Genomic DNA, 72,089 nt, shown 5'->3' with positions numbered 1-72,089 from the left:
TGGGTTTTGAGCCAACTGTATTCTATTGAGGTTGTCATGGTGTATGACAACCACACTTTGTATGTGTACGCTAAAGGCGTAAAGTAGCAATCCTAACCATGCTATGTCACATGCATAGAATCTCTGTATTGTACTATCATATGTGCTCTATTCAGAACTACTATTGTCACCATCATCATTACCAATACTCAGATTTTGTAGCTTAGGGTCATCGTCTTTTTTATTTCCTTTTTCGTAATACATTTGACAAGCTAGTAGTACTCATTCTTTCATGTAGCTTGTCACTCCATGGCTTCTCACCAAAGCTTACACTAGGTGACCCGCAACTTCTCACCATAACTTGCACTACGTGACACTTGTAGTCCACTCAAAACCTATGATTGTGCACTTGAACTTTCAATTTAGAAGATGCACAAAAGCTTATGAGTGTCTTGGAATGCTTTTGCCTACATAGTGGGCTGATCGTGAATGGATCCAAAACCAAGGTTATGCTTGTAAAGACCCTCAATGATGAAAATCCATACATTGTATACAACAATGAGCAACTTGAAGGAGTAGATAGCTTCAAGTACCTTGGCCTTGAGGTTCCATCCGATCAAAATGGAAGGATTGTGCAAGGTGTTGCTTGGAAGGTGGAAAGAGGGCTTATTATGCATTTGAGAACATGTGCAATGCTGGAGAGATCAAGTGTTGGGCTCTCAAAAATGACCTCTTTGACACATTGGTGACACCGATGCTTCTTTATGGAGTGGAGGTGTGGGGTGGTAGCATTGGGAAGTCTACTTGGAAAGAGTTTGAGAATGTTCAAAAGCGTTTTCTCACCAACTTTCTCCAAGTCAAGACACAAACACCCTACATGTCTTAATTCTTGAGTCCGGATTGCTTCCCATTCAGGTCTTGGCATGCAAAGGGTTGTGGAGTACATGCTTAAGACACAATGTAGCCCTTTGTATCAATTTCCTAGAATCACATATGAAGCAAGTCAAAAGGTCCAAAAGGTCCAAAAGACATGCAAGAGCAAAGTACTAAGTTTGGGGTGGATGCTTGATATCAAGAAATGGTTTGGAAGATGGGATGCATGTCATTTGGTCAAGAAGGCGTCGATCGACTCCCAAGTTAATGAGGCCTTCTTACAATGCAATGTATCACGGCTTGGGAGAAATCCGGAGGTTCTCGCTTCATCCATTACACCACACACGTTGCCCCAAACTAAAAGTCTCTCTTCTTCTTCGAGCGAGGTAACGGAACCCATCCCATTGAGTGCGATCCGCACCATTGCCTCCATTCGTCTTAGCTCCCAGTCTCTACGCTGCGAGACATGACATTGGGGCACTGGCGAGGAGTCTCATTGCTTTTGCATCTTATGCCCTCGTCAAGTACGAGAGAGTGAGTACCACACACTACTTGAGTGCTCAGCTTTTGACCACATTAGGTCCTCTTTTTCCCATATATTCATCCATTAGCTCTCCCTACATACCTTCCTCTCCCAACCACGATGTGGACTCTCTATTACAACGAGAGTCACTTATGACCTCCACTCACACCACGTGACATGTTCATTTGATCCCATAGGTCATATTTGACCTCCGAGGATGATAATAGAACTCTCTCTCTCTCTCTCTCTCTCTCACACACACACACACACACACACACACACACACACACACACACACACACATGCATGTGTGCACACATGTACACACATACATACACAAAGTTCTGATTTATAGACTTGTCGAGTAGATGTTTGAGATCTCTTTGAGTAGGTCTCTCTCTCTCTCTCTCTCTCTCTCTCTCTCTCTCTCTCTCTCCCCCCCATTATGTGATGCATAGAAGCATTGAGAGCTCAGATTTCTTGAATCTCTTTAAGATAAGGTATCAAAGTAGAGTCAACCATCAAATTTAAGGGTAGAAGTCTCTTTATGGCCTTCAAAAAGAAGAATAGACCCCCTTTAAATGACGCATGGATTCCCTTAAGGCTCACCTCTCTCTCTCTCTCTCTCTCTCTCTCTCTCTCTCTCTCTCTCTCTCTCTCTCTCTCTCTCTCTCTCTCTCACATGCACACACACGTGCACGCGTGCGCGTGCACACACAGACACACACACACACACACACCGGTGTTCCACGTGACAATGTGTAATAGATTTTCAATGAGTGTGCCCATCCTCTCTTGGCATAGTATGTCATTGGGGTGGTGAGAATGATCATGGATGTATTGGGCATTTACCTTTTTTACATACATCATACCCTTCTCAAGCTATTTGAGATACCCAATGTTTGCAATAGAGTCGTATATATATGCAAAGGGTGCAACTTCTCTCTCTCTCTCTCTCTCAAGGTCACTTACCAGGTCAGTTATGTATGTACATAATTTGTGGGATCGACCATCTCATCGATACGCTAGATTAGCCCTCAAATCATCCCGTCGACTCTAGATGGTGGTATGCACAGATGTCAGCTTGGTTTGAATTATGTGGTTTATAGATGGACAGTGTACCAACTTTTCAGTACACCCTGGACACACCATTCTTGCATTGACTCGCTCGGAGATCAGCAGGATAGTCAGACAAGATCTTACACATCTTGATAGAGAGAAGACCTAGTTGATCAAAGATGTGTTGGGCTTTTCTTACTGAAATTACGACAACACAAAGAGGACCTACTACAGAGGATGAAGTGCTCTAGGCGAGGACCGACCCAAAGACCAATCATAGACTACTTCCAAAATGACCCCCTTCAAGAAACAAACTACACAACAGCCTGCCCCGCACTATGTGGGACTCTGCTAGAGAGAGCTACTGAAATCAGTAGATCTCGATGCCCACGGACTCCTTGCAAATTACATCATCATTTTGCCTACCACCAACGTATCCAGGCTATCATTGGCAGATACAAAGTGACTCCTATGAGAAACTTCACAGTGCAAGAGATTGATATCACGCTAGAGAGACCCATGAGAGAACTCATGTGATGATAGAGGGTAGGAGCCACCTTGAATCAACAAGTTTTTCCTTATATCAGACACTTCCCTCGCACCTCCCTCTCCCCTTTCCTTTTCTAGTGGTTCACTCTTTACTTCAATACTTTATTTTGTATTGGACACTTTGACACACCGGATGAGAATTTGTTGTATTGGTCTCATAGGTATTTTAGGAGTTTGTAGATGTTAATAAACATTTCATTTCATTTCTCTCTCTCTCTCTCTCTCTCTCTCTTACACACACACACACACACACATTCTCGATCACACATTACACCCTATTCAATATCTATACTAAGATCGCACATTACACCCTATTCAAGATCTATACTAAAGACCCTCCACATTTTAAATGATTTATAAACTCCATTGGTCGCAAATGAAACAGTGACGATGGCACTAGTGTTAGAAAAAAACTGGGGTCGAGTGTATATTAACCGGTTGAAATCCCAAATCCCATTTAGATTTTGAGCTTGCCTTGAAAAAAACTGGCAATTTTCACAAGTTTTAGTGTAATTACCGGCAAAAGTTTCAAATTTCGACCTAAAAACTGGGAGAATTTCAAGTTTGCCTTTATTTGCTTTGATGTCCCTATAAAGCTAGTTGCTTAAGGAATCTTAATTCTCACCTACGCAAAGGCTGGATTCACATTAGACGGCAAAAAGAAAGTTGAAATGCTGCATACGAGTGAGCTCACGCCAAATGGACAAGGTTCTTCACATTAGGCGAAGGCAAGCTCACTTTTCATTGCCACGTAGTGGAAGAAATTGGCTTCCTTTTCATTGTTGCCACGTTGCCGTGTAGCTCCACTACCATGATAAGAAATATACCAAGAAAATGCACGTCGAGCTTATTTGAAGCTTATTTGATTAATAATCAGTGTTCAGTGCTTGCTAACGAGCTAGTTTATGATTAATGTATGCCAGATGCGGTTTTAAAGGACCAATAGATGCTTTAATGATGCTAAAAAAAGGAGTGTACTAAAATTGATTACAGATGGGAGTTTATGATCTAGAATTGCAGTTCTTGAAGTTCTCTATCGGCCTGCCTTTACGGCTCATCGATTGGAGCTACAGTGAAAGAGTTATGGCAGTTTGAAGTTTGAGTCAATTGCAGATCTGTACCGGATTGGGCAACTGTAGCTAAGGGGACAAGAATGAAGTGAATGCATGGGCCTAGAGTGCTCACTTTGTGGATTAGGTCGGTCTTTTCAGACCAGTGATCAAAGTTACGGTTACCAAGATATTCTCCATTAAAGATTCACCAGGGGTCGGTTCTGTTCCAGTCCCATGACACCACCATCTGGCTCTGCTACCCACATAAAAAACGACCACAACTCACCTGCCACTCCCAAGATGCACACACCCTTTTTTCAGAAAACGTCAAATAGCTAGCCTTTTTCAACCCAGCCAATTTTGCCTTCACGTCAGGATCACGCTACTGCTCCAAACCGCGCAATCATCCACTTCTGTCATTTTTGGCAATGCCCGGGACCACTCCACACACAAACACTTTGCTTGATGTGCTTGGTCGCTTTTGCTACCTGACTAGCCAATGTCAACCCAGGGGTCCCACGCCCTTGCCCCTGGCTGCATCATGATGCCCTGGATTTTTTTGAGCAGAGAAACATAACGAAAATTCTAAAAATTCTTTGTTTGAAGAGTTTTCCCACCCTCAGTCTTGATACACACTCTTCATCACACCACTCTCGAGACTCTAAGCCAAAGATAATGGGATCTAGCCTCACAATTAAAACAATTGGATTACAAATGAGAATTTCAAATGACGACATTATAAAAAAATGTTCATGGATTTTTGTTGTGCATTGTTTTGTGAGCTAATTGAGTGCACTTACGATGTCCAAAAGTTGAACCGTTTTCATTGTCATCATGGCTAGAGGCAATTAACATTTTGATTGCTTCTTGGTAGATTTGACAAAGGAAGTCTATCAAAGATCCATGATTTGAATAGCATTGCAATAGTGGATCTCAAAAAATGGGGCTAAAACCCCCCATGCACTAGATGATTAGCCAAATAATCATCATTTGATGGAGTTTAAATTCAAAATCTCTCTTCCTTCTACCATGCTACTATGAATAAGCAAGCATGTGAGCATCAATTATATGCACATCCATTATGATGATTCATGAGTGCATTAAAAAGATTGAGGGTATAATTGATCATGCATTGCCGAATTGAAAACTTTGGTTGCAAAATAAGAAAATTTCATTTTTGGAATGCATATGGGTTTTGTTTGGGAGTTACATTGATGATACGTTCATGCTTGATTGAGACATGTTGTTCTTGGACTTGTTATGCTTGTACATTTTAGTGCTTAAATTGAATGAAAAATCATTAGAAAGCACTAAAATTGAGCTTCTTGATAGCAAAAAGAGCACTAAAGTTTGGGCTTGGCATTGATTGTGCATTTTTAGTGCTTGATTTGATAAAAATCTTTACATAGTGCTAAAAATTGAGCTTCTTTGAATGACCATGAGAGGGCAGTAAAATTTTTGGCTTATGATTGAGCATGCTTTTAGTGCTTGTATTGGATGTTCAAATGCTTAAGAGCACTAATGATCTTAATTGTTTTGAAGGGATGTGGCAAGGTTGAACTTTCATTGATCCAAGAAGGGGTCATCATTGCAAAAAAATTAAAATTTGGCTACTTAGAGCCATTCCATTTCTTTGGATTAAAATTTGTATACATGCTAGCTCATACCTTGGTCTAAAGTAAGAATGTTTTCATTTGAGCTAGTGTTTACCCAAACTTTTTGAGAGCTTTCAAGTACAAAATTTGGCTATTGAGAGCTGTTCACTTTCTTTCCATTAAAAGTTGAAGTCATCTCTAGCTCATAGCTTGCTCTAAAATTGTAAAAGTTCATGTGAGCTAGTTGTTAGCCAGCTTGTTTGAAGCTTCAAATTGTAAAAGTTGGCTTTCAAGAGCCATTCATTTCATCAAAGTGCATTATTTCTAGCTCTTTGCTTGTTTTAAATTCCATATCTCAATTGAGCTAGAAACTAATCAACTTTGAATCATGCATGAGAGGTTGTAAAAATTATAAAATCTACTTATGTAGAAGCTCATTCTCTCTCATTGATGATGTGTATGCATAAATTTGCTACAAAGAGCATCATGTGCTTAACCAAAGACAAATTCCCTTGGATTTTCTTCCTTTGGCATATTTGGGTATTGATGACCCTAACTTTAGGTTTTCATTAATGTTTTTTTTTTGTGTGCTTTTGGATTTCAAATAAATGGCTTTTGTAGCTTGTGTTTACACTTAGCTTCAAAAAGCTTGGATTGTAAATAAAAGATTCAAGAAACTTCTCTACAAAAAAGTGGATGATTGCTCAAGGATGCTCAAAAGAGCATGAATATGTGAAATCCTTCCATGATTTTTCTCTTTTGTTCATCTCTCCATTCTCTATGCTTAGATTTGGTGAATTTGCTTCTAAATTATGGTTCTTTCATTTTCAAAAGCTAGGCATCCTATAGTTTCAACACTTTGCTTTGTGAATATTAACTCATCAAAAAAATTGGTTTTATGTGTGCTATTTATAGGTAATTGGCCTTGACCTTAGGTCAATGTAGGTTCATTGCTCATTAGTCCTAGAATCCTAGTGATAGTCATAATAGTCCATTCATTTTTAACATGACTTAGGGCTATGATTAGGCTTTAGTCCTTTAGTCCATTTTCCATTAGCATCTCATGTTGGAAGCAATAAAAAAGTGCTAAAAATGAAACAATGAAGCAAAAAAGTGTCTAGAAAAAGTAGCAAAAATGCTACTAGACACATGAAAAAAAAATTTATATGTTATGTTGTATCTTGTGAGGCATAACACCTTATTGGCACTTGGTAGGTGAGGGGAATCACCTTGGCTCACTTGATCAAGGCCCTAAACCGATGCCTTGGATTGATAGGGGTTGGCCGTTGCCTTGGTAGGCTAGTAGGCTTTTGGAACACCTTCTTGAGGGTTCAAGGAGTCGAGAGTCACACCTAGAATTTCCTTGGGGTGGTAGCCTTGTATTGTGCTTTAATTTTTTCAATGAATGACAAATACAAATTTCCATGAGCTTCAAAAATATGTGACAATGTACTAATAGATTAGGAGCTTCTTTATAGCCCATAGACATGATAGACTTGAATGATTTATTGAGATTGGTCACATAGTTTTTTGGGTAGTAGGTTCATGACCTTTGCCTTAGCGTAGGGTCTTAATTGATTGCTTGTGTTTCATGCATATGAAAGTTGAAGGGTTCATGATAGTTGAATGTTTTTTTCTTTATGTTTTCTAGATTTTTACTATGATTCCTCCATATTTTAGAGGCAAAAAATACACTTTGCATGATTGTTTATTGTACTTCCTATTTTTATCCTTGGTGGCCTTTGATGCTTATTACTTGTTCTTATGTTTTGCAGCTCAACCTTTCTTCCATGGACTTGCTTTCTACCATGTCACCGTGTTGCTTCACGGGTACATGAGGATGTGTGCCAAATTAGAAAGGGGGGAATGTTAGTAGCGGCTAACACAGGCTACATCGATTATGCATCAAGCGAGAGATATGCTATGGATGTACACAATGTTTCCTACTCACTTTGTATAAGGTTTTGGGCTCATTTGGAGTTCCAAAGTTGTATATGCTATCTAGAGGGCTTAAAATTAAACCCATAGTAGAAGGGATTGTGGTGAAAGCCTTTATAAGGAAGCCTTTATGCAAGGAGGCTTCATTATTGAGTATCCACTCTCGAGGATGCACTTTTGAGAGCTCTCTCTCTCTCTCTCTTGTGTTCACTCTATGGATGGACTAGTCGTGAGCTTAATGCTCATGCTTAAGAGGCTAGTGTTAATCCATTGTAATTAGATAAGATTTCTTAATCTAGTCTCTACTTTCTCATTAATCTACTTCTTCTCTATTCCATTATGTCATGAAGTAGTTTCACATTTCTCATTATTCTAGATTTGAGTATGTGTGATGACTTCTTGCTATTAACCACTCCTATCCTTCTATCAGCACTTGATTTGCAATATTTAACATCACTAATTAGGTTGATAAAGTTGGTTCTTGATCTTGTAATTAGTGTGTGTGTCCTATTGTTTGCTTGTGTGTGGATAGGTTTTATGAAACTCTAGCACCATTCACCTTGTGTGTGTAGCTTTTGACGAAGTGCCTTGATTGGCATGTGGTGATTGGAGAGGCCAACACCAATGCAATTAATGTGTGCTTATCATTAGTGTGCTTTGGGTTTCTAGTCTATGGTAAGTCGGACTTCGGTGGGCTTAATGTGTGTAGGAGATGCTTGGTTGATGATGTGATTGGAGTTAGTGACTAATGACTAACCTCTATTGTATCGGATAAGCATACTCTTGAATCCTCTCATTCTACATCCGATGCTCGTGCTTCCATGCCCTAGCCGTGTTGTCGATCCTAGGATTGATAATTTTGTTGGCCTTGGGTTGATTAGGCTATGCTATGATTGCCCCCAGCAAGGTGCTTCGGTTTGGAGATTGTGTGTCTTAAGTTTCTATATAGTCCTTTAGACTACATGACTATGTAGCCAATTTTCCATTTTTTTGCACGTTTTTCTCCTCGTTCTAAAGCTATAATATGCTCCTCTGCAAAATGCTAATGTTCAGGATTTTGTAGATTTATATGTTGGTGGTGTAGAAGGCTTCAATTTGGATACGTAAGATATTTTTGGTATTGTGAAACATGTGTATGTATGCATATTGTGGTCATAGGTGGTAACTGACTATTTTTAACAAGTTTCTCAGATACTTGGTAAAATATTGCAAACATGTTGACCGAAAATGATGGAATTAAGAAGATTGTTAGTGAGAAACTAGCCAAAAAAATTTCCATGCTTGGAAGTTTAGCATGACCATTTTTCTTATAAATAAAGTCTATTGGAAGTACATTGATAGAGAGCATGATATAGGACCAACATTACCAAAGGAAAGTGCAAGAGATACATAGATAAAGATGTTTAAAGATTGAAACTAGGGATCTCAAAAGGTCATGTACGAGCTTTCTTTGAGTGTACAGGACACTATGATTGGGCACATACAAGATTCTTACACCCCTATGGGGGCTTGGGACACCTTATTGTCGATGGATGTGACCAACACAAAAGTAAGAAAGCTACAATTGAAGACTAAGTTGAGTACAATGTAGAAGAAAAAACCGAACTATCAATGACTATTTATTGTAGATAAAGAACATATTTGCATTACTTAAATCAATTGGTGTTATAGTTGATGATGATGATAAAGTGGAAGTATGTCTGCAAGGTTTGGGTTTAGAATACAAACAATTTAAGACTGGTATCAATCTTCTAGAAAACATTCCCTCATTTATAGATTTGGTGTCCTTACTGATTGTGAAAGACAAGGAGTCTGAGAAAGAATCCACTAGGCAAGGTAGAGATAATTTTGACTAGGTCCTTTTCAACAACAGAGGAACAGGAAGAGGACATGGTACAAATCATGGAGGAGGTCAAGGAAGAGGAAACAACCAATCACACAACAATAAAATAGCAATCAAAGATAATATGCATGTGGTCAAGGAAACTTTAGAGGTAGAGGAGTCCAAGAGGTCATGGAAATGTGCAACATAACAATATGAGCAACACGAAAATGTGGTATGCTAGGGTTGAGGAAGACATGGACACTTTGAATGTGACTATCCAAACACAAGGTAGAAAAATAAGTATGCAACCACCAACACTAGAAGAGTGTAGATGAGCCTAAGAGGCTATTTAGTGTAGCACATGCAATACTATGTGTGCAAATATGACAAAAGCTAGTGATAATATATGGTATATGGATTCTCGTGTATCATATCACATGATCAGTCATAGTCAATAGGTTAAGGAAATGCAGACTTTGCAAAGTCTTGGTTATGTAGAAACTGGGGAGATACTACACATCCCATTATGCATACAAAAAATGTATCATTGTCTATGAAAAATGGTAAAGTAAATTACATGGCTCATGTAGTGCATGTACCCAATGTCACAAAGATTTTGGTTTTTACTGGAAGATGGTGTTTTAGTAGGGCTTGCTAGTCAAGTTTAACTCTGATGGTCTCTTTGTTGAAGAGCATAAGAATAATGGAAGGTTGGTTGTGCAAGAAAAGAAATTAGGCAAAATGTTTTTTGGATTTAAATGTGCCCAAGGTGAATGCTACTATGTTTGCACAAGGTGTAGGGGTTTTTTTTTTAGATATTGAGATTTGGCACAAACATATTGCTCATGTAAATTTTTAGAGGCTGAAGACATATCCACATCTAGAAGTCGAGACAAAACGATTGCAAATGTGCAGACAACCGATAGAGGTAGCCCAAGCTCTAATGTAATGGAAACCTTGAATATTCCCAAACAAGTAGTGTCGATACCTAAAAAAAGAGAAAGAAAGCGTGCACAACAAAAACAAAATGAATCAATGAAACCTAAAAACAAAACACCATTGGATGCAAGGTAGTAGCCAACACAATGGATGATGCCAAGTCTCAAACGATATAGCCTATTCTAGAAGTGTAAGAGTCGTGGTCATAGTCCTTGTGGGAAACAATTAGAAACCGCAAGGATGGTAGTGCTACTTTAAAAGTCATTACCTATCACTAAAAATCAATATGGATCACGAGTTCTACCCAAGAGACATACAATATCTATACAGAGATGTCGAGTTTATAGCATCTGAAGAGAGAAAACCACACTCTCTATAGACTTTGTCATCTTTCATAGGAGAAAACATAGCAAAATATGAGGCTATAATGGTACCATCTCAGTGTAAATCCACACGAAAGATGATGGACACTAAAAGCCTGCATGAATTAATGTCCTCTTCTATTACTCTCTCAAAGTTGCTAAAAATTGGATTGCATATATGAGGCCAGATGGAAAAAAACTAGGAAATAATGGGAGTGAAAATTCCTCTTCAAGATATTCCTATAGATGAAAACACTACTAAAAATCCACTAGGGAAACCAAAAATTAAACTTGTGCCTATAAACAAGGTGGGCAATTACTATGAAGGTGAAGGAGGAAACACCAACTTACCAGTGGAGCACAAAGGGTAAAAACAATTCTATACTTGATAGTAGGGTTGGAATGGCCATTTCTACAGAAGAAATTCGGGAAAAATGGGGTAGACCAGCTCTCAGAAAAAAATGAATGAAACTACAACTTATAGATGGATTCGTAGAAAGACCTTTTATTGGGTATGCTGGAACACGTATCCTCATGTGGAATTGAATGTGAGCATACCTTTGGAGTAGTGGATTTCCATAAGAGCAACAAATTTGATTTCCCTTGGGGACATGTATTCATGAAACAACTTGAAATAGAGCAAGATTCAGGCTATGACCATATCTACTTGTTGCAACATAAGGGTGTTACCATGAGGGTTATCACCAAGGAACATAGTTGTAGAGATGTTAATCAAAATCCTGTGGAACACTTTGACTTAACTACAGTTCGTTAAAAAAAAAAAAAACCTTCAAGATTGCATGACAAAGTGAAAATTTGGATGTGTAGAGCACCCGAATGTGGGAGTCTGAGGAAAGAAGATTGCATTCTAGAGAGATCAGCAGAGGATAAGGACAACATTCAAGAACCATTCCCATAAACTTTGTTTGAACCTATTGGTTGAGATCAAATAATGGCTACTCTAGATGTGTGTGTAAACAAAATAACACGTAAATTTTTTTGTGATGAAGATGTCTTTGATATAGCTCCCTGAAGAATTAAGAAAATTTAGTTGTTCAAAGAAGCTGACTTTAGAAAACTCACAACTGAAAGTAGATGAAGGAGAGAAGTTTACAAGTTCCACATCACATGCTCAACAACTCAAGATTAGGAGAAGAACATGGAGAAGACGGAAGATTGATTGTCTCCTACAATGTTTAAATTTTGCATAAGTGGAGAAATAAGACTCAAAATCAGATGTTCAACCTTGATAGATCCTTATGAGACAAGGAATCTAATGACTTAGGGCACTTTGATAATGATGGGAAATCCACCAATCATAGAGCTAGAAGAAACAATGTACACAAGTTCCAAAATGCCGATTCTTAGCTTTGGCATAGTAGAAGCCATACTCAAGTTGAGTACTAGGGAGTTCAAGGACACATTCTATACAATTGAATCCCATCAAATCAAAGAGAGTTCGGTCTTGACCAAGAGCTAGATGAACATATTCTTTCAACAACAACACAAATCTTTGGCAACAACAACAAAGTTTTTGGAAGCACCTCAAGTTCATGCAGAGAAGAAACAACCAACCATAGAAAAAAAGGTAAGGCTTAAGCAAACATTGAATCGTATCAACCTTGTAAGACAAATTTACCTTTGACAAGCCTCCATTAAACTTCAACGGTAGCCTCTACATAGAAATTCATACCATTGTCAATGCAATGGAAACCAAAGCAAAAAAAGTATCAACAAAAGTTTCCATCACAAAAAAAGCCTCCAGAAAAAGCCAAAGAGAACAACCAAGTGTTAATTTCCAAAGAGTACATCAAAGTCAAGGACCCGGTTTGGACATCATGTACGATAGATGGTCACCAATAAAAAACTCTTAGTACATGACAATGTACTTGATATTTGCCTTGATGTCTGCTCCTTTCATGACACTGCTCCAAAACCATACCAATATCCTCTCTGTAGATGACCCTCTGTATCACTCCATCTTGACTATATGTCATCAGATATTTGCCACTCAAAGTGAATTTGTGAGCATTTTTGAACAATCCTCTTCTTTTGCACCTTTGACAAACCTTTTGAACATAACTTGTGTTAAAAAAAATCATCAATTTCTTTTGAAGTCTCTCTACTTGGATACCTGCCACATGAGCTTTCACATTACTGCTCGCTAGCTGATCAACTTCTTGATTATCTTCCCTTTTAGCATGCTTAAAATGCAATGATTCAAAAAACTTCAACATCTTTATGGGAATTAAACCAACTTTTGAGGGAACCCCTTTTTGCATGCCATTTCCCTAGGAGCTGCTTAAGGAATAAGAGTGTATCATCCTTAACCACAAACATGGAGATCCCAAACTCCACGCACTACTTTAATTCCAGATGGAGAGATAAGTACTCCACTTCATTGTTTGTGTGAACACCTTCTAATTCATAAGGCTTGCAAAAAATTTCCTTACTTGTGGGTCTTGTATTACCACACCTCCTTCGCTTTTTGTACTACCCTTCTGTAAGCTTTGTCAAACCACATAGTATATCCTATTACAAATCACATTCTTCTTCAACCTCTTCTTTCACCACCTCTGGATACACTCACAAACTAGCTCGCTTACTAACCAATAGTTGTTGAGGTTGGTCTTGTGATTGGTGTGTGCGTATTGTTGCAAGACGTGCCATGAGTGTCAAACCATGCATCAAAGACGATTGTTAGTCAAGTCACAAGGGGCTATCATAGCTTATCGGAAAGAAATACATAGTGGTGGCTATCGACTATCTTACCTAGTGGGTTGAAGCTAAAGTGGTAAGGGAACTGAATGCTCACACTGTGGGTCATTTTTCTTGCCTCTATTGTCAATTTGGAGTACCTTGTGTGCCCACTTTTGTTTGTGGTCAAGGGTTTTAAAGTAAGTTGGAGTGGGAATTAGTGGAAAAATTGGGTATCCAGGACATGTTTTCTTCACCTCATCCTCCACAGTGCAATGGTTTGGTTGAGAGTGCTAATAAAATAATTGTCAAAATGATCACCAAGTATGTGTACAAGTAGGTAAAAGAGTGGGAGGAAATCTTGACAAGTTTTTATGGGCTTATAGAAATTCTTACATAGCTACTACCAGTTTTACCCCGAATGAGTTGATCTATGGTAAAGAAGCAGTGTTGCCCTTGCATGTCCAATTGTGTGCATTGAAAGGTATGTGGAGAAATGATAGAGATCATCAAGATGCTTTGAAGAACATAATCACTTGCCTTCAATATTTGAAGATGAACAGGGAAGGAGTAGTAGATTTCTATGTAAAGGAGCAAGAAAAGAGCATTGCAAAGCTCAATCGACACTTACTAGAGAAGCAGATAGAGAAGGATGATCTAGTGATCAATTATGAGATCTACCTTGAACTCATGTTCAAAAATCAGTTCAAGAAGAAATGGGCAGGTCATACAAAGTACATCAAGATTTTCGGAATGGTACCTAGTAGTTGTTGTTGATGATGATGAATGCTCAATTTCTCAAACATAAGGTGAATCATGTGCATCTCAAGCTATACTTTGAAAAAGATTTGGTACCCCCTATGCATCAAATGTTAATCAAAGGGTTGGGAAACCCACTTAAATAGGATCTATCTACATCAAAAATAATAATTTGTACATATACGGTAGTGGTTTTTGCTTTTCTCATAATGCTCTCTAGTTTTGCAGTTTCTAGAGTTCAATAAAAAAGTTTCTTCTTGAACATGCATATTCAACAAAGGGTTTGGGAAATGATGGTGCAATTAAAGTTGGTTGATGCTATTAATAGTGCAAGGCAAGGCTATGGGTTTTTATAGGAACATGCTAAAGTGGTAAGACATATATGAAGGTCAAGGGCAGGCAACGGGTGACATGTGTGTATGCTTTTTGTGGTTTTGTGGGCCATGATACTTTGCTATGGTTTCTATCAAGGTGGCTGGTCAAAGGGTTTAAAATGAATAAAGAAAAGTGCCAAAGGTGGTACTTGAGGTGTTCTCCAAGCTTGCATTTTGAAGGTAAAAGTGGTTTGCAGATCCCCACCAAGCTGGACAACTGCAAATGGATGGCCAAAGTGGATGTGAGTGCATGAATCTAACTGATTTGTTTAAGGTGCATATTGGTATTTTTTGGATCGGCTATTGGAGTTCAAATTGCCAAGTTATGGACAATTAAAGTTTTTCCAGGGGCTAGGTCTGTGCCACTTTGATCGCCTCGATAAGTGTGATATCAAGGATTTTCTTGATCTCCCCGTGGTTTTCACAGGTGGTATGTAGCATAGGAAGTATCATAAAAGTTACAACTCATCAACCAGAGTTATGAGCACAACATTAGGGCCAATTGAAGTTTGTGGATAGTGGTGGTAGTGGAGGGTCGAATGACTTCTATCCATTTTGGAGCTAATTTTCCGAGGGCATGCAAAGGCCAAAAATAGTAGAAATTTTGGGAATCAAACTTAGCAACATGAGATTCCACTACGGTTTTACATGAGGGTATCTAAAAAGAGAGCAAAGAATGAGGCAAGCTCAAAAGGGGTAGTAAAAGAGTATTTTTGGAGGGTGTGGAGGGCAATCTCCCTAGGAATGCCATGTGGCGAGGCAATGAATCCATATGGGGTGTGGGAAGGTAAAATATGATGCTATATATAGTGGGTTGATATGCCCCCATAGTGCTACACATGGAGAGAGAGGGAGCTCCAATGGAGCCCTTCCCTCACGATCAAGCACTGTGCCTAGGTCGTGCCGAGAAATCTCTGGCACATTGTGGCGGTGTGGCGGTTGTTGGTGGTGCTTCAATGCATTTGGGCATTGGATGGAGACGCTGGTGACTTTGTGATTAGAGACCGTTAGGGTGCATTCATATGGGGGTCCCCTCCCCTTTTATTGGAGGCATAAAATCTCTTACTTGGTGTAGATGGCGGAGGCAATCTCACTAGATGGGAACCAGCTCCTGAAACCTGAGCATCGGACCACTCAGTAATTACCATGGTGGTTACCATAGTAACTTCAAGGGGCTATAAATAGGACCCATTACATTGTAATCGAGTTGGCTGTACTTTTGGGCTATTTATCTTTTGACTTCTTACTCTTAGTTGTGTGGTTGTAGCCCTGAAGCTGTTCTCGAGCTACATTATCCTCATTTGTAATCCTACTATGTAATCCCTAATACAGTAGTCGAATGTACTTCAGCCAGATATACTTTGTATCCATTCTTTCTGAACTCTGAACTCTGAATCTGAATCTGAACACTAATTCCAGCCATTTAGTCTGTCTCTCTCCTCAGCATATGTATTTCAGTTCATGTAACTGTTCCAGTTTAGTTTCTATCTTCTCCTCCAGTTCTAATGATTGAACTAATGAATCATCAGTAGCTGTAAATTCTAACACTAGAATCAGCTAATTAAAGAGATCAGCTCCAATTCCATTTTGGCGACCAGACTGGCTAGAGCTGTTGCTCGTTGACCAGAAAACTCCTCTCCTAGTTTGAGTTTTCAGCTGCAGTGATGGCACCCAAACCCAGTCATTGCCGGAAACCATCCTATCGCGTTGACAGGACCCTATCTCTGAGGAGTTAGAAAGAGATTCTGATCCCTAGGATGAACAAGTAACTGACATTGAGGCTCAAGAGGAGCACAGTTATGCTAACGAGGCAAAGGACTCTCAACATTCGAGTCAGTTCAAAAAAAGAAGGGATGAAAGGGAAGAACGCAAGGCCAAGAGTCCTCGGACCATACAGGGGGACGAAGGAGCCAAAGGCAGTAAAGGAAGTCTCCATAGTTCCAGTTGAAAATCCAGGGAGGAAACAGAAACTGAGACGGAGGCAGAAATTGATTAGGATGCAGACATAGACCATTATAAGAAAGCTTCAAAACGAAGTCAGGATCCCAAGGTGAGAAGAGGAAGAAATGATGCTGATAAACATGATTACACATCTTCATTGAAAATTTATTTTTCTATGTTCAAAGGGGGAAAGAAGGATGACTCGAATGTTCATATCCAAGCCTTTGAGCAGTATGCTGAGTTGAAAAATATTAATGAAGATGACTGGGGTGAATACTTTCCACAAACATTAAAGGAGGCAACAAGGAAATGGTACTACCATTACCCGGCTTGTCAACTCAGATCATATAATAAACTGCTGAAATCTTTCCAAATGGAATATTTAGACAACAGAGGAGATGAGAATATACTCTGTGAGATGGATAAGATAAAGCAGAGAAAATTGTCAGTCAAAAGTTATGTTAAGAAAATCAAGGAACTGACTAGACAACTGCAAGAACCACCGTCTGAAAAGCTGTTGCAAGCATGTTTCTTGAATGGTTTTCGCAGTAAGAAGCTTAGGGAATAGGAGGTGCCAGCACCAAGAAATTCAATGATTTGGTGTAGCGAGCCCTGAAGCTAGAATAACAAGCTAAGAAGGAAAAGAGTCATAAGAAGAGGAGGTCCAGTAGTAGCAGTACTTCTACTGAAGATTCTGATTCCAGTAGAGCCTCCAGTAGTTTTGAAAGTGGCTCAAATGAAAGGACCAAAGACAAAATTAAGAAGGGATCTTGGTCTAGGAAGATTGCAGAGATGGCTCGGCAAATTGCTGAAATTAGCCAGACCAGACAACCGATAAGAAGAATGGAAACCTGGTGCTCAAAGTGTAAATCGAAAGACCATGTTTCAAACGAATGCCCACAGTGTACTTGTTGCAAAGCCTATCGCCATCTATGGAACAACTATGGTATTCGAATTCATCATTTCAAGAAGGAAAAAGATTTGTCAGTGGTGGCATTTACCAATGCTGAACCAGTAAGAGTGGAAACTACCAGTGATTCTCAAGAAGAGAAACCAAGTATTAGTGGTACTAGTACAGGGCGCGGTAGATACCAAGCGGGTACTAGCCAAGGCCGGGGTCGTGGTAATTTTCAAAGTCGAAGCTTGAATTGCTATACTTGTCGTAAGTATGTGCATGTCGTGGCTCAGTGTCCAGAAAGACCTGTGACTGCGGATACCGAGGTGAAGGTTCCAGAACGAGTTCCTGTACGAGCAGTTACATGAAGTAAAGGGGTGGTGATTGAGGAAATTGCATAAAATCCAGCAAAACCAGTCACTCATGAAAGTAGCAAATGGGCTTAGCAGAGAGAGGTATGGAAGGCCAAGGGTAAAGAAAAGGTGCTTGATGAATGGCAGGAGCAGAGATAACTAGCAGCAAAAATCACAGAGGATTTAGCCAAGAAGCTGCTAGAGAAACTAGAGAGTTCTAATGCCCGGGTCATTCAAAAGATACCTACCCAATTTTTTGAGACAGCACAACCAAATTAGTAAAAGCCTAGGATACTTGAGACCATGTTGGCTGGAGTACAAGGGTTGATGGAAGAGTTGGGAACTGATAAAGGAGCTGAAAGCACTAAAATAAAGGAATGGTATTGTGAAGATACTACCAGTTCTTCAAGTTTTGACAACAACTCTGATCATGAGAAAGAGAAAATTCATGTCAAAATTTGTGACAGAATTAAGAAACTCACTATGGAGTTAGAGGACATTAGAAGAACTTTGCCTGAAGGAGTGAAATTCATTAGAAAGCGAGTGAAGCCTGAGGCGGAGGCCAGATCAGTTGACTTGACAACTATCAGAGATGATGAAGTGCCGGTGATTCAGGTGGATTACAAAGTTCGGAAACAGTGGGAACCACTATCAAGCGTCATACTAGATGGAGGAGCAGGGGTAAACATTCTGGGAGCACATCATCCGCAAAGGATGGGAATTACTAACCTAAAACCAGTACCTTTCAAAGTTTGAATGGAGGATCATCAAGTGGTGCAGGCAACTGGAATGAAAAAGAGTATGCAGATAAGAGTGGGCAAAGAAAAGTTCAAAGCTAGTTTCCTAGTATTGGATGTGCAAGGAGCATATGCGATGCTACTGGGATACCCATGGCTGCGAACGGCATAGGATGTTCACGACTATGCTAATCAGACTTTGACAATACAAGGGGCTAGTGGCAGAATCCAGATTCAGATGAATAACAATAGAAGTTGGAGAAAGGAACTGAGACCCAAAGAGCTTTGCCAAAAGTATAAGGTGAAGAAAATTGAGGGAATGTTAGTAGCTATGAATATTTTTCCATTAACAGAGATAGATCTCAATGTAGTTTTATTGAACAAAGATCAAGCTGAAAAAAAAGAAACACTTTCCAGACCAACTCACTGAACTGAATTCAGGAGAACTTCCAGTTCAGCTAACTGGAAGTCCAAAAGAACCAATTGATTTCAGCACACTAGTAGAACAAGCACACTATAGATGAGCTAATGAAAATTAGAATAGTATTTCAGAACTCAGAGGATCGTCTTGGGATTACGCTGTAGAGTCAACCAAGAGAAAGGGTGGAGGGCCTAACTGGTTGCTTCTAGATGATCAAGAGATAGAGGAATGGAATTTGGGGTTTGAGGAAAACCCTAGATTAATCAAGGTCAACAAACATCCGAATCCTACGATGAAAGAGAAGGCACGACATATGTTCGAGCACTATAAAGATGTGTTCTCATGGGAACATACTGATCTCAAAGGAGTGGATCCAGAGGTCTGCCAACATCGAATACCACTGAAACCAGATGCCAGACCAATACGACTGCAACGCTATCGAATGAATCCAAATTATGCTAAGAAGGTCGAGGAAGAGATTGACAACCTTCTAAAAGCTGGGTTCATTACTGAAGTAGCCAGTAGTGACTGGTTTTTTCCTTTTGTGGTTGTGCCTAAGAAGAATGGGTTGATCGACAACCTTCTAAAATCTGGGTTCATTACTGAAGTAGCCAGTAGTGATTGGTTGTTTCCTTTTGTGGTTGTGCCTAAGAAGAATGGGAAGCTGAGAATATGTGTAGATTATAGGAAACTGAATGCTCAAACAATTAAGGATCCATTTCCATTACCCTTCATAGATATGTTACCTGATGAAATTGCAGGATATGAGATGTATAGCTTTATGGATGGTTATAGTGGCTGTAACTAGTTACATATTTCTCCTGAGGATCGGGGTAAGACCACTCTTATTATGGAGTGGGGAGCATTTATGTATCTGGTAATGCCATTTGGCCTTTGCAATGCACCGACCACTTTTCAACGATATATGATGGAAATATTCAATGAATTTCTTGATTCCTCGCCACATTCATGGATGACTTCACTGTATATTCAACAGAGGAAAAGCATTTACTATTTTTGGAGATGGTTTTTAAGCGCTGTCAGGAAAAACGGATTTGTCTGAATCCATTCAAATCTGTTTTCTTAGTCTGGAAAGGATAGCTACTGGGACATGTGGTGTCTAAAAATGAAATAGAAATGGCCAATGACAAGATCCAGTGCGTTCAACAGGCCAAGGTGCCTAGAAATGCATCAGAATTAAGTTCTTTCCAGGGATATATTAATTTTTATAAAAGGTTTGTGCACAAGTTTGCTTCCCAAGCATTACCATTGTATGAACTTACAAAGAAAACCAGCAAGTTCAGTTGGACTGCTGAATGTGAAGAAAGTTTTCAAAAATTAAAGAATGCCATCATCAGTAAACTAGTTCTTCGACAACCGAATTGGGATGTCATTTTGCATGTACATGTGGATGATTTGGGACTGGCGATGGGAGCAATACTAGCTCAGCCAGAAGGAAGAACTGATTATCCAGTATACTTTGCCAGTCACAGGTTCATTCAAGATGAACAAGGGTATACAACTACTGAAAGAGAAGCCTTAGGGATGGTTTTCAGTGCTACTAAATTCAGACATTATTTGTTGGGCAAGCTATTTCATTTCTATATGGATCATCAAGCCTTATTATTTCTGATTAATAAAGTCATTATTCAAGGCAGGCTGATACGGTGGATGATGTTCCTTATGGAATTTGAATTTCGTATTTTCCATAACCCTGGAAACAACCATTGTGGTGTTGATTTCTTGTCTAGGAGTACGGAGGGATATTCTAAGGAGTCTTTAAGAGACGAGCCAGTAGATGCATAACTATTTCAGCTAGAAGTGGCAGAATCAATTAATCCATAATGGTATGAAGTATATCAGTTCCTAGCTATGGGTGGGTTCCTAGATGATTGGACTCAGAATGAAAAGAAGGCTCTGGTTATAAAAGTCTAAATTTCACTATCATTTGCGACTCACTCTCCAGATTGGGTGTCGATGGGATTCTTCACTGATGTGTGCCTATGGAGGGTAGAATGAAAGTTATTTCAGAGGCACATAATGGGGAATCTGGTGGACATTTTTCTACTGATATTACTTTCAAGAAGATTCTACAGGCTGGTTTGTGGTTTTTGAAAGGCGATCTGGTTCTCCTACATCAATTAAAATTAGGCCCTAAGAAACTGAACTTAAAGATAGCCTCGGCAGGACCATTTGAAGTTGATTGGGTGTTCTCCAATGGCACGGTAAGGCTGAAAGATTTGTCTGGATTACTATTGCCAGGGGTATATAATGGAGCTAAAATCAAGCTGTATTATTCAAAAACCAAGGAAGCTTTTTGGGAAAGGGGTACTAAGGGTCTGGGAACTGAAGACCATGAAATTCTAGAATCAATTGTTTTAGGTCTTTTTCATGTACAACCAGTTCCAAAGTCAGTCAAAATGTCAGAAAAATACCAGTACGACCAAACCATGTCCATACTAGAAACAAAAAAGTATGGAAACCAATATCAGTTCTTATGGAAATAACAGTCAGAAGGACTATTAGTTGTAATCATTTCAAATACAAGAGAGAGTCTTGTCCAATGCATGCCTGCCATGTCACTTTTCCTTGCAAGTCTCCTGCGCGACGCCTGCCTACTATCGTTCATTTGCCATTGCCAAGCTCTAAAGTTTCCTCACTACAGTTGTAAACTTCTTCATCTGAGGAGACTGTGGATTGCTACTTATCCTTGCCAACCACACCAGGATACGGGTTTGACGGATCAAGTAAGTCATCTTCTACTTTGTATACTGATTCATCATCGTCATGGTGTATGGGTAGGAAGAAAATGTCAAAGAAGCTGCAGGAAACTATAGAAGAAACCCAAGCCCTTATTGCTATTGCAAAAGCGACTCTTCGGCTTATTCCTCACAACAAAATATAGAGATATGTGTTTACTGAGCAAGCAGAGGCCTTACTTAGAGTGTGTGATTTGCATGTGGTTGTGCAAGCCACAAGGATAGAGTTTGACACAACTATTATAAGGCAAGTTTCGGATTCCTTCAATGCCGAAGATGGAAGTGCTATGGTCTATGGTAGGAAAGTGTCAGTCACTCCAGAAAATATTGCTTTTACATTTTGTATGCCAAATGGTCCAAAGCCATCTGTGGAAACATTAGAGCGAATCAGTGCAGCCTTGAAAGAAGATGAATGCTGCCAAAAAGAAACAAAAAGCTAGTGCGCAAGGAGTGCCAGTAGCAGGTCTGGACATTCTTGCTGCCTACCGCTTTGTAGCTGAAGCTGTGAGTCTTAAAAATAACCTGACTTATGTGTTAGAGAAGCTATTTTCTATGCTCCTAGCAAAAAGATTGGACTCTACAGTTTCTTTCAATATCTGTAAGATATTGTCACACAATGTGCTTCAGCAAACTACCAAATTGAAGTCTCAGAATTTCTTCAAAGCTTGGTATGTTTGGTAGTTTCTTTACTGGCATCTGCTCCAGACGTCCATGCCCAGGTAAGAATGGCTTGGATCCAGAAGCCAATTCCACATTAGGAAAAGTTTGGACTCAAAAATGGGCCTTGTAAGAATTGTTGATGTGGCATAGCTTTCAAAAAGTGGGGATCGGTAAATTTTTTGCAAATAAGATCCAAACTTGTCGGAGGTTGGATATTTGGAATCTACTCTTGAAATGCTATCTATTGATATATAGCATGCATGTATCGGACATTGCCTTCATGTAGATCTAGAAAAAGGTGATTTTAGATTACCGTAACGGTAACAAAACTTGGATGATTGAAAACAAATGGCATAACTTTCATAGAAGTCATCCAAACTTTTCGGAGCTTGGCTCTTTAGAATCCATTTTTCAAGAACTTTCCAATGATAGGTCATATCATGGGGTTCTAAGCAATATTTAGAGGGGTCTACCGGGTTGCTTTCTTTTGTACAACTTTGATGATGTGGCACTCTTAAAAGGCCAAAAAATGAGTTCAAAATTTTCCTAATGGTTTCCAGCAGTGTGGAATTATCGTCAGATGAAGAATCCCCAGAAAACTAGTTAGCTCTCACTGGACAAAAGAGAAAGGCGACACAAGAGGAGGCTGGCAGTTCAAAAAGACCAAGGACGACATTGACTAAAAGCACTGCTCTTCTTAAGCAGCTAGAAAGTCAGATCCAAACAGTGTCTACCGAAAAGACTCCAGCTAGGCAGACTGAACAACCAGACCACTGGTGGAGTCAACTAGTCAACAGGGAAAATTTCAACAACCACCAATACGTGACAAGACCAGTCAGATAGGGCTAGTGCTGAGCAGTCAGTGAATCAAACTGATAAGAAAAAAGAATCAGTACCTTCAAGTCCACTTGGAAAGGTTTCCATCCCTTATAGTGAAGCGGCCCTGCGTTTAACAAAGAAAGATAGGTTACAGCAGCTGCAGACTCATCCTCTCAAAGGATGTCTACTTCTGCATAAATGTGATTATTCTATAGTAGCATATATGGCTCCGGTCAAGGTTTATGAGCCAACTGCCTGTGACCCAGCCACAATGAAGGATGACTGTTCTGTACTAATTCAGTCCTCTTGGACCACTATTGTGAATGCCATAGGACAAATGCTAGATGCTTCAATGTCAGATGATGAATTAACCAAGGTAAAAACTGAACTGAAGGAGGCTGATCAGCATATTGAAAAAATGGATTAGGACAGGGCAGCCCAGACATTATGCCACAGTATCATTGAAACTCAGTCAGCTAGGACCATTTAACAATTAGAAAATAAGTTATCCAAGGTGGAGTCTGAGATACGAACCTTGAGGGAAGAAAAGGTAGAAGCTGAAAGGGCTGCGGACACATTCAAAACTCTGTTGAGAATGAAGCGAGTTGATTTCAACTCATTGCTGACTACCCACACTGCTCTAAAAGCCACATTAATAGAAACATACATCTATAATAATCTGGTTGAGATATTAAATCTAGAAGGGAATGTTGTTTTCAATATGGATAATTTGAGGAATCTCATGGAGACAATGCAGAGTGACTTGCAAGACAAACTCTCTAAATATAATAGTGCTCTGGCAAGTCAAGCTATCCTTGATTATATTAAAGAGCAGAACAACCTTGAGGAAGATGATGATAAGGCAGAAGCTGAAGAAGAAGAGAAGGACGAGGAATCAGAAGAAGGGCACGATGATGATGACTCTCCTCCATCTCCACCTTCAGGACCTGGTACTGGTGGAGCGGGGACTATCCGAGGAAATCAATCCAAGACAAACCAATCAAACTAGCATGAAGATTAGCAGTCGGGTGACCAGCAGGTGGGAGATCAACAACCTAGCAACACTGGAAATCACCAATACACCAGTCACAACATAGTATGGATGATAAAGGGAAAGGCAAAGCTGTGACTGAGATTCAAATAGGTGATGAGCAACATTCATTACAACTCATCACGCTGAACAAGAGGGGGGATTGGTTACCATATACATGTGGTAGTGATGTGTGTGAACACGCTAGGACCATCGGGGCATTTTTTCCTTCTTTAGGAGGTTTTTTCCACCGTGCACTGTATATACGCCCATCACTCTAGGGCTATCTATCTTTCCATTGCACACTAAGTAACACACTCTCTATTGTGTGCCTTGAGCTTCCTTCGTCTTCTCCAAGCTGTGTGCATTTCTCTACGACCCTAGTTCCAACATTTTTGCATCTTTTTGGTCAATTGAGCATGTACACTTGTCTATCAAATCAATATAAGGCTATGAATCAAGTTTCATTGAGTTCGAACAAAATTTTTCCCAATTTACACTCAAGTTCTTGAAAGTCAGTACAAAATTTAGTTTTTACCCAGTTTTTGGTAAGTTTGGTGATCCAAATTCTATGGGCCTTTACAAAAGTTGTTTGTACACATGCATAGAGTCTATGATATCAACGATTATTTACTTTTGGCCTAAAATGAACGCGTTTTTTAACTTTTTCACTCGATAGTCTTTTCATAAGCTATTTTAAACCTCTGAGTCAAGTTAAAACTTAATTTGGCCTAAAATATCAAGAAAAAGTAAATAATTCGAGTTTTTGCAACTCTTGAAGTTTTTACCTCAATGCAACCATGAGCTTACCCTGGTTCATACAACTTTTAAAGCATACTCTCCAGTCAGATTGAGTGGTTGGCAGTCTTTTGGTGCTATTTCTAGCCGTAGACCTGAAATTCTGCAACTTCACATAACAACTCACAATTTATTCTTTTGGAGAGAACACTGTTCTGGAATTCCTTGGATTCTACTTACCGTACTCCTAGGTTGTACTGCAATGGGGTTGTGAAAAGTGTCCACAAGCACTTGTTTTCTTGTTTTTTATGGTTTTCTGAGCCCTGATCTTAAGACTTGTCTCATCCATGAATCATTATCCAAATCCTAATTTAATTCTACAATCCTACAATCCTAAAGGTACTTAGCAAGTATGACTTACTTCCAAGAGACCTCTACACAGCAAAAGACGACAATCTTAAGCTATATGGTTTTAAAAGAAAGTTTTGACTCTAGGTGAACCTAGAGGTAGTTAAAGGATAACTTCACAAGACGCTCATGTTTTTCCCTAGTTTAGGTCTCTTCAATCCCCGGTAGCGCCGCCAAATGCGGGTATCTAACCTCACTCCTATATTATTGCAGACATAGCGAGAACCACGAATAAATTGTCAATCCATGGGACGAAGCTGACTCGACTAGTGCACAGAGGCTACAGTTGGTTGTCAATTGCTTGGAAAACAACAACAACTCACATCTAACTCGAGCTACACTCAAATGACTGAAATCACCAAAAGCTAATCCCTCATCGAAAAACAAATCACATCCGTTACAGCATCAAATGACATCCAAACGTAATGAAACTTCTAGAACATTTTTATAATACCTAAGCACACATGCTTATGGCCTCAAATCTCACTTTAGGTCAAGTGCAAAAATCACAATCATTAATAGCAGCAGTGAGTTTTTGACCTAGTCGTTTTTGACCCAAAATGCATCTAAATGCTTAATAATGATGCCCCAATACCCCGCCTATACTTGGTTCCTGATTTTGAAGTGTAAATTCCTACTTATGATGAGATCAAGCCGCGGGGTGCATTGCCAAAATCTACAAAACATCGTGAAATGCTTACGCCAATGCGTAGAGCTCTTACTTGCGGTTGTAAAGCAACAGACGCGGCTGCAATGTGACAATCGGGGAGGGAGTAGGAAGCACGAGAAGGGAGAAGTGAGTGTCGTTAGCTCACGCTCTGTATTTCATTATCCAAAAAATTAAAAAAACTTAGAAAAATTGGCTTTTATACCTTAGTTGGTCGGATGCTCACATGGAGTTGCTAAGGGTGCTATGCTTCTTGGTGGTTTTGTCATGCGGAGGTGGGTATCAATGTCTAGCTCCATCCCAATGAGGTCAATGAAATCTCTATGGCCAATTCAAGGCAAAATATTAGAAAGTTGTTCAAGGATGGCTTTGTGATTCGAAAACCAACCAAGATACACTCGCGGGCAAGAGCAAAGCGTGCTTGGAGGCTAAAAGGAAAGCCATCATTTAGGATATGGTAAGAGGCGGGGTACTAGGGAGGCTAGGCTACCCTCTAAAGTTCTCTGGTTGAGGTAGATGTGAGTGCTTCACCGGTTGCTGAGAAAGTACCGGGAGGCTAATTAGAATTTTAACAAGCATATGTGTTGGCAGATACGCTGCGACGGACGTCAGCATAGCGAGAACTCACCTAACATATAATGTCAACTGAGGACGGAGCTCGACTTGCAGGCGCGTGGAAGCAAGCAAAGGGTGTCAACCTCTACTCGACCGACTAATGACTACTTCCTACAGAGATATCAAATCTACATGTCATCGGTTCTGTGAATGTGAGAGTCTCCTATGATGCTACCGCAAGCCAAAATCCCATTAGACGTTCTCGAAACTTTACGAAACTTGAGGGATATCCTATCAACACCAATAGGCCACTCTCCTCAAGGTCCGTGACCCAAAACCCTACCCAAAAACACCCGGTGCAGAATCGTGTAGGACGTCTGACAGGTTTTTGCTGGTCGACGTTTCCAAAAACTAAGATGCCTAATGCGTAGCTCTACTCACTCTGATCGCGTGGATATGTTGAAATGCAAAATCGAACAATGTTTACGCACCGAAACTCCAAAAGTAGCTCACGGGTGAATCTGCCAAAACACAGACAAACACGCGTGATGTAAGCATCAACGCGTAGCTCTCCTCGTGGGCAACACGCTGCTGATCTCCGTTTGCGATTTCGACCACAGTAGCTCTTGTAGCACACACACACACACTCTCTCGTAGTCTCCCAATCAACACAGAAGATAAGATTATTAGAAGTCTCTTTACAAAGCTTTAGGTTTTGGTTTATATACTAAACCTTAGAAAACCTAATGTCCGGCCAAAATGACCTGATTTGTCCTTAGGCTTCTATAGAGCTTAATTACAACACCGTGAGCTGCCTTTGCTCATCCAACAAGAATCTGTGGCCAAAATACAATTGCCGACTTAAAATATGAAGTTCCTGTAAACATTACAAAAGTGGCCGTAATGGCTCAAAATGATAATAACGGGATATTCGATGATGTCCATGAGCTTGTATCTTCACATTACAGCATCCATCATCATCTTCATCGCTTCATCAGTATCTTCATATGGAATCTTTAGAGAATCTTTGAGGAATCTTCATGAAATCTTTGTGGAATGTTGTTGAAAGGTTGACCTGTCAACACTCTCCCCCTCCGAATTCTTGTCGTCCCCGACAAGACCCTATGTCTGCAGTGGCCTTGACGAGTGCTTCATGTTTTGGTGTTGGTTGAAGCTTTTGTTGTTGCAGTTGCTTCTAATAGATGCTTTGTATGTTGTAGAGGTACCTTTTTCTTGTACATGTAGTGTAGTCGAAGCCATAGCTCTCCCCCTCCGATTGGTTGTTGTATCGTGAATAGGTTGAGTGAGGTTTGTTGTTGTAGCAAGTCTTTATCTTGGCAGCTCGGTATTGTTTGTTCTTTGGGTGTCATCCTGCATGTGTACCTGTAAACTTGAAGCCTTTTTGAATTTTTTCTGGGCCGCTCTCCTTTGATTTTCTAGTTGATGAGCATATAGTTGTTTGGGGATGTCGTTGGTCTGCTTTTTTGTGTTTATATAAAAAAATAAAATGTGGCATATATTACAAAATTAAGGTCTTGGATACCTAGATAGGAGTAAAGGGAAAAACCCGGTGGGAAAAAATTCCTTTAGTCACAATTAAATGTGAGTCTATATGTACTTATGTTTTGATGTAACTGAGTTTTGTTGAGTTAAAGTACTTATAGCCGTATGGCTACTATTATTGACTGGATATACATTGGATAAGTGTTAGTAGCTTGAAGTCAGAGTCGTTGTTGTTGAGCAAATGCTTATGAAACCTGTTACCGCTTCGTCATCGTCATTTTGTTGTGTAAGTGCATGGGTGGAACACAAATCGTGTCAAATGCAAATGTCCAACGATGGGACATTATATATGATTGCACAGATAGATGCATGGGAAACAATATGTTGTGTGAGAAGAGTTTGAATGGGTTCTTCTAGGAGTGAACGTAGCTATAGAAGCAAAAATATATTTGACTTCAAGAGCTGCCGTTACTCACAAGAAGGGCTGTTGATGCTTGAGGTTTTTTTCACTCTCCTCATTGTGTACATGTGCGTGAGTGTTTTTTGGACTACTCCGCCACTCCACCGATTAAAATAATTATACTTTGACTCTTATGCTCACCTGTCCAACATGAGCGACATGACTTACATATGCTCAACTCTTCCAGCTTGAGCTATAATCTATATATCTAGACTAATAGACCACAAAAAATACTAAGACATGAATCTAGGGTCTGATGCTTGATCATTTAGTGGCTCAACTGCCCGACTCTTGACTCTGATGCCATGATTTTTATGGCAACTTGACTTACTGACCAAGAATAGGTTTTGAAATTCAAAACTCCCATCCTCGAAGAGAGGATTTGTAAAGGACCATACAATATTGGTTTCGTTTTGCCATACCTGGGTGACCTTGGTTGTCAAAATTTCTTTTTGTTGTTGTTGGTCCCTTGGTTGAGAAGATTGGCTCGCTGCATTCTCCGTAACATATTGTCTATCATGGCTTGACATTTCTTGAGAGCTAGAGATGAATTCAATCTTCTTCGGTATGTGTTGTTCTTTTGGCATCCATTTGTATCTGCATCGTGTGATTAGCGTGTCTTCACAGATATCCTTTGCCTTGACTCTGACATTGTCCTTGATTTTGCCTTCCGTGAAATTGCGATTATTTTCAAGCTGAAGTCGTTTGATTGAAGAATGTTTACCTGGAATCTTTGCTAGATTCTCCGATTTCCTTGATAGTAACCTTGTGCTTGAAGAATTGTAGATGGAACTTCCCATGATGTGTGTGATGTTGTCTTGAGATGTACAAGAGTGTCATTTGTGGGATTTTGTACCGATGAAGTCCAATGATGTTGTGAAGGCCAGTTTGATTTGAGATTTCCTATGTACTTGTGACGTGCCTTGTTGGCTGGTCTCCTTTGGCTAGAGGAATATGAGCCTTGTTGCTATTGCGATCGCTTTTTGAAGCCTTTATTTACTGCATAAGCTGAGATTTTTGGTTTTGGTAACCAAATTTCCTTGTGACCTTCATAATAGCCTTGCTCTTCCAGTCTGTATTGGGAGGCTATCCAACCTATGTGTGTACCTTCCATGTGTTGGCTACGATCATCTACCCATATTGGGTCCTTGAATTTGATTTCTTCAACTTTGATATAGACCTTTGAAGATTTTTGTCGATGATGATCTCATAGTGTAGGGTATTTTGGTTGAAAAACTTTTTTTGGAGCCTGCCTTGGGCGTGGAAGTGTATTGACCATTGATATAGAAGCATTATCTTGAACCTAAGTGGGTTGGACTGAAGACTTTGATTGAAGAGGATGCGTGTGTTGGTAGGACATTTGCGTGCTAACTTTAGCTTTTCCTTTGTCAGCAGCCGATAATCTTGGAGTGGTCGTAGGCTGGCTTTCTTGAGAGCTAGTCGTGATGAACATCATTGAAGATTCAGATTATTCTTCAAGTGTTTTTGCCCATAGCTTGGACAAAATGAAATGTGTACTCATTTTGGAGGAATCCACTACTAGGAATTTATCTTTACCTATCTTTGGCCATAGTTTAAGGGTAGCTTCTGCAATCCCCAAACTCGTGACCTCGATTCCATGTGATATGGAAACCTTTACCTGAATTTCATACAACTCCGGCTTATTATCTAGAAGTAACCATAGCCCATAAAACATGACATTCGTCGTGGCAGTGGAATCTATCTCTGTTGTGAAATTGGACTTCATTTTCTCATGCACATCCAACGAGAATTTAATCTTCTTGTTGGCTGCCATGTAACTGATGTCCTCTTTGCTTTTGGTACTTGTCTTGGAATTTTGTGCCTTGGAAGCTTTTTCATCCTCTTGTATGTTGAACTTCTTTGTCATTTGACTGGTTGTAGCATGTCCCAAGTGCTTACTATCTTCTGATCTATAGCTTTGGGGAAGGTCTATAGCATGAGCTGCTTGTTGGTCTTCATTGCTAGTTTCTAACTATGACTCCTTGTTTCTTGATTTCAGAAGCTCTCTGTCACTATTTACTTCTTCTAGCACTTGAAGGTCATTCAATGGTGACTTTTCTTCTTGGAAATCTTTTGAAGCTTGTGTAGCAGGATGTTGAGGTTGACTCTCTTCTTCTGATGCAACGGTCGATGTGGCCTTTGGTTCACATTGCTCCATGGATTCTTGTAGAGTCTCTATTTGAAAATATTCATTCATATCCTGCATTGCTTGTCCTTGGTAGTCAATCTTGGAGTCGATCATTTCCTGTTTTTTGGTGGGTTCTAAGACTCAGCTACATCGTCTTTTAGCTTCTGCTGGTCTTTGATTTCTTTAACCACCATTGCAGATTCCAAATTAGAGGAATTTCCTTGTGGAATTTTAGCTTCATTCGTTGATTTTTCTTGCATGCCTTCCGCTTGTCACATGGAACTAAGATTTGATGTTGCCTCTGCCACCTCTTCTTGGGTTGACTTACCATCTTCAAAATCTTGGCTTCTTTTGCTCTCGAACCTTGAACTACGATCTTCATCTTCATCACCTTTGTGGATGCTTTGACTTGTCCTCATTGAGGTCCTCAATTTGAATCAGCTGATTCAATTGATCTTTTTTGAAAGCCTGATTCTCTATGATAATGTCGTTGACACCCTTGACTTCAAGCAACTGTGTCTTGAGCCTATCTTTTGTGCTCTGCGACAATATCTGCTTCTTTTTCGGAGATCTCGTTGGGGATTCTTGCTTCCGTTCCCTTGTTGTCACTGTCTGAACTTTGCTTTTGGCTTGTTGCTTCTTCTTTTCCAGGCAGAGCTTTGCTCGGTAGTCCTTCACTAAATGACCAATGGCACATTGGTTGCAATATGTCGCTATCTCAACATGTGCACCCTTTAGACGAGACAGCTCTCCATAATACTGCTGATAATGGTTTCCTGTGGTATCTAGATACAGATATGACCTCTTCTTGGCATGCATGAACCTGTAGATTATGACTGACTTAGGTGTATCCACTGGCTTTGTCTCTTTATTCTCTATCGTCTTGTCCTTGAGATGCTGAAAATAGCTTCAGTTATTGCTTGCATACAAGATCAACTCACTATCCATGCTTTCTAGCAGTCGTAATGCTAATTCTTCCACCAGCATATGGTCTTTGACGTGGGGCTTCTGCATAGCCTTAGGGCTATGTTTTCGAGTTGATTTTGGCGAGGTTTGCACCGAGGGTAAAGATCGAACCGAATCTTTGTTTTCCATTTCCTTGGATGGTGCTTTTGGATGGGGTCCAAGTATGTGACTTACAGGTTGCCCACAAATGTTAAACTCATCCATATTTTTCACATCGGCTATTTCATAGTGCCTACCGTATTTGTCGACCACAAGGACATCTTGACCTGACCTTCTACATTTGGCATTGTGAATTTTCGGTGGTCTCTCCTCCGGCTCGGAATCTTCCAATGCTTCTTGAAATTCCACTTGGGCTCCTGAAAAGGACACTGATTCTTGTAAAAATGGACTTCTTAATCCCACTCTTGAAGAGATAGGGTCTCTTTGTTGAGTTTGAACTCCCCGCATCCGAGAGGGTTCCATAACTGATGTTGGCATCTGTTTAATTCCTGATGATATGACTTCTTGTGCTTTGTTAAGTAGCTCTTGAGACGGAGCTAGTTCTTTTTGAAGTTGTGCTATCTTCATAGGTGATACTTCCGGTGTATTCCCTGTTTGTGCAATTTGGTGTGTTTATGCTTTGTCTTGTGTTGGTGCGGTGCACGAGACTTCTGCCGTGTCTTTCCATTTGGTGTCTTTTGTTGTGCCTTGTTGTGTGTCATGTGGTGTGTCACTCATTTGTGTAGTGACAGTTGTAGGTGTCAATTCTTCCAGGTGCATAGTTAGAGGTAAACCCATGACGAGATGGTATACATTACCACCTTTAGACATGTAGTCTTCTCCTCTTGAGCCAAACGCTTCTGCTGCAAAATAATGATTGTTTTATACAGGAACTTCATGACTTATGACAGCCTTGTAGTATCGACCGTCTTCATCTCCATAGAGGGTACCAATTTCCCGTTTTCCATCTTGTGCTTTGTACAGAAAACTACTTAGAGGATATGTGTAGATATTGAAGCGGTCCCGGGCGGGCAACAAAAAGAGCAACCTCTAGACACCCTTCAAGGCTCCCGTGCTGCTCAATGGGGATGGGGCACAACACAACACAAACCAGAACAACAAACCCCCAGCCAAATCGCAACTACACAAGGGGCACCACCTAGTTTAAGCGAGAACTAGGACGCAAAAGAGGAGAATCGTTAGAGCAACCCACAAACAAGCAAGGAATTTACACTAACCCTAACACCAATGGAACACTCTCACACACTAAAACACGAGAGAGAGAGAGAGAGAGAGAGAGAGAGAGAGAGAGAGAGAGAGAGAGAGAGAGAGAGATGGTGCTCGGGCTGCTTTGAAGTGTATCGTTAATGATCAAGCAAACATAAATATATATATGTAAGAAAGAGAGAGAAGGGGGAAGGGGGTGCTTGTTGCACTAATGCCTTCTTACAAATCTGTCATGACCAATCAAAGTGAGATTAGTATTTGTTCAACATAGCCTGAGTAAATTACACCACAACACATCACAAGAAAAAAGCCACCCCAATCACTGTCTTAAAGCCAGGGGAGTCCTCTCCACCCTGTCGCCCTCTTACAGCATGTGGGATCTATGGCTAAATTGATAACAATACCCGGAGACAAGCTATCAAGAACTTAAATAAAACACCAAGACACTTACACATCATTATTGTCCATGACTTCACGTTGGAAGGGAGACAAGGTATCCATGCTTAGTCCAAATTCACCCTCCTTGATTCAACAAATGTTGGGCTTACTCTAGTAGGAGAAATGATAGATTTCCTACTCTCAATTTAATGATCACTCTCTCTTACAATGGCATAGAGTTTCCTTGCTAATCACCCCTAATACAACACATACATATGACTAATGCCAATGAGATTCCACTCAAGAGCTCCTTCTCAAGAGCTCCTTCTCAAGAGGTTGAGCTTGGCTTCTCAAGCTATAGCATAATGCTCTTTCTTCTCCCCCCTTTTTGTGCTAGCTACACCCTCCTTTTATAGCAATTTTGAAGGCTAGGGTTACTCCTCTAACCATGGTTGGGTTAGATTTTCAGCAATTTATCTAATTTCTTTTGCTTGGAATTATCAAGAAGTTGGTGGGGAAAGAGAGAGGAGAGAAATGGAGGTGATAGGACCTTTCATAGTGGGTTAGTGTTAGTATTAATTTACAAATGGAATTGGATATTTACAATGGGAGTATCCATGTAGGATACAAATAAGGAAGAAAAGATGGATTTCTTACGAGGTTGATGCTCCAAGTGTCTTGAGTAGGGCCAACTTTGACGCTTGTTGACGGTCCACTAGCTTTGACGGTACATTTTTTGTCCACTCTTGACCTTCCTTGAGAGACAAGGTAATTGAAGCTGAGTAATCAACCACCATAATGCTGTCTTTTAAGAGAAGAGGCTGAATTTTGTGGTTTTTTTGATAGATATGGGTAATTTGGAGGAGGAAAAATGAGACTAGGTGGTCAATTTTGGAATGGAATTGTGTGTGGGAGGTATGAGTTCACCATGGTTTCTCTTATTCTTCAAGGTTGAGGAGAAGGTGAGTAGGGTGCAGAGAGGCGTGGTGAGAGAGGTGGGGATGATGAGGGGAGAAGTGTGTGTGAAAGAGGAAAATGATAAAGTGGAAGAGAGAGTGTGGCTGCATAGCATAGGAAAACTGGGGTCCACTAATAAAATCATAGCTCACAGCTCGTAGCTCAAAAAAATATGAAAAACTTTGAAGCAAAAGTTCAGCCCACGAGCTACAACTTTTGTTTGTATCACCTTTTCAAATTCGGAGAGCAAGTGAACTTTAAAAATTTAGCAAAACCGACCGTTTTTTTCCACTGCACAAGGTCCTTGTGGGGTCCTTCTTTGGATGATTCTTTTGAATACCTCCAAGAGTGAGCCCTCCATAGTGCATGTATGCATGCCACCTACCCTTGACCTTATTTGGTAGGTCTATAATTGAAGATATTGTTGAGATCATGATATAAGTGAATAGTACAACTAAGAAAATCAAATATTGAGGGGTCTAAAAAATATGTACATGTCAAATATAAATAATATAAGTGGAAAAAATATAAAGGGGTCAAAAGAAATCTCTCTCATTATGAGGCTACCATAAAAAGATAAATATTTTTGGTGTTCTAATTTTTTAGAAAAAAAAACAAAATAGATGTAGGAAGGGAAAAATCACAATAGTGAAAAAATATACACATAAATAAAACTAGTTTTTTTGGATTTTTGTTTGGGTGGAGTTACACCAAATATAAGAGAAGCTTACATGAAAATATTTCTATATGGAATAAAGAGTATGAAAAATGGTAAGAAAAATTGTGGTAATGGTGAGGCAATGTACAGAGCATAAATAACACACACCTAGGTAGAAATATTTAAATAAATACCAAAATAATTATGAAAAAATATTTTATTTAGTCCCTATATACAAAGAAATATTTACATACGCATGGGCCATAATATACTTATATTTTTTATATTTTTTATTTTTTTGGCTCAACTAGTCCAATGACTAGCTAATTGAGGGTTTTTTATTTCAGTAAGGAGATATGGGAAAAGTCCCCTAACTCACACGCACCTATATAAAGTGAAAGGGTGAGGGTAACCACAGTGTTTGAGTGATTTGATAGGGTGAGATAACTCACTATGGCAATTAAAGAGAGCCGAAAAAACGGCTATCATTAGCCCTCCCCCAGGATGATGGTATATTCATGTACCATTGTAAAGAATCTTTTCCAAAGAGAGTGCTTCAGAGTCCTTGACAAGATCTTCATTGTTTGGCCCCTTGGAATTTTGGTTTGTGTTACACTCATGCTTCATGGAACAATACTTAAATGGGATAGTTGCCTTTTGCTCTGGTAGATCCTTTGGTAGAAGGCGACTCAAGTAAGGCTTCAAGCGATAACAGTTTACCTTCCTAGAGTGCTCTTTCCCATTCAAGTCCATAAGTTGATAGTAACTTGAATTGAAAGCCTTCTTGACTATGTACGGCCCCTGCCATCTTGTTTCAAATTTGGCATCAAAACGATTATCGAGTCGATTGTCATACCTTAGCACAAGATCTTCTTTATTGATGCCTTTGTCCTTCAGTTTCTTGTCAAGCTTCTCCTTTGTCTGTGTGGCTTTCCTCTTATAGCACTCGTATGCTGCTTCTCTTTTCCACTCAAGCTCAGCTAAGGTAAGAAGTCGATCCATCCATACCTCTTGATCATCTTGTGCTCCTTTGCCATGAAGTCACATTGTTGGAATGTTGAGCTCGATAGGCTGCAAAGCCTCTTGACCATAGACCAAGTGAAATGGTGTGAAATCCGTGGCTTCCCTATATGTGGTTCGATATGCCCACAAGGCACCATCCAAGAAGTCATCCCATAATTTTGTCTTGTTTTGCACCATCTTTCTAATGATTCCTGCAATGACACCATTAGCTTTTTCCACCAAACCATTTGATTGGGGATAGTAGGGTGTACTGTGACGATGTAGAATGCGAAGTTCTTCACAGACTTCTGTGAGCAATCCCTTTCTAAACCCTAGAACATTATCAGAAACAATCTCCAAAGGTGTGCCAAATCTACAACAAATGTGAGTGTAGACGAATTTGCTCACTGTCTTCTCATTTGCCTTTGCCACACTTTGTGCTTCCACCCACCTAGTCATATAGTCTACAACCACTAGAATGTAGAGTTTACCATTTTTTGTCCTAGGCAGAGGACCCATAGCATCAATGCCCCACTTTTCAAAGGGTCCATTTGCAAGCACAATTTGCCTTGGACCATAAATCAATCTTCTATTCCCATTTACCTGACAATTGTGACAACTTTTACACCAATGTTGGACATCCACATGTAGACTTGGCCAAACATACCCCGCAAGAAAAATCTTCTTCACAGTTAATTCTTGGGAAAAATGACCACCACATGCCTCTTCATGCAAACCTTTTAGAATGGCTGGAATTTCCTTGATAGTTGGTACTCTTCTGCACACTTGATCCTTCCCTCTTTGATAGAGGGAGCCTTCTACGAAGAGATAGAAACTTGCCTTCTTCATGAGTCTCCTCTTCTGAGCCTTTGTGAAGTCTTGTGGAAACTCACCCTCCAAAATGTAGCCAATAATGGGAGCCAATGACTCCAATCCCTGGTATCTCGGTTGTTTGACAGCTGCTGCCACCATGATGACCTGCACTTCTCTCTCAACACATGTAACTACTTGTTGTGCAAGTAAATCGGCATCTTCATTTTGTTTCCTCGGAATATGATATAGTTGCACTTCTTCAAACTGATTAAATATCCTACGAATGGCATGAACTTTTGTCCTTAAGCTTTCATTCTTGCATGCCCAAATGCCTAAAATCTGTTTAACAATGAGAAGTGCATCTCCCTTTACCATGAGATGTTTTATCCCTTGGCCAATGCACATCTTCAAACCATGAAGTAGTGTGTCGTATTCTGCTTCATTGTTGCTAGTTGAACCTGGTAGATTGACCTTCTCTTTCATGACCACCTCTCCACTTGGGTTGAGCAACACTAGCCCTCCCCCTGCTTTCCCTGTGGCTCATCGAAAATCTTCATCAAAGAACAAGGTAAGAGCATTAGGAATACTTTTTGGTGGTGGCAATGGTAGGGTCTTTACTTCAGGCACCTTAATCTCCTTTTCATGCACCCTATAAGTGAGAATCCCTGCCAATTGTGGACGCACACTATCTTCTACCTTGAAAGAGTATTGAAACTCTTGCAACTCCATAATCCACTTTGAGATCCTAGTACTAAGATTCATTTGAGATGACACCCAAGGGAACAAATTCTCTGCGGTGAGGATTACAAAAGGTTTTGGGAGCAAGTAGGATCTAAACTTCCTTATCGCAAACATGAGAGAAAGCATCATGAGTTCTGCCTCCGTGTAGCCTCTCTCTAAAGCATTCATGACCCTACTAGCAAATTAGATGGGCCGCATCCTGGTACTATAGGGATCTTGTTGTAGCAAAACTGTACCAATTGTTTCTTTCCCAGCACTAGAGCTAACAAAGAATGTGTACTCCCAACAAGGAGGCATGAGTGTTGGTAGCTCTGAAAAAATGGCTTTAATGTTACAAAAGTACTCTTCAAGCTCATCAGACCATGCAAATTCTACTTGTTGTGTCAACTTTTGCAAAGGGTGAAGTAACTCCGAGGCTAAGTGAATGAAGCATGACATATACTTCACCTTTTGAGTGAATGAGATGACCTCCTTAAGACTCTTGGGTGATGGTAGCTCAATAAGAGCCTTTGCCTTTGAAGGATCCACTTCAATGCCTTTGTAAGAAACTTTATGACCAAGCAAGATTACTTCATCCTCACCTATATGGCACTTGTCGGGGTTGAGTTGACCTCCCATGTCCTAGAGCTTCTTTAAACCTTCTTCTACCCTTTGTAGATGCAATGATTTTGAGCTATAAATACAGAAATCATCAATGAACACCCTAATTGACTTTCCAAAGAATGCTTGAAACACCATATTCATGAAATGTTGGAATGTTGTAGGAGCATTTGTCAGACCACATGGCATGACTCTAAAAGCATAACAACCCCAAGGAGTGATAAAGGTTGTTTTCAATTGATCCTCCAATGCAATCCCTATTTGAAAGTAACCTGAGTAACCATCGCACACAATGTACTTCTCATGACCAGCTACCTCATTTAGTATCTCATCCTGGAATGGGAGGGGAAAGTGATCTCTTTTTGTTTCCTCATTGAGGGGACGGTAATCCACACACACCCTCCACTTGCCATTTTTCTTAGGAGTGACAACAACAGGAGAGACCCACTCTGAATTCTCCACTGGATAAATGAAACCTGCTGCTAGAAGCTTTCTTACCTCCTTGAGTAGAGCCTGCTCCTTTATAACTCCTAGCCTTCGTAGCTTCTGAGCTTTAGGTGTGGCCTCAGGCTTTAACTCAATCTTGTGTTGAACAACATCTACCCCACGCACGTCGGTGTAGTCTTTAGCAAAAAGCCTAGGAAACTTCCTTAGCACACATTTGAACTCCTCTCTTTCATCCTTTGTAAGTGTTGTTGATAGCATACCTTCCAGCATCCCTTCATCTTGAACACCTTCGTTCTCTTGAGGACCTACCTCCTCCAAGCCTTGACAAGAGGTCTCTTGGTTGCTTGGCTTAAACCTTACCCCCATGAATTCGATGGAAGACTCCTCTTCAGTAATGCTGCCGCTACTTTCTTCTTCTGAAGTGCTATCGGTCCATCCTTCTTCCGTCTCACTTTGAGATGATTCTTCATGGAGCTCCTCTTGGCGTTGCTCCTTCATGTCAAAGACAACCTTCTTATGATTGTCATTCCTGCAAATTAATTTCCCACTCTCCCAATCTTGCAAAGCTCGCATTTTCATTAGCCATGGTCTTCCTAGGATAAATGGATAACCACTTCCCTTGGTCGACATAACATAAAAATCCACCGCTTTCTTAATGCCAAAGGCCTCTACAAAGACATTTTTACAAATGCCTATGCACCTAGCCTTGCTATTGTTTGCCATCTTGACCTTAATTTCAGGTGTCTCATGGATGTGCATGCCTAGTTTTTGCATGAGTCCCTCTGTCATGATGCAAATTTGTGCACCCCCATCCACTAGACCTTTCCTAACCAATCTTCCTTTGATGTAACAGTCTAGCACCGGTGTAATGTCCTCATTCATTTTAGCTTGTGCAATTTTTACAACAGGCACACTCTCTTTTACCTTTCTCCTAGTGCTAACTGCCCTTGTTAAATCCCTCCTAACTTGTGGACATAATGCAAGAAATTGAGGCCATAAAATATCAGGACCCTTACCTCTCATGTCTTCCAACAAGTTGTACGGAGCCATACCATGTCCAAGAGGGAAGTCTTGGAGGTTGATATGACATCGAGTCCTCTTGGTTTCCTTGGTTTCCTTTGCCTTCTTGCCTTGTCCATGGTCACTCTGTGATGTGACTCCTTCTTTCTCTTTACCTTTCCCTCGGCCACGCTTAATGCCATTGGCTTCCTTGTCAACCTCATTTGAATTTGTCACCTCTACCACATGCACATTTGGATCTGGCAAAGGTGGAACTCCTTCTACCCCTTGTGGAGGTGGTCTTGGTCCATTTGGCCTTTGTAGAAGCCTTGGTTGTTGACCAGCTCCTTCTCCTGCATTCATCACTGGGTAATTCAAGTTAGGTCTCCCTGGCTCTCCACGGGGCCAAGGACAATTATACATCCCATGTCCAGACTCTCCACAATTCCAACATTGCAAGACTCTCCTAGTTCGTGGCTCTCTCTCTTCTGACTTCTTTGCTTGTCCCTTTGGACCTACAGCTTGTGCAAGGTGAATTGACAAGCTGCTTAAAGATTCATTTAACTTCTCAATCACTTCAGCCGTTACCTCAGGAAGCTCCCTAGATGTTGATGCTTGTGACTTACCTTTGGGTCTAAGACCTTCTATTGGAACCTCTCCCCTTAAGCACTTGAGTTTCCTATACTTCTCAGCAGCCCTAGTTTCAGCTGCATCAAAAGTAGCAGGTGCACCCGCCTCAACTTTTACCTTAAGGTCAGGAAAGAGTCCGGCTATGAACCTCTCCTTCTTTAAAAATTCTGCACCATCACCAGGGTTAGCAACATTTCGTATCCATAGAGCCCAAAGACGTAGAAACTCTTGCTTGTACAAGTAGTAGTCATCTAAGTCTTTTTGCTTATGAGAAACAATGTCTTTCCATAATTTCTGAGTGTTTTGGGGATCAAAGAAGTATTTCTTGAAACGATTCAAAACTTTCGTGTAATTCCCTTTAACTTCCTCAGGCAAAGAGTCAAACCAAGTGCTAGCATCTTTCCTAAGGACCACCTCAAACATTTCTACACGTTCTTGATCAGTTACTATCCTCTTGATACGGCAAGACATCTTGAAATTCACTAGAAATAATTCTGCATCCTCTCCAGGCTCTCCAAAGAAAAGAGGATATCCAGACATTTGGCGTTGGCTCTCCATTGAATTGATTTCAAAGTGACGCGTTTTTGTTTTTTCTTTCTTTAAAAGATTTACACAATAATATTTTCTAAATTGCAATCTATTCTACAACAAAATAAAAATATTCACATCAAATGACCTATGATAATCAATAAGAGGTAGAATGACAGGGTTTGGTGATGCGAGAATTTCTCCTACTCTTTGGGCACCAAACATGAATACCATACGTTGTTGAAAATGGATTTTTCTACTAATTGCAATGTTTACTCTAATGTGTGGAGTGAAATGAAAGGGAAAAACCTGTATTCCTGGGCCATTATCCATGGTCTATGCATGACCTAATTCTTAAAACAAAACAAAAATATAGACGTCCAAACTAAGGTCGTACCTAATGAGAGGCAAAATAAAAGGATTTACTGATGCGTTTATCTCTACCAACCTAAGAGGACCTAAAATTCTACGAATTACTCGCTGAAATTGCAACTTAGTACTAACAATTATGTGTACCTTTTGCCTTGCAATGGTAATGAAGGGATCATACAAATTCTCGTGATTCATGCAAGCTACTTGATTATGCTAAAGGTTGAGCCTTCACAAAACATACACAAGCCTTTCCTCAGTGGGGGCAACAATTTGAAGCGGTCCGGGGCGGGCAACAAGAAGAGCAACCTCTAGACACCCTTCAAGGCTCCCGTGCTGCTCAATGGGGATGGGGCACAACACAACACAAACCAAAACAACAAACCCCCAGCCAAATCCCAACTACACAAGGGGCACCACCTAGTTTAAGAGCGAACTAGGACGCAAAAGAGGAGAATCGTTAGAGCAACCCACAAACAAGCAAGGAATTTACACTAACCCTAACACCAATGGAACACTCTCACACACTAAAACACGAGAGAGAGAGAGAGAGAGAGAGAGAGAGAGAGAGAGAGAGAGAGAGAGAGAGAGAGAGAGAGAGAGAGAGAGAGAGAGAGAGAGATGGTGCTCGGGCTGCTTTGAAGTGTATCGTTAATGATCAAGCAAACATAAATATATATATGTAAGAAAGAGAGAGAAGGGGGAAGGGGTGCTTGTTGCACTAATGCCTTCTTACAAATCTGTCATGACCAATCAAAGTGAGATTAGTATTTGTTCAACATAGCCTGAGTAAATTACACCACAACACATCACAAGAAAAAAGCCACCCCAATCACTGTCTTAAGGCCAGGGGAGTCCTTTCCACCCTATCGCCCTCTTACAACATGTGGGATTTATGGCTAAATTGATAACAATACCCGGAGACAAGCTATCAAGAACTTAAATAAAACACCAAGACACTTACACATCATTATTGTCCATGACTTCACGTTGGAAGGGAGACAAGGTATCCATGCTTAGTCCAAATTCACCCTCCTTGATTCAACAAATGTTGGGCTTACTCTAGTAGGAGTAATGATAGATTTCCTACTCTCAATTTAATGATCACTCTCTCTTACAATGGCATAGAGTTTCCTTGCTAATCACCCCTAATACAACACATACATATGCCTAATGCCAATGAGATTCCACTCAAGAGCTCCTTCTCAAGAGGTTGAGCTTGGCTTCTCAAGCTATAGCATAGTGCTCTTTCTTCTCCCCCCTTTTTGTGCTAGCTACACCCTCCTTTTATAGCAATTTTGAAGGCTAGGGTTACTCCTCTAACCATGGTTGGGTTAGATTTTCAGCAATTTATCTAATTTCTTTTGCTTGGAATTATCAAGAAGCTGGTGGGGAAAGAGAGAGGAGAGAAATGTAGGTGATAGGACCTTTCATAGTGGGTTAGTGTTAGTATTAATTTACAAATGGAATTGGATATTTACAATGGGAGTATCCATGTAGGATACAAATAAGGAAGAAAAGGTGGATTTCTTACCAGGTTGATGCTCCAAGTGTCTTGAGTAGGGCCAACTTTGACACTTGTTGACGGTCCACTAGCTTTGACGGTACATTTTTTCTCCACTCTTGACCTTCCTTGAGAGACAAGGTAATTGAAGCTGAGTAATCAACCACCATGATGCTGTCTTTTAAGAGAAGAGGCTGAATTTTGTGGTTTTTTTGATAGATATGGGTAATTTGGAGGAGGAAAAATGAGACTAGGTGGTCAATTTTGGAATGGAATTGTGTGTGGGAGGTATGAGTTCACCATGGTTTCTCTTATTCTTCAAGGTTGAGGAGAAGGTGAGTAGGGTGCAGAGAGGCGTGGTGAGAGAGGTGGGGATGATGAGGGGAGAAGTGTGTGTGAAAGAGGAAAATGATAAAGTGGAAGAGAGAGTGTGGCTGCATAGCATAGGAAAACTGGGGTCCACTAATAAAATCATAGCTCACAGCTCGTAGCTCAAAAAAATATGAAAAACTTTGAGGCAAAAGTTCAGCCCACGAGCTACAACTTTTGTTTGTATCACCTTTTCAAATTCGGAGAGCAAGTGAACTTTAAAAATTTAGCAAAACCGACCGTTTTTTTCCACTGCACAAGGTCCTTGTGGGGTCCTTCTTTGGATGATTCTTTTGAATACCTCCAAGAGTGAGCCCTCCATAGTGCATGTATGCATGCCACCTACCCTTGACCTTATTTGGTAGGTCTATAATTGAAGATATTGTTGAGATCATGATATAAGTGAATAGTACAACTAAGAAAATCAAATATTGAGGGGTCTAAAAAATATGTACATGTCAAATATAAATAATATAAGTGGAAAAAATATAAAGGGGTCAAAAGAAATCTCTCTCATTATGAGGCTACCATAAAAAGATAAATATTTTTGGTGTTATAATTTTTTAGAAAAAAAAAACAAAATAGATGTAGGAAGGGAAAAATCACAATAGTGAAAAACTATACACATAAATAAAACTAGTTTTTTTGGATTTTTGTTGGGGTGGAGTTACACCAAATATAAGAGAAGCTTACATGAAAATATTTCTATATGGAATAAAGAGTATGAAAAATGGTAAGAAAAATTGTGGTAATGACGAGGCAATGTACAGAGCATAAATAACACACACCTAGGTAGAAATATTTAAATAAATACCAAAATAATTATGAAAAAATCTTTTATTTAGGCCCTATATACAAAGAAATATTTACATACGCATGGGTCATAATATACTTATATTTTTTATTTTTTTGGCTCAACTAGTCCAATGACTAGCTAATTGAGGGTTTTTTATTTCAGTAAGGAGATATGGGAAAAGTCCCCTAACTCACACGCACCTATATACAGTGAAAGGGTGAGGGTAAGCACAGTGTTTGAGTGATTTGATAGGGTGAGATAACTCACTATGGCAATTACAGAGAGCCGAAAAAACGGCTATCAATATTTGTAAGTTGATCTTTGTACAACATTTCTATCTCATTGTCGATGTATTTTCCGTGCCTCATGTATATTGATCCCAGACAGTCTTCCATGAAATCTGGATGTGGGTGTAGTACATTCTTCGTTGTTTCAACTTCCACATATTGAGATGTCCGAGTTTCCTCTGTATCTTTCTTTGTCTTGATGTACAAATTCCAATTGACATCCTCATAGCATGGCAGTCCTTTGTAGTGGCCAATCAGATAGATCCAAATTTTCTCTCTTGTAATTTCTGTGGATGTACTTGAAGCTTCATCTCGGCTGGTCTGATTCCTTTGAGACGCCATTGCTTTTGTCTTGACTCCTTTGTTGTACCTGTTCAGTGATAGCTCTAATTGCTTGCCTCAATGCTAATAAAAATTATTAGCACCCTTGTGTTGGTCTTTTTCGCTTGAGGTCCTTCAGCTTTTGTGGATTCCTTAATCTCTGAGTTTTTTGAACTGGGCTTTGCTTGCACTGCTTGAACTTCTTAGCTCCCTTGCTTGCCAAGAGTGATACTGACTTGTCTGGCTGCTTGCTTTTCCTAGAGCTTTTTAGCAGGCCTCGATCTATTGGAAGCACTGCGATAAGTTATGCAACTTACCACTATACTACAACGACTGCTCCCTTCATAGCGATTCTTGAGTCGAGCTAACTTGTGTTCACTTTAGCACACAATCTGCAAAATTCTATTTAGCTGGCAAACTTTTTCACAATGAATGCAAAAATTCTTGATGTGCCTTTGACGGCCACACTTGTTCCTTGAGCTTGGAAGTGACTTTCAAGTTCGCTTTTCAATGAACTAAACTTAAGCTAGCACAAGAGAATTATGCACAAGCTGGAGCGATTTGCTAGAAAAAATCTTGTGTTACAATTCTCCAAAACTTGCGACTATTGTTGCAAAATCAAGAGTCCTTGTGTATGGTCTTACTGCTACCAGATTTGTGTATGGACGCTCAAATTTTACACTAGGCCGTAGTTAACTTTTACATCTTCCTGCGGTGGGTGACCAATGGTTTTCCCAAAAGATAATTTCAATATGCTAACTTAGCAGTCTTTAATGGTCAATTAGAAGGCCTAGAGACCAAATCTGGTTTCAAATTTCAGCTTCCCGATGATGAAAATCTCACATGCACTCGTGTCTGCTCTAGGTCGATTTGAGCGGTCTGTTCCAGAGCCTGGGTTGACTCTAGCCGATGACCTCGCTTATGGCTCACTAGCCCCTCTCCTAGGGAAAAGTCAAAACTATGTTCAAAACAGTGACTGTTTTCTCACAATTCTTTCGAACTGTCGGTTTTAGACACTCCTGAATTCCGGATGCATTTTGAGGCCTTAAACGATGTTTATTTCAAAGTTGACCTAAATGGTTGTCAAAGTCATACATTTAGTTCAAATTTTGCTCTAAGATCTGTAGTGTCGCTCCCAGGCTATGTTTTGATATAAAAACTTTTCCAATCCAATACCGTTTGTGAAAGTTATGGCCAAAATAGTGAAATGCAGTTTAGAATGGTCAAAATGAGTCCAAATTCAATTTTAAAAGAAGATTTGGGATCTCTGTGACACTGTGAACACCCCTGTATGGTCAAAATTATAGTTGGATCCTAAAAAAAACCCTGAAGACATCCTACGGCCAAATTTTTTTCTGCTCGAGTCTCCTTGAGTCTAGCAACACCTTGCAAGGTATGTTCAGAATTTCATTTGAATGTCAAAATCACTCCAAACAAGCAATTTATGAATTTTTTGCTTTCTGACTTCGCCTTTTGACTTTTGGACATCAAAAACACGGGAAAACACTAAAGTCAACATGTTCCTAGGGTAAAACCTACCCTCTGAACACACTGGTGGTCTCAAAATTCCCAAATTCCTGCCCAAAAACCTCCTGGAGACATCCTACGCCCAAATTGTTTTCTACTCAGAATGAAGCAAGATTTGGTTCAAAGGTTCCCCTTGAGTCTAGCAACACCTTGGTATGCTCAAAATTTTTTTTGAATGTCAAAATCACTCCAAATAAGCAATTTATGAATTTTTCGCTTTCTGACTTCGCCTTTTGACTTTTGGACATCAAAAACATGGGAAAACACTCAAGTCAACATGTTCCTAGGGTAAAAACTACCCTCTGAACACACTGGTGGTCTCAGAATTCCCAAATTCCTGCTCAAAAACCCCCTGGAGATATCCTGCGACCAAATTTTTTTCTGCTCAGAATGAAGCAAGATTTGGTTCAAAGGTTCCCCTTGAGTCTAGCAACACCTTGGTATGCTCAGAATTTCATTTAAATGTCAAAATCACTCCAAACAAGCAATTTATGAATTTTTCGCTTTCTGACTTCGTCTTTTGACTTTTGGACATCAAAAACATGGGAAAAAACTCAAGTCAACATGTTCCTAAAGTAAAAGCTACCCTCTAAACACACTGATGGTCTCAGAATTCCCAAATTCCTGCCCAAAAACCCCTTGGAGACATCCTACGCCCAAATTTTTTTCTTCTCAGAATGAAGCAAGATTTGGTTCAAAGGTTCCCCTTGGGTTTAGCAACACAGTGGTATGGTCAAAATTTCAAAATAAGCTCCTAGACATCCTACGGGTAGGATGTATTTTTGCTGAGAATTGAATAAAATTTGGTCCAGAGACTCCCCTTGATGTGTTGAACCCCTAGGTATCCTCACTTTTTGTTTCTGACACCTCTAGGCTGGTCAAATGCTCAAGAATTTGTTTCAGAAGCTGGATACTCTATCAGCTGATTTTTCAAGTCAAATGAGCTCCAAATTGGACTAAAATTGACTGGCAGGCTTATAAGATGCTATGAAACACTTTGGTATTGTCAAATGTTGGTCTAGGGTCCAAAATCATGCAAGAGACATCCTACCCGTAGGATGTCTATTTGCTCAGAATTGGGCCAAATTTGAACCTAAGACTCTCCTTGTGTCCAGCAACCCAATGGTATGCTCAAAATTTCAATTGGATTCAAAAATGACCTTGAGACATCCTATGGGTAGGATGTCTTTTTGCTCAAAATGACTTGAAATTTTCACCCCAGCTTCTCCTTGTTGTGCTGATCACAGTGGTGTGCTCACATGTTGGTTTGGAGTCCTAAATCAAACTGGAGACATCCTACGCGTAGGATGCCTTTTTGCTCTGTTTCAGCTCAAACTTGCACTGTAGCTTCCCCTTGATGTGATAAACTCACAGCTATTTTTACTTTTTGATTCTGACACTTGTAGGTTGGTCAAATGATCAAGAATCTGTTCCAAAAGCCTGATGTCTGTTCTGATGAATTCCCAAGTCAAATCAACTCCAAATTGGACCAAATTTTCCTAGGAGGCTTATCCAAGGCTATATGACAGCATGGTATGGTCACAGTAGAATTTTGGTCTCAGAATCATGTAGTAGACATTCTATGCGTAGGATGTCTTTTTGCTCAGAATGAACACAAACTTGGACCAAAGATTCCCCTAGTCTTCAACAACCCATTGGTATGCTTAGATTTGAGTTTGGATGTCAAAAGACCCCAAAACTAGCTATTCTTGCCTTTTGTCCGTCCAAAAAAGCTAAAGTCTATTCAATCTTCACTTTGACTGACCCAATTGAGATGAAATTTATCACATGCACCCAATACAACATTTAGAACATGCCTATGGAGTCATCCTATGGTTTGGTCTCAAAATTAGGCCTTGGACACAATTTGGGTAGGATGTCTGGCAATTCTATTCTTTTGGCTTTAATCTGTCAAAATTTGATCAAATTTCCACTTTTAAGGTGAAAATAGGGTAGAACCTACCTTCTAAACACACTGGTAACCTCATATTTTCAAAAAAATGCCCAGATCACCCTGTAGACATCCTATGCGTAGGATGTCTACTACTTATTTTTTTAGACTGAAGTGTCCCTGATGCTTCCTTATGCTCTCAGCAAGTGCAAGTATGCTTCACACTTGCAAAAACATGCAAAAATCACTCAATATAAGCCTTTTCTGAAATTTTACGTTTTTTGACTCCGCCTTTTGGCTTTTGGTCAACAAAAATAGGGAATATGTTACTAGGGTAAAACCTACCCTCTGAACACACTGGTAGCCGTAGTTTCCCCAATTTCCTTGCCAAAAGTGCCTTGGAGACATCCTACGCGTAGGATGTCTACTGTCTTAAAATGCAATTTTTTTCTGGCAGTAGTATTCCCTATGCTCTGTATAGCTCTCAACAATAATCACAGAAACTTTTGGACTTCAAATCAGCTTCCAAACACAATTTACCGTCTTTCCTACTTAGCGTTTTCCACTTCTTTGATGAGCCTAACAACAAATAAGACATACATAAAGTACTCTAGATCAACAATCAAGATATCGTACTTACCCTACTCCTACTTATCATATGAGATGGTGATTTTGATGTCTTGGTTGCTTCCTAGCCTCACACGGACTCTCAAGTCAACCTACCACCACATCTACCACTCCAACTCCTACTCTCTACACCACAACCTACTACTACCTAATACTACCTAAGATGAAGGATCTAGGACAGACACACTCTCCCTAGACTCCCTCTAAGACCAAAAGAGTCCACCACTCTCCGATCCTATCTAAAAGAATGAATATACTTTGGCAAGCCAGAGGGACCTCTATCCTCAAGGACTAGTCTCGGTCACCTACTTAGGGCCCTCGTCCCCGGCAACGACGCCAATGTTGGCGGATACGCCGCGACGGACTTCAGCATAGCGAGAACTCACCTAACATATAATGTCAACTGAGGACGGAGCTCGACCCGCAGGCGCATGGAAGCAAGCAAAGGGTGTCAACCTCTACTCGACCGACTAATGACTACTTCCTACAGAGATATCAAATCTACATGCCATCGGTTCTGTGAATGTGAGAGTCTCCTATGATACTATTGCAAGCCAAAAGCCCATTAGACGTTCTCGAAATGTTACTAAACTTGAGGGATATCCTATCAACACCAATAGGCCACTCTCCCTAAGGTCCAATACCCAAAACCCTACCCAAAAACACCCGGTGCTGAATCGCGTAGGATGTCTGACATATTTTTGCAGGTCGACTTTTTCAAAAACTAAGATGCCTAATGCGTAGCTCTACTCGCTCTAATCACGTGGATATGCTAAAATGCAAAAACGGACAACATTTACTCATCAAAACTCCAAAAGTAGCTCGCGGGTGAATCTGCCAAAACATAGACGAATGCACGTGATGTAAGCATCAACGTGTAACTCTCCTCGTGGACAACACGCTGCTTCTCTCCGTTTGCGATTCCGACCAGCATAGCTCTTGTAGCACACACACACACTCTCTCACTCTCTCCTAGTCTCCCAATCGACACAGAAGATAAGAATGTTAGAAGTCTCTTTACAAAGCTTTAGGTTTTGGTTTATATACTAAACCTTAGAAAACCTAATGTCTGGCCAAAATGACCTGATTTGTCCCTAGGCTTCTATAGAGATTAATTACAACACCGTGACCTGACTTTGCTCATCCAACAAGCATTGATGGGGGCTTTTCACAAGCCAAGCTCCCATACCCCTCTTCTTGCGTCCCCACCCCATGAAAACCCCCTCTTAGGGAGGTATTTTACCTTTCTTATATATTTACATAATCATACTTTATTTTTTTCTTACTTTTTCCAATGCTTTTTTAATCTAGACAACGATTTTTAAAGAGGCATCGCCTTATTAAACAAGTAGCATGAGTGCATAATGGCATCGCTTTTTGAGCTTTGGTGGATTTTCATCAACATATTGCATAACACATTCTTACATGTATAGTATATTTCTCTAATTAAAGCTATTATAGAGGTGATTAGCTATACATGGATAATGTGGTGACCCTTATAAGCTCCACAATTTTGCATACCAAACTTGTCCAGAATTTTATGCAAATATTTTGCTTGCAACATGTATATGCCATCCTCTAATTGCACAAACTGAATACCCAAGTAATAATGTAGCAAACCAAGATCAAACATCTCAAAGGTTTTTCTCAAAGCATCTTTAAACGCTTCAATTTGATTTGCAGTATTTCCGGTAAGAAGCATATCATCCACATAAAGTGTTAGCATAATGAGAACTCCATCTCTCTTATGCCTGCGGGGTAGCCCATCCGCACCTTACCTCCTTTTTCTTCACTGTTGCCCCGCCGGGTGTCCCTTTTCCTCTCCTCCACTCAAAAGGTCAACCCCCTCTCTCTTCCCTTTGTCCTTTCTCCTTTCTCTCTCCCCTCAAGCTACCCCACCTCTCACCAATAATGCATTCTAACTCACCAATAATGCACCCTAACTCACATGCAACTTACCCTATCTTCCAAAATAGTATACCCCACCCCCCCTTTCTCTCTCCTATCATATCCCATGACCCAAATACCCCCCCCCCTCTCTAAAGGGTGCCATGTCTCTTGTCTTGTAGCTAAATAACTTCCCCCACACTCACACACACTCAGTTTCACTAAAAAAGGTGCCCACAGACCCATCCCCACCCGATGGTTACCTGATTTTTCTTGTGTTCACACACATCTGCACACAGATTCACCTCTGAACACACTCCTCTCTCTCCCCTCTTGTAATTACTTTATTCTCCATGTCACCTCTCACTTTTTTTCATCAACCCATCTCTCTCTCTTAGTCTCTCTCTCATGAGACTGCTGTTCTGGCACATATACACACAGCCAGACAAGTGGGGCCCACAGTCACATGGCCTATGTAGATAATGATTTCTTCATTTCTAAATTCTATAATTTCTCCCCCCCCTCCTCCCCTATATAAAGAGGGGTCACCATCACACAAAAACACACAACATCACCAAAGAACACACTATGCACTGTGTGTGCCTAGTACACACACACCCACACCCACACCCACACCATCACCATCACCACAATCACCATGCTTGTCTTGAGCATGACCTCTACACCCTTGGATATGGAAGATGAAGGGCAACTAAATAAAGGATGATGGCCATAATCCTCGTGCGAGTCTTCGCCATCAACTCCCAGCTATCCGCCATGTGCTCTACCACTCTCTCCCTTCTCATTCCCCTACCCTATGCTCCCCATTTCATCGCCTAATTCTCTAAATAAAGCTTGAGGTTTTGTGAGTATGTTTTCTTGCAATGTTTTGCCCATGTGAGGTGTGCGGAATCGCCACCTAGTCTTGTGTTTTGGAGTGAGCTTGTGTATGTGTGAAGGGTGTGCGGATTCGCCATCCTTTTGTGAGGCCTAAGTACTAACCTGCTATACCCCCTCCCTCACTCTCTCTCTCTCTCTCACTTGATCTCATTCCCTTTCCTTTTCATCATTACTCCCAAGCATCCATCTCTCTTGGATGAAAACTTTGTTATGGTGGTGTGTTGTTTGCGTCCTAGCCGCTGAAGCTAGGTGGTGCCCCCTGTTTGCTTTACCATGACAGGCTCGAGGCGCGCCATTCGGTCCCCGGTGTTTTAGAGGCCGTCGCGGGTTCGGGGTTCGCTTTGCTCCCGTCATTTGGTGCCCCCACTGAGGATCTTTTCATGAAACCCTTCAGTTTACAAGACTGAAACCCTTAAACTATTGTGAATGGATGAATGGCTAGCAGGATTTGCTAATTGGACGATAGAAGAAGAAGAGCTCCAAGCACAACTAGACAAACTCCGCATCTCCATCGAAGCTCAAGTGCCAGGCGTAACGGTAATCGATTTGCAGTGGGAGAGTCAACCAACACGCCAAACCCAGTGGATATACATAGGCCAAGTGCCAAGAAGAAGGAGAAGGTCGAAACCATGTCCGAGACCTACAACCAACCCACAACAACAAAATGGAAGGAGCTCTACACAATAGAGAATCAACACTATTCTACTTTGAGAATCGGGTAACTCAAGTCACCGAGGTAATTATCACAGTCAGTTTTCAAGTCGCACCTGATGCTGCAGCAGAGATAACGGAAGCATTGGCTCACACTCTTACTAGAGAAACTAGGGATCTACTGAGTTTGTTTCAGGAAAGAACACCACCCTCTCCCACAAGCTTGGACAGTGACTAAGCACCTCTAAGCTTCACATGAATCAGTACAACCTACCTCAAGACAGATCACACATACCAACACGTGTACGCTCAATCAAGGTAATACTGGATTTGAAGGCTCACTACCAGCACGTCATTGACACCATGCCGGGTGGGGAGCGGTTTTTGGAGGTTCTGGCATCAGATCAACCATTTGTCTTACCTTTGGTACAAGGCAATGTACCATTTGAAGTTTTAATCTATGTCCTAGTATAAGAGGGTATACACGCCTCCTTGTAAAGAAGAAAAAACTTTTGCAAGTTAAGCAGTGTGTCTTTCTAGCTCTCTCTCAGTAATCATGTCAAGTGTAGCATTTCCAACATTTAAAGGAAAGAAGGGGGAGGATTTGGTAACAGACTTCCTAGATGACTTTGAAGTAGCATGTATAGTGAGCAACAAAGATACGGGAGGCGCTTTGGGGGAGGTACCACTTCAGAAAAGTTGTGGGACAAGTTGAGAGACTTGAAGTAGGAGGGTCTTTTAGAATATGCCACCTATGAGTCCAAATTTGTGGATTTGTGGGAACGGTGGGTTGAGTCACTGGCTAGGAGGGAAGCTGCAGCTGATTTCCTAAAAAAAGATCGGTTCACGCATGGCTTATGGCCGCTTCTCAAGGAGAAGGTGAAAGGTAGATTCCCGGCTACGTACGAGTTAGCCGTTTAGATTGCTCGCCTTAAAGACAAGAAACTGCGAATGAAAGCCAAAGAAACCGAGTCAATAGAATCAGGAACATTGCGTCGACCAGCAACTATGACAACCACCATACCACCACCACCGGCTCTTGGGGTAAGAGATGACCAACAAGATATGTTGGCCCATATTACTGACCAACTACAGAATTTGTCTGTCCACTTAATACAACAAGGGAGGAGTCAAGAAAGAGATCAAGACCCTGGAAGAGCACGACGACAAAACAGGGAGTATCATTGCTACAACTGCGGAGAAGACGGTCACGGTATGTACTACTGTCCCAAACCACGACAAAACTATAATAGAGGAGGTAGGAGGAACCAATTGTCACCCCCTAGAGAAAGAACACCCCCACCCCGAGCACCACCCCCACCAACACAAATTCTACGTCCACCCCAGACACCACTACAAGCATCCATCCCACCTCTTCCACCAGCCCCACCACCTGATCGCCCTGTAAACATCATAAGGCTAGAAGAGAAAGGAAAAGCCATAGTAGTGGATCCACCCAGAGCAAAGGAGAGGGACAAGGGTAAGGAGAAGGTAACCTTTTTAGAACCACCTGAAGCCATGACTGTGAAAAGATCTAGGAGGGAGAAAGCTACACAATCAGATGATGAGAGAAGCATGAGAGGAGAAACTAGCAAGAGGCCATCCAGGCCACGACGGAAATTGGGCATCACCGACTTCCAGCTAGGGGAAAGTTCTAAGCCCTATGATCTAACATTGGATGTGGCAGAGCAAGGACCAAAGATTACATGGTCACAGCTGCTACATCTTGCACCAAAAGTAAGGCGACAATGGTCTAAAATGGTAAGTACAAGACGCTCCAAAACAAAGGTAGCCGGAGCAATTTCGGGATGCAACATGGATGACATCCTTCCAATTGTCGACGTAAACATAAAAGGAAAGAGGGTTGGAAACACCTACATTGATGGAGGTGCACAAATCTGTGTAATGAGCGAAGCTATGATGCTTCGATTAGGGCTCGAGGTTGACAGGCCTTCTCCATGCAAGGCAAAGATGGCAAACAACGCAAAAGTAAAGTGTGTGGGTGTGGTAAGTGCCGTGAAAATCAAAGCTTTCAACAATGAGGTAGAGGTAGATTTTTTTGTAATGCCTACTAAGGGGGAGGGCTATCCACTAATTTTGGGAAGGCCATGGTTGATGGCCATGAAGGCAAAACAGGACTGGGGTACTGGCCTTCTACGCATGACCGGTAAGAAAGGGGAGACAATCTACTACGACATGAGGATTGGCAAGCAGAAGCAAATGAATCTGGAAACATCGGCAGATGAAACCACTAGCGAATCTTCCAGTTCTGAGGAGGAGACCACATCCACGGACAAAAGTGACAGTTCCATTGATGTGATGGGTATCATTATGAAGGATCCACAAAGGGTAAGCACAACTGGTGATCCATCACCAAAAGGGAAACCCAATGAAGAGGAGAGAAAATCACCTGGCCTAAGAGGAAGTAGGTTGAAGGGTATGTTCTCTACGGAATTAACACTTGAGGAGAAAGATAGTTTTTTGAAAATGTTGATGGGATTTCCTAACCTGTTCATTGACAACTATGAAAGAATCATAGGCATTATAGTGGTGGAACATCATATTAAGCTGAAGGAAGGGGTAAAACCAGTTGTGCAAAAGCTACGACGATTGGGGGTCATACAAGAAAAGGCACTCTTGGCCGAGGTAAGGAAACTGCTGGAGGCGGGATTCATCTATCCTGTAGAAAACTCAGAATGGGTGTCACCCGTAGTGGTGACGCCTAAAAAGAATGGTAAGTGGAGGGTCTGTGTTGACTAAAAACCACTAAATGCAGCTACAAAGAGAGACCACTTTCCTCTCCCTTTCTTGGATGAAATTCTGAATGAAGTAGCGGGTTTTAAATGCTATACCGTATGTGATGGTTATTCTGGATACTTTCAAATACGCATAGCCTTGGAAGATCAGCTAAAAACCACTTTTATCACTCCATGGGGTTGTTTTGCATACAGGGTTATGCCATTTGGTCTCACAAATGCACCTACCACATTCCAAAGATATGTCACATATGTTTTTCAACCGTTCTTTGGAACATCCATAAGAGTGTTCATTGATGATTTTTGTATATATAGCTCCCGTATTTCACATTTAGAAAAGGTAACTGAAGGTTTGGCCAGGTTGCAGAGCCTAGGTGGGCAATTAAATGTGGATAAATGCCACATTGGGGAGAGTAAAGTCATTCTACTAGGCCATGAAATTTCAGCAAAAGGTATCAACGCCGACCCAAGTAAGGTGTCTGCACTCATAGCCCTACCTTCACCAACGACCGCACGTCAACTGGTCTCTTTTCTACAGAAGGTGAGGTACTTAAGTAGATTCATACATCTACTATCACAACTTGTTCTACCACTGCAACAACTCACTCAAAGATCAACTTTCACTTGGGACGAGGAAAGCGAACATCACTACAACAAGGTAAAGGAGGTCTTAGCCACTCTGCCAACTATCTCACCACCTAAGTGGGATGAAAAATTCTATGTCACCTCAAGTGTTGGTGATGACTCATTGGGGGCTGTGCTACTCCAAAAGGATACGACGACATCTTTCATGAGGCCAATCTACTTCTCTAGTCGAATGATGACAGCAGGAGAGAAAGGTTTCACCCATGTGGAACACTTAGTCCTAGCTCTTAGATTTGCAACTACAAAGTTTAGGTCATATTTGCTGCCTAAGCAATTTGTGATTCTAACCACGGATGAAATATTTCCCTATGTTGTACAACACATGGATGTGTCTGCTAGAATTACTAAATGGCTAGTTCGTCTGCAAGAGTTTGACTACACGGTACAAGTAGAAAGCACGATAAGGGCAAGTTTGGGGGGACTCATGACCTACCAAGTCTTTGAAAGGAAGGAGAAGCAATCTAAGGAAGGAGAAGTCCGATTACCTCCAGTACCACCGATGGTAGAAGGAGCATACTCTCTCTACTTTGATGGAGCCTACAAGCGAGCGTCCGACAAAGCAGCTGTAGGCATAGTGGTCTTTGATGACAAAGGGACAAAGGTATTTTCGTTGGGCCAATTGTTAGATTCAAATTCTAACAATGAAGCTAAGTATGCAGCACTAACCAAGGGTCTACAATGGTGCATCTCGCAAGGTGTACAACGCCTTAATGTATTTGGGGATGCTCTACTTCTGGTAAGGCAAGTAAATGGAGCATGGACATGCAAGAATCCTAGTTTAAGGACTCACTTAAGTGGTGTAAAAACCTTGTTGGGTAAGTTTGAAGAAGTTCAAATACACCATATCCCAAGGGCTCAAAACCAAGAAGCAGATGCCCTAGCAAGTGAAAGACTACAGGAAGTGGTGGTTGGAGCAATAAAACTAAAGCTCCCTCTATTTCAAGGAAGTGATGCCTTGCCTGACATCATGCATTTTTTGGAAACAGGGGAATGCCCATGAGATTTAACAAAGGGACAGAAGCAATGGCTGACGCGGAAGGCCACAAGGTATCGACTCATCAATGACGGTTTGTACTGTAAGGGTAAGGACCAAATACTCAGGAAGGTCCCTCTCTCTCAGGAAATCACGGGAGTAATTGCTAGCTGTCACGACGGGGTTTGTGGTGGTCACTTTGCCCTAGACATAACAAGTAGGAAAATCTTGCAGGCAGGCTTCATATGGCCTAGCCTCAACCGTGATGTACACTACTGGTGCAAAACATGTAAGTTGTGTCAAAAGGCCGGCACTAGGTCACTTATGCCTAAACCACAGACACCTATTCTCTCATATGGCCCATTTGAAAAATGGGGTATCGATGCCATTGGGCCATTACCTAGGGCCAACTCAGGAAAATTCTACATTATCATGGGGGTCGACTACATGACTAGATGGGCAGAGGCTACATCCACCACTAGAATCACAGCGATAGAGGTAGCTAAATTTATCTACTAGCACATATGCTGTAGGTTTGGCACACCTTTAGAGATCATCTCTGATAGAGGTCCAGGTTTCAGAGCAGACTTGGTAGGAGAATTAATGCAGAAACTGGGCATTACAAGGAGGCACTCTTCACCATATTACCCTCAATGTAATGGCCTAGTTGAAAAGGTAAATGGAATGGTTTCTAAAATTATTACCAAGCAGGTAAACAATCATCCTGGAGACTGGGATAAGTATCTACTACCAGCTTTATGGGCCTACAGATTTTCATTTCGTACATCCTTGGGATTCACACCGTATCATCTAGTATTTGGTAAGGAAGCAATCTTGCCCATTGAAGTGCAACTACAAAGTCTCAGAGTAATGGCAAGCCAGCTTCAACAGCCCAACATGCATTTGAGAGATCACATCATCAACTTGGAAAGACTGCAGCTGGACAGAGAAGAAGCAATAAATTATTATGCAGCACAAGCAGAGCATAGACAGTTTAGCTTTAACGAGCATCTCCGGAAAAAAGAATTGAAGAAAGGAATGTTGGTGCTCCGCTACGACAATCGCTTCGACACGCGCAAGGATAAGAAACTCCTACTCCGATGGGAAGGTCCTTTCATCGTCAGGAAAACGTATGCCAATGGAAGCTACCAGCTTATGGAGGATGATGGAAAACTTCATAAAACCAGGGTAAATGGTTGGCGACTTAAACCTTATTTTCTTCGATTTGACCAGGCTCCACCAATTGACATTCCAGATGAGGACACACCATCAGCCGCCACCTCCGATGATAATGATCAAACAGATGAGCTAGAGACATGAATGCCTCTAGCCAAAAGGGGAGGGCTAATGAAGGGGGCTTTTCACAAGCCAAGCTCCCATACCCCTCTTCTCTCATCCCCACCCCATGAAAACCCCCTCTTAGGGAGGGAGTGAAAAAAAAAAGCATTGGAAAAAGTAAGAAAAAAATAAAGTATGATTATGTAAATATATAAGAAAGGTAAAATAAGCCACCTCATGCCTGCGGGGTAGCCCATCCCCACCTTGCCTCCTTTTTCTTCACTGTTGCCCCACCGGGTGTCCCTTTTCCTCTCCTCCACTCAAAAGGTCAACCCCCTCTCTCTTCCCTTTGTCCTTTCTCCTTTATCTCTCCCCTCAAGCTACCCCACCTCTCACCAATAATGCATTCTAACTCACCAATAATGCACCCTAACTCACATGCAACTTACCCTATCTTCCAAAATAGTATACCCCACCCCCCCTTTCTCTCTCCTATCATATCCCATGACCCAAATACCCCCCCCTCTCTCTAAAGGGTGCCATGTCTCTTGTCTTGTAGCTAAATAACCTCCCCCACACTCACACACACTCAGTTTCACTAAAAAAGGTGCCCACAGACCCATCCCCACCCGGTGGTTACCTGATTTTTCTTGTGTTCACACACATCTGCACACAGATTCACCTCTGAACACACTCCTCTCTCTCCCCTCTTGTAATTACTTTATTCTCCATGTCACCTCTCACTTTTTTTCATCAACCCATCTCTCTCTCTTAGTCTCTCTCTCATGAGACTGCTGTTCTAGCACATATACACACAGCCAGACAAGTGGGGCCCACAGTCACATGGCCTATGTAGATAATGATTTCTTCATTTCTAAATTCTATAATTTCTCCCCCCCCTCCTCCCCTATATAAAGAGGGGTCACCATCACACAAAAACACACAACATCACCAAAGAACACACTATGCACTGTGTGTGCCTAGTACACACACACCCACACCCACACCCACACCATCACCATCACCACAATCACCATGCTTGTCTTGAGCATGACCTCTACACCCTTGGATATGGAAGATGAAGGGCAACTAAATAAAGGATGATGGCCATAATCCTCGTGCGAGTCTTTGCCATCAACTCCCAGCTATCCGCCATGTGCTCTACCACTCTCTCCCTTCTCATTCCCCTACCCTATGCTCCCCATTTCATCGCCTAATTCTCTAAATAAAGCTTGAGGTTTTGTGAGTATGTTTTCTTGCAACGTTTTGCCCATGTGAGGTGTGCGGAATCGCCACCTAGTCTTGTGTTTTGGAGTGAGCTTGTGTATGTGTGAAGGGTGTGCGGATTCGCCATCCTTTTGTGATGCCTAAGTACTAACCTGCTATACCCCCTCCCTCACTCTCTCTCTCTCTCTCTCACTTGATCTCATTCCCTTTCCTTTTCATCATTACTCCCAAGCATCCATCTCTCTTGGATGAAAACTTTGTTATGGTGGTGTGTTGTTTGCGTCCTAGCCGCTGAAGCTAGGTGGTGCCCCCTGTTTGCTTTACCATGACAGGCTCGAGGCGTGCCATTCGTTCCCCGGTGTTTTAGAGGCCGTCAGGGGTTCGGGGTTCGCTTTGCTCCCGTCAGCATCTTTCTTAAAATACAATTGCCGACTTAAAATATGAAGTTCCTGTAAACATTACAAAAGTGGACGTAATGGCTCAAAATGATAATAACGAGATTTTCGATGATGTCCATGAGCTTGTATCTTCACATTACAGTATCCATCGTCATCTTCATCACTTCATCAGCATCTTCATATGGAATCTTTAAAGAATCTAGGAATCGTCATGGAATCTTTGTGGAAGTGTTGTTGAAAGTTTGACCTGTCAACAATATGTACCATGATATGTATATGAAGGTCAAGGGTAACGTGTTCACGTTAAAAATAAGCACGTGTTCATGGAGAGTATTCACAAGTCTAAAGCTGAGAAGGCTCATGAGAGGACACTATCTAATCAGTTTGAAGCCCATAGAGCTAAGGGAAATCTATCAGAGAGCGAAAAATTTCCAGGAGGGAAGAGCGCTTGGCACAGGGATTCAGTACTGAAGCATCCCTGCAGCTGCCCCTAAGGCCACCAAGAAGTCCAAGCAGTGAGCGGCATAGAAAGATTTAGCCAAGAGCTGTGACTCGATAGTACTTAAACTGAAACCTTGGACCTTTGAGCTTGTGTAATGAGATACATATTTTGCTTTACTCTTGAAAGCATGACTATTGCAAGCCTATAAGGGTTTGCATTTTGCAATTTTCCCCATCTCTTTGTTTGACTATTGCTTATTATTGCCCCGAGACTGTTACTATGTCTTTCATGTTGTTTCCAAAGAGAAAAAGAAGAAGAAGAAGAGAGTTTTACCATTATAAAAAACTATCCCAAGAGACCTTAAAGATCTAGCCGACGAGGAGATGGAGAATTGTGATTTAGTAGTTGCACCTCTCCGGAGCTCTCCTTTTGCTGCCTCTACCCGTCCACGCTGGCAGGAGCTCTTTCAGAGACTTTTTTTTATAAAGAGATTGAGAGAGATCAAGGAGAGAGAAAGAGAGGGGGAGGGGTTGAAAAAAAAAACCTAGGTTTAAAGTGATCCCACCTGCAAATTTTGAGATTTACCTCTAAATTTAAATTTGAAAGTGAGAAAACCTACAAAATTTAGAGAAATTTAGCGTCATTTGTTGTAAAAACCTGCAAATTTAGTCAATTTACCACTAAAATTCTCATAGGTAGGCCTGTCAAGTTTTCATAACAAAGTTTTTTTTCAAGCACTGGTCCATGCTCGTACGTGAAAAAGTTCGCGTCTCTTTCAAAGATATTTTTTGAAGGGTTTTGTTTATACCTTCTTGCCTCATCTATTGTGAGTTTCATATTCCTTCAAAACCAAATTTGCCAATGATTAGGGACCCTGAGATTTACCTTTCCTAGACAACACAGTTGTCTCAATGTTGCACAATGTTGTTTGTTGTAGCACAAAAAACCTCCCGGCTACCCCTTGGAGAGGGGGTTACCTTATGGAGTGCTAAGGATTGATGCTTCGGCCACATCATTCTGCAAGAGGAAAGGTGCAATGCTAGACTACCATCCATTTGAATTTCTATGACACATTGATGGACGTACAACTCCCAAATAGTAGATAGACTACAAATAAAAATGGAGGGCTAAGCGTATTAGGAAAATAATTTCAAAGGAGTACAATGACAATCATACACCATGGCTCTAAGAAGTGTATTCAATATAGGGCCATCACACCTTGGGTGAGTAATCTCTGTCGAGGCATGATGGACAACTCAGCAGACTAAGAACCCTGAGTAGTCTAGGAACTTTGAGTTGTCCTCATATAAACATGGAAATTTAAGAGAAGGTTTTAACACTAAATTTCTCTAAAGTTTGTAGGTTTATTCACCTTGTATTTTGAATTTGAAGATAAATCTCAAAATTTGTAGGTGGAATTACACTAAACCTAGGTTTCTATTGATATGGGTAGGTGAAAGGGAACTAGCATGTTGACAAAGTTGCCATAAGAAAATTGTTCATAGCTTTATCAACCTTGCGTACTCTTCTATCAAAGCACTCTTTATAATCCCCCCCCATTACCACCTCCCTTGACACGTTTGTCGCCACCACCTTTGGCAACCCCCCCCACTCCCAACCCCCCCCCCCCAATAGAAGGCTACCTATGATGGTGTGATCCAAACTTTAATATAAACCATGATGTGGATTTTCTCAAAAGAATAGCCTCATTGCAATAATATAATTATTTTCAAGTTTCCACCGTTTTCTCTAGAGTAACTTAAAATGCAGACTATGTTATCGTGCATCAACCCACAATAACTTGAGGTAGAGCAAGAGAGAGGAGAAGAAGAAGAAGGAAAAGTGAAGAGAAGCTCAAGCTCCTAGACTCTCCTTATTCATGAGATTTATTCGAGTGGCAAGAACCTTACTCTTTTAGTGTAAGTCTCGTGGTCCCACATGTGGGGAGGTAGGAATAGGAGATTTATATCGATTGGAATCATGGTGCCACTATTCCCAACAAGGATCAATGGTGGTAGAAATGAGCTTCTAATATGTGAGGGCAACTAGTTCCAAGAAGAGGAATATCAACATGCCATTGTATGGGTTCCAATTGTTCTAGCCCATTTAAGGAAACATTCTACCAAACCCTTGTTTAAGGGGCTTTTTTTGTTAAAAATTTGTGGTTGTTTTACCATTAAAATTAGGTGTAATCTTGTTTTTTCTTCTATTTGGTGCTTGAAGTCACCTTAAAAATCTTGTTTGGTTTTTGTTTTGTATAGTGTGCCTTGGCCACTCTTGCTCGTTTTAAGGATTGCTCGAAAAATCTCGCTCAAGAGTTGAGATTCCTCCTATCTACACGTGTTGGCATTTTTGCTCATTGACAAGCATCACACCTTCGACATATTCTTTGGCATCTGCAGAATGTGTTGGCCACCATATGCCTGCCATTAAGATTGCTCTTGCGGTGGTCTCACTAGAAAAGTGACCTACAGCTAGTCTGGCATGTGCTTATTCTAGAATCAGAATGCATTCATCTTCATTTTCACAAAGACGAAAATGTTGATCCTTACCTCTCCGATACAATTGGTTTCCAATAAGAGCATAGTCTCTTGCTTCAGTTTCAATTTCTCTTTGACGGTATTTACTCATATCCTTAGGAAATGTTTGGCTCGATAAGTAAGTAACTAGATAGTTACTCCACTTAGGAACAAAGGACATTTGGAACAATGCTACATGAGGTATGGGTGTTTGTTTTTGACATTGAGGACACTTCTTTATAAAAGAGCGAACATCACTCCTCATAGTTGGCCAAGATACTGCAAGTCTCAAGATCCTTTGCATAGTTTGGTCTTCGGCAAAGTGAAGTCCTACTATGGTAATATGTGCTTGACTTAGGTTTTGGGTTTTCTCTTTGAACATAATTATTACATAAGAGCAATATTCCATCTCAATTTCTTTTGTATAGCTTACTAGCTAGTAATTGATACATAGCCAATTGCTCAATTAATTTGATTGTAATAGGAAGTGGTATTTGTAAATCCACTTGAGCTATGGTCATCAATGAAAGAGCAATATTCCATCTCAATTTCTTTTGTATAGCTTACTAGCTAGTAATTGATACATAGCCAATTGCTCAATTAATTTGATTGTAACAGGAAGTGGTATTTGTAAATCCACTTGAGCTATGGTCATCAATGAAACCATATTTTTCCCACCATCGAGGTATCATTTCCAAGGAGAACAAATATGCATCTGGTAGATCATCGTCTACTCCTTTAGGTTGTTCCCCTGAAACAATCCTTGACAAATGATCTGCTCTTTGATGAGTAGTACCCTTTTTTATAACTACAGTGAAATCAAATTCTAGAAGAACGATGAACCATCTCACTATTCTTCCTGTGTTGCATGGCTTGTTGACCAAGTACAATAAGGCTTGGTGGTCCACAAAGAACACAAATTTGTTTGCTCATAGGTAATGTATACACTTTTTTACGATATACATCATACCTTCCCTTCCTGTGGTGGTATAATTCTTTTTCACCATGTTCAACTATCGGCTAGCATAAGAAATGGGAAAATCAATTTTCCCGTCTCCTAGTTGAGCTAGTATACACCCGATGGCAAAATTGGAAGCATCTACATGTGTGTAAAATATCTTATTCCAATCTGATGCTTTCAATATTGGAGGTGAAGTGAGAGCTTGCTTAAGCTTCATGAAGGATTCTTCAGACTCATCAATCCATTCAAAGTGTGTAATCAAGATATACATGGGTTTTATAATTATAGTGTACATGTACATGAATCGATTGTAATATCCACAATGTCCCATGAAGTCTTGAAGTCTTGAACCCCCTTGACTGTTGTGGGTATGGGAAAATCAGCAATAATATGAATTTTGCCCATATCAGTAGCTATGCCATTTTTAGACACTATATGTCCAAGAATTTTTCCTTGTCTTCCCATAAATGTGCACTTTTTAGGATTTAAGCAAATCCTATGAAGTCTACATTTTTCAAATACCTTCTTGAGGTGTTCAAAATGATCAGCCCGGATTGATGTAGATCATCCATATAAACTTCCAATAAATTTCCTTAGATATTCTTTAAAATCATCGCTCATCACACAAAAAGTTCATCTTTTTTGTGTTTTCAAGCTCTTCATAGGACTTGCCCTGTTTTCGTAGTTCTCTAACATGTTGTTCGACTATGATTTTTTGATCTTGGAGAGTATATTTCTTGTAGTGGGATAGAACACTCATTACATCTTTACCATCCTCTTCTGTGGTTTCCATTTTGGTCGTATACATCTCCTTTAAAGATTTTTTCAACTCTTGATATTTCTTTTTCAGCTCAACTCGTGTCATGGTTGACTCCTTGTCCTATTTCTTTGGCTTTTCTTGAGTATCCTTCATCTTTTCTCTCGATGTTTTTGACATTTCTGGGTTTTTGTTTGAAGGATATCTGCCAATGATTTTTTCCTTGACACAATCATGTGCATCTATCTGCATCAAGAATTGTGTTCTACTAGAGTATGATGGCATAGGTTTAGTTTTCACATTTTTGGTGTTCCTTTTTCATCTATACAATTTCTGTCTTCTCAGTTCTGGTTTGGAAAGTCAAAAAACTTTTTCTCCCCTTCTTTCATGAGTAGCTTAGCTCTCACATGTTCTTTTTCTGACCCCGAATCATCTGAGATAGATGAATGTTCTTCTAGCTCATTTGTTGCGTCATAGAAGAGGTCTGAAAAGACTTGTTGAGCTTCATCAAGTCCTTGGGTTCTTAAATTTCATCTTCAATGTGGAGGGTTGAGATCATTTGTATGGAAATTCTATCACAGCCTTCCTCATTGCAAAATTGAGTAGGAACAAACGTATTCACACCTATATCCATTGTTGCTAAATTTTGAGTCTCTTCAAATGGCTCAAACAAATGCTCTGGAAAGGGTTTAGGTACATAGGCTTTATACGTGCAATCCCTTTCTAAGATACATTCTACACTTTTTAAGCTCTCATTTTCTGAAGCTCCACACATCCAAATAGGAGTGTCTTTGTTTAACCAAGATGGAAGCTTAGTTTCAGCCGAAGAGACTGAATCAAACTCTTGTATGGGCATTTCCATGACATCTCTATAAGTGTGATCTTTTAGATTAACCCTTGTTATTGATGCCACTTGCTTCAAGTACAGATAATTGTTTCCCCAACCTTGGATGAGCTGTACTTGTCGCATGAAAGGTCTTCCCAATATGATTTTGTAATTGAGTTTCTTTCCAAAGTCTACTATGACGAAAGTGTGTTGATATTCAATCCCATAGGAATTAACTATCACTTTTTCAAGCAGTCCTAAGGGTCTTTCAATGTGTCCATCAATCAATTGCAATTTCATTCGAGTTTGTCTAATGGGCTGGTTGTCCCCAGGATTCCCATACTGCTTTTGTGGCTATGGTTAAGCCTACCCCACTATCCAGTATTTCCATGGTTTCTATGTCATTATATTTCACTAGAAGGGTGGTGTTTCCTTCTTCCCCTTCGTAGTATTCTTAGACTTTTATCATTGGAACGGATCGAATCTCTTTGTTAACCATTTCATGTTTCAATTTTTCCAAATTTTTTGCGATTAGCCCTGTTATTCCCACCTTCTCTACAGTTTTCTTCAGAGCATTCCATAAATATGGTCTGATTTTTAATAACAGTTCTCCTAAAGTACGAGTGCATTGGATGGGTGTAGACATGTTTGAATAAATGTTTTCTACTTCTAGGATTTATTACGCTCTCTTTACTTGAGTGGTCTTACATACTATGGATTCATCTTTGTTATCTCCCAAGTAAGAGGGTAATGTTTTCAAGGTCAATGGTTTAGACATTCCTAAAGCTTCAGATCCGCAATTCCCATACAAGGATTGTTCATCCATGTCAATATCGGAAGGTAGGTTGTCTAACCAATTCCTCTATAGGAGCTGACTTCAGAGTTAGGTTTCCATCATTGATCTCTCTAACTTTTCCCCATAAGTGTCCCGGCCAGTTTTCCTCTACAAATGGAATTCTGTCTAAGGAATTTTCGCTGCCCGATACTCTAAGTTCTGGCTCTTTTTTTTCAAGGTGGGGCTCTTTTATTTCAAGGTGGGGTTCTACCACCACTTTGGATTTTCCTTGAATACGTCTTACCACAAACTTCTTAGGTTTTGCCATACTTTCACGCTTGGGTTTTTGTTTTTCCAACATTTCTTGCATGATACTTACCAGATTTGGATAAGCTTCAAGCCTAGCTACTTCCATGTCTGGAGAAGGATAGTTTTTATGTTTGTTTTTCATGTTTTGGCCTGCTTTAAGACCTGCTTGGTATGTAACATTTAATGGCTTAATAACTTATGTGTAGCGGAAATTAGCATGAACATAGTGGGCATTTCATTAGAATAGATTCCTAATGAGAATTACAAGAGTGCTTGGGTGGAGAGAGCAACAAAAAGCATAACACCTAGTTAGATAGCATCGACAATACTTTCAAAAGAGAGAGATATTAAGCTATTGACAACAGTTGAGAAACGGATTTTCATGGAGCCGGTCCCCCCTCCAAAAGGCTTTGTATTATGGTTTCTCCCATCAAGAGAGACATTGTACAATACAATTCTTTGTGTTCCTTCAAGACTAGCTAGTGCAATGAATATGGAAACTTCATGCACTAAGCAAAACACTTAACAAACACAGCTTGAATTATCCCCGTTCTCAGACCCAAGACCTCACACACCTTCGAAGATGGTGAGAGCTAGCAGGGTATGAGAATAGATTGAGAGGAAAAAGGAGTATCTTACGAGAAAGATGTACATCTCCTCACATAATCACTCATATTAGCAGAGCTTAGATTAGTAATTAGCTTGGTAGAGAAGATGAGCATGCATTGAAGCTTGGCTCTTGGTTGGATTTGCATCCACATGCCAAGAGAGTGTTGATGTAGGCTTCTATCTCACAAGCTTGGAGTAGGTGATGAGCTCTCCATTAAAGCTTGGGAGGAGATAGAGTATTCTTTCTTCACACATGGTCCAGTGTGTGTGTGTGTGTGTGTGTGTCAATGCCAAGCAAAAATCAGCCCCCTCTCTCTCTTGGGTGAGCCCTTCCTGCTAAATTGGTCTGGCTTTTGCCTCATTGGACCTCCCCAAGTCAAGCCAATGGGTGTTAAGCAGCATAAGTGATAGCCTTCTGACATGTGTCCCCCTTTCCCCTTTTGTGAGAGCTTTAGGTAATTAAATAATTAAACTAAACTCTCATTGGACCCCTTTGCCTCCTGGCCAATAGGAATCAGGCAAGCCATTGGGATCCTGAATGCTCATTGGACCCCTTGGGGGACCGCCCAATAGTCTTCTAGGAGACTTAATTCTCATTGGTTTCTTTTATTAAATGTATTTAAATTAATTAAACTAGATTTACTCTAGCTTAATTCTCATTGGTCCACTTCAAGGGTCTTCCAATAGGAATTGGGCACACCTTGTGGGCATCTGGCCTAGGGAGCTGACATGTGTCCCTAATTCCCTTTGTGTAAAGGGAGCCTGTGTGTGTGTGTGTGTGGCTTTCTCTCTCATCCCCTACTAAATGGGCTCGCCCCCTCCTTTGTAGGCTTTGAAGAAGACTTTTGTACACACACTAAGCATCCAATTTTCCCTAGGGTTGACCTTTGGATACAACCTTTGAATTTTGGAACCTTAGCATTTTGGAAGTCTTAATGGGCTGAACCTTAGGGTCTTTTTAGCCCATTGTTGCACATGGCTCTTTTGCAGATGGCCCCCCCTTTTGATCCCTATTTTCCCTCCTTTGGATCCCTACTGTGGCCGCTCTGCCAGCTTAACCAATATTCTAGGTTTTTCTCCCCTGGTACCTCCCCACTTTAAATGATCAGTTTAATATGAGAAAATCATTTAGGAGAATTAGATATTGATTATTATGACATTACCTCTCTCTTGAAATCATAGTCGTCCTTGACTATGGTGTAGAGAAGATAAAGCATATTCATGAGTCCTTTTCTTAGCGGGTAGAGGATCCCTATGTTACCCTACGACATCATTCCAGAATGGATGACTAGTCCATTTGGCGCTTGAGAGCCTGAGGCTGCCGCAAGCATGTCTGCACATCAGTCCTATTAGTCTTCCATAGTAGAGTGACAAGCTCTACTTGGTGTTTGGGAGACTTCGTCTCCACAAACTTGATCTAAGCATGCATACTACTTTATTTTTGTGCACAAATAAAGAAAAAGAGAGTCTTATAAGACAAAAACTTTGTTCATTTTTAACATTTTGTACATTTGCTTACTCTTGGGAAGCATTGTAAGCATTGACAAGGTTTAGGTTATCCTTTAATTGTATGCCTTGCATCCATCTAGCATCTTCAAAAGGATAATTCTTAAACTTAATAAGATATCGTCGGATAGTCTTACCGCCTCTTAATACCTTGTCTTCATGTCGAAGAATGGACTCAGGCTGCAGCACCTCCTCTTGGTCCTCGATGTCAGGTGGGTCTTCAATAGTTGGTTCTTGAGGTGGCTCTCCTTTGTAAGGCTTTAATAGGCTCACATGAAAAGCATTGTGTATGAGCCAATGATTGGGCAACTTAAGTTGATAGGCCATGTCATTGATTGCCCTAAGAATCTGGAAGGGACCATAGTACCTTTTTGCTAGTTTAGCATAGTACTTTTCGTGGCCTGTAGGATTCTTGCCCGTCGTGTGCCTTAATCGAGCCTTGGGAAACTTTAACAAGACCCAATAGTTTTCTTTAAAGGCTTGGGCTCTTCTGTGCTTGTCAGAAGCAACCTTTTGCCTTTGCTGTGAGATAGACATAGCATCTTTAATCTTTTGAAAAGATTCTTGTAGGTCTCGGCTATACTCATCTGCAGCGAAGATCTTCCCATGTACCTTAAGTAGCAAGGGACTTTTTGATCTTCCCTCAATTACCTCGAAAGGTGCTTTTCCCGTGGAAGTATGTACAGTGTTATTGTAAGCATACTCCACTAAGGGTAAGTACTTCTCTCATTGGGATCTTTGATCTACTTCCGTTACATAGGCTTTTAGTAGATCGAGAATTGTTAGGTTAGCTATTTCACTTTGGCCATCCATTTGTGGATGATAGGCCGAAGAGAAATTTAGCCTTGTCCCTAAATTCTCAAAGAGACCCTTCCAGAAATTACTGGTCATTCTAGGATCTCTATCCGACACTATGGACATTGGCAAGCCATGGTATTTGAAAATTTGTGAAATGAAGAGGGTTGCCATTTGATGGGCTTTGATAGTCTTTTTGACAGGTATAAAATGAGCTTGTTTACTGAACCTGTCTACTATCGTCCATATTCCCGTATTCCCATAGAAAGACTTAGGCAATCCAAAGATAAAATCCATGGATATGCTCTCCCATGGTGAATTAGGGATTGGCAAGGGTTGAAGCAATCCAGGTTGCTTCCCTCTATCAAATTTTGTCTTTTGACATACCACACATTTGGAAACATACTCTTGTATGTTCACTTTCATGGTAGGCCAATAGAAATATGTTTCAATTCCCTTTAAGGTAGACTGAATCCCTCTATGCCCCGCATACGGGGGAGCATGAGATTCATACATTACTTTCTCACGCAGGGAGTTAGTAACGCATAGTCTACTGCCATAGAGAAGATAACCATCTTGTAAAGTAAATGGTTCTTCTTTCTTCCCTAATGCAAGGGCTGAAATCACATCTCTAAAATCGGAATCAATAGCATACTCATCTATCATTGAAGATAGATCATTGTGAGTTGCTATGGAAACCGCATTCACTCTCGGTTATCTTGAGAGTGCATCGGCTACTTGATTATGCTTTCCAGCAATGTGAGCAATATGAAAATGAAATTGCGAAAGGAAATTTTCCCACCTCATTTTTTTGTCGGAGAGCTTGGTCTGCGTCATGAAGTACTTAAGACTTTGGTGATCCGTTCGCAGAATGAAAGGAGTCCCCAATAAATACTGTTTCCATGAGTCTAAGGCATGTAGAACTGCAAGGAGTTCTTTTTCATATATGCCTAGAGCTTGCTCAATAGGTTCGAGCCTTCGACTCTCATAGCCTATGGCGTGCCCTTCTTGGAGCAAAACAACTCCAAGGCAATCACCACAAGCATCACATTGGACCTCAAATGGTTTTGAGAGATCCGGTAGTGTAAGCACTGGTTGAGAGATAAGCTTTTCTTTAAGATTTTCAAAAGCATTGTTCTCCTTAGCAGACCATGTATACCTAACGCTTTTCTTTGTTAGGTCATGTAATGGTCCCGCAATTTGTGAGAAATTTTCTATGAAGCGTCTATAGTATGCACACATACCTATAAAGCTTCTTAGTTCATGAAGATTCCTTGGTTTAGGCCATCCTTTTATTACCTCTAACTTGGATGGATCCATTTGGATGCCATCTTGAGAGATAATGTGACCTAAATACTGAATCTCTGGCAAGAAAAATTCACTTTTCTTTCGATTAACATAAAGTTTATTCTCTCTTAAAACTTGAAATATTACCTGGAGATGTTGCTTGTGTTCCTCCAATGAATTAGAGTAGATGATAATATCATCAAAGAACACGCCAGTGAAGGTTCGATGAGGCCTAAACAGCTTCTCCATCAAGCGGTTGAATGTGGCTGGTGCATTGGTCAAGCCAAAAGGCATGACAATGTATTTGTAAAGACCAAATGTAGTACGAAATGCGGTCTTTACAATGTCTTGATCAACTATCCTTATTTGACGATAGCCACTTTTTAGGTCAACCCTATTGAAGTAGGTCGATCCTTGTAGCTTATCAAATAGGTCTTCTACCTGTGGAACGGGAAACCTATTCTTGATAGTGATCCTATTTAGTGCTCTATAGTCGACACACATACGATATGTGCTGTCTTTCTTTTGCACTAATAGCACAGGTGAGCAAAATGGAGATGAGCTTGGCCTAACCATACCCTTCTCAAATAACTCATGCACTTGCCGCATAATCTCCTCTTGTTGAGCTTGAGAAACTCTATAAGGAGGTTTATTAGGCGGTGAACTTCCTGGAAGAAGTTCAACTGCATGGTCATCATTACCTCGTTTAGGCGGTAGCTCACAAGGGATGTCGTCAATAAAAACATCTTGAAACCCCTTGAGAAAATTGGATAACTCTAATTCCTTTTGGTTGCCTTTATTTTCTTTTGCTAAAGCATTAGGTTCATTTTGAGTCTTTAACAAAAATCATGTACACGGAAATAGAGCTCTTTATTGACTTGTTGAAAGCTGGTGTATGTACAATGGGGATGGTGTTACCCATTTCCTTAGCATCTATATACATGTCTTTTTCCCTGAACTTAAAGCAGATTCTCCTTTCAGGAAATTTAACATCGGCAGCCAGGCGGTCAAACCATGGTGCCCCTAGGATTACATCCTCATGCTTGAGAGGAGAGATAAAGAAGTCCTCTTTGTCCACATAGCCTTGGACATGAAGACTCAATTTCCCGATTAAGGGAGTGACTGAAGCTTCTTGCCCCTTGAAGGCACCGTCTGCAGGTAGGACATCTCCCATCTCGTAGGATTGTATTCCTAGCTTGGTGGCCAATTCTATAGATATAAAATTGTGAGTAGAACCAGGGTCAAAGAGAATAAAAGCATCATGTTCTCTTAACTTTCCCCAAGCATGGCATAGAGGAGATCCTTTGTGGTGAGTTTGGTGAGTCTCCTCCTCTTGGATTTCAACCAAGGAAGCTCTAGGAGGATCTTAGCGGTTGTTCTTTTGGGGACAAGCGCGGTACGCATGCCCTTGTTCGCCGCACTAGAAACACCGGTTATCTTTACGATAACGCTTAAGCTCTTCAGGAGAGAGTTTATTCTTACCTTTATAAACTCCCTTCTCTTTAGCTTTGTTCAAATTGCCTTTAGGAGACTTTTGGACATTGCCCTTCCCCTTAGGCTCATTGGAACCCTTGTTTTCCGGGGGTTTATTATTTCTTTTAACCCCCGTTTGGAAATTGATTTGAGAGGCCACCATAGTATGGTGTATTACCGCCGATATGGTGTGTGGCCTTTGGGAGTTGACATACTCCGCCATTTCTTCGGTTAAGCCCGCACAAAATTGTTGCTTTTGCTCTCCAAAATCCAACCTTTTGAAGACAGTGGCTTTGTTGTACAAAACTTGTCTACATATTTGTGGATGGATTCATTGGGAGAGAGCTTTAAGCTTCGCCATTCGGTGAGTACTTTGTCTTTGGCATCGGTGGCCAAAAATTGCTTCATAATGGAAGCTCTTAAAGCCTTCCATGTTCGTGGAGCTTCACTGTTGGCTCGTAGGCTAGACCACCATTGTCTGGCGGACTTTTGAAAGTGCATAGCTACATGGCGTAGCTTAGAGGACTCCGTGAAGCCCTCATCTCCAAACGCCGCATCGAATTGTTGGATAAAGGCCAAGACTTTGTCCGTAGCACCAAAGTTACCATCATAGGTAAGGAAAGAGATGCTCTTCCCTCCCTCTTTGAATTTCTTCAGCTTGGACAACCTCTTCCATGCGGCATAGGATTTCCTATGGCCTCTTCTTTTTGATGGTTCAAAGGTTGCACCATCACTTTCTTCAAAGGGTGAAGAATTTGAAGAAGGTGGAGAAGAGGGTGACCTCTTTCTCGCCTTTTTCTTGTCTTGATCTTTGTGATCTTCACCATAGCTTTCATAAGAGGAAGAGGATGAAGAATATGGAGAAGAGGGTGTCCTCTTT

The 72,089-nt window shown here is 40.7% G+C and overlaps 1 pseudogene; it reads left to right on the top strand.

The window, feature by feature from the left end:
- The first annotated feature begins 26,275 nt into the window (after positions 1-26,275).
- On the top strand, positions 26,276-59,488 carry LOC147425960 (large ribosomal subunit protein eL19y-like; annotated as a pseudogene).
- The last annotated feature ends 12,601 nt before the right edge of the window (positions 59,489-72,089 follow it).

The sequence above is a fragment of the Adiantum capillus-veneris genome, chromosome 24, assembly GCF_014529385.1.
Source record: "Adiantum capillus-veneris isolate H3 chromosome 24, ASM1452938v2, whole genome shotgun sequence".
In the NCBI taxonomy this organism is placed as follows: domain Eukaryota; kingdom Viridiplantae; phylum Streptophyta; class Polypodiopsida; order Polypodiales; family Pteridaceae; genus Adiantum; species Adiantum capillus-veneris.
Note: the sequence above shows the minus strand (reverse complement) of the source record. Positions and strands in the feature narration are given on the sequence as shown.